Source organism: Canis aureus, chromosome 5, assembly GCF_053574225.1.
Source record: "Canis aureus isolate CA01 chromosome 5, VMU_Caureus_v.1.0, whole genome shotgun sequence".
Lineage (NCBI taxonomy): Eukaryota > Metazoa > Chordata > Mammalia > Carnivora > Canidae > Canis > Canis aureus.
The window spans coordinates 30,672,091-30,739,631 of record NC_135615.1 but is presented as its reverse complement, the minus strand read 5'-3'; the positions used below and the strand labels follow the sequence as shown (position 1 = coordinate 30,739,631).

The window sequence follows — 67,541 nt, the reverse complement described above, 5'->3', positions numbered from 1 at the left end:
CACGGGGTGCACGGTTTAAACAGGGAAGCTTCATAACACAGGAAAAGACAAGTACAAAGTGACAAGAGCCAGACTTCTTGTGTTTCCCAAAGGTAGAACTGAGGATCAGAAACCCTTGAGAGAAAAGTGGAGTTGTCCGGCCACCGAGGGGGTGGGGCGAGGGGCCTCGGGAGAGATGGGAAATTGCTACCTGGTTCGCTGCCTGGGGATGCTGGGTGGATGTTGTAATAAAGCTGTTCTTACAGAAACCAATGACAAAACTCCCATCGTCTAGATGTACATGGATCTGGTATTTTTACGTTTTTGCCATGCAGCACTTCAGGGATGCAGATGGCAGGTGGGGGAGTTGGCACGGCATTGCCCAAAGAGCTCACCACATCTAGTCTCTGAGGCCACCAAGCGGCGTCCAGGAGCAGGCCTCGTAGCTCCCGTTGTCACAGCCTCCCCTTAGCCTCCTCCATCAGCCTGGTGGAGCTTAGAGTGCGGGCCGGTGAGTAAAGCAAGCGTGCTGTCGGATTGGGCTAGGGGTGCTCTAAAAGGGCGAATGCCAAGTGAATGTTTGCATATTGAGGAGCGTTCACAGAATGGGACCTGAAGGCAGAGGTGGGAGACGTCGAAGGCAGAGGGATGGGGCTATTTCATCCACTCGGCCAGTATTCCTGGTCTAGCCTTAATTAATGCTTAATGGGTGACTCAGAATAAAAGAGCAAGTGAAAGGAATTTGAATTTGGGTTGGTCACAATTTTCCCTGGCCTTCAAAAGAGGGATTTGGGGGAGGGATAGTGAGCAAGGGTTCATTAACGTGTTTTCTGGAAATCAAGTTGTGCCAACCAGAGAGGAAGCCATGTATTTGTTGGAGAAGTCATTAACTCACTGAACTGTCATCGAGCACTGTTGTGTGGCAGGTTGTATGTAAGTGGGTGTGCAGAATCACAGTGTGGTCCCGGCTCCCAGAGATTTCGGCCAGAATTATGATTGAGGGGTGTGGAGGGAGGGCTGCACTGGTGCTCGGGGCCAGACGGGCATCCTTACCCACAGGTGAGGTTGGAGGGCTGCCTGACGTGAGTGATGCTGGAGTTGTGTTTACCAACAGGACAGGTAGTTAGCTAGCTGTTCAAGAATGCAAAAGTTTTCGGGCCACCTGGGTGGCTTAGTTAGTTAAGCGTCTGCCTTCAGCTTGGAGTCCTGGGGATTAAGCCCCACATCAGGCTCCCTGCTCAGCGGGGAGGTGCTTCTCCCTCTGCCTCTGCCCCTACACTCGTGTTCTATTTCTCATTTTCTTTCTCTCTCAAATAAATAAATCTTTAAAAAAAAAAAAAGGAAAAATTATCTAGGAGGAAGGACAGCAGGAAGGACAAAAGGATGTGTGTGGTAATGGCATTGCCAGAACAAAATGTCAGTACTAGCATTTTGGTACTAGTTTTGAAAAACTTTTACACTGGAGTTTCATTGTCAAGTGTTAATTTTTTTTTTTTTTTTTTTTTTAAGAGAGGGTGCGTGAGCATGGTAGGGAGGGGGCAGAGAGAGAGGGAGAGAGAAACTTTTTTTTTTTTTTTTAAAGATTTTATTTGTTTATTCATCAGAGACACAGAGAGAGGCAGAGACACAGACAGAGGGAGAAGCAGGAGCTTCAACAGGAGCCTAATGTGGGACTCGATCCCAGGACCCCAGGATCACAACCTGAGCTGAAGGCAGATGCTCAACTGCTGGGCCACCCAGGCGCCCCCATGGAGAGGGAATCTTAAGCAGACTTCTGCTGAGCACGGAGCCCCGTTAAGGAATTGGATCTCACAACCTTGAGATCATGACCTGTGCTGAAATCAAGAGTTAGATGCTCAAGCAACTGAGCCAGCCAGGTGCCCCTCAAACATTAAGAATTTTTTAAAAAATTAGTGAAACTAAATATTTGGTGTGTTTCAAATAGAAAAACAATTTTTACTATCAGCAAAAATATAAATCAAAAGTTTTAATAGGAGCGATTAGATGAGGAAAATAAATGCATTACTCAAAAACAAACACTACATGAAAATGAAAATCTATTAAATCTTTTAAAAAGTAGAGTCTTCAATATAAGAGACTTTCATGATTTTATTTAGTTGTGACTGGTGTTTTATGCAAGATCTTCTGTAGTCTTTTTTTTTTTGGCATCATTAACTAGGGAAGAAATAAGGAAAATAGTTATAAGCTAGTTCCAAATATTTTTCTTTGACCTATTGATTTTTTTTTTATTAATTTCTCTTATTTGATGCCCAAAGATCTTTTCAAGTTCTTTTAAGAATCTTTAGTCTAGGGGATCCCTGGGTGGCGCAGCAGTTTGGCGCCTGCCTTTGGCCCAGGGCGCGATCCTGGAGACCCAGGATCGAATCCCACATCAGGCTCCCGGTGCATGGAGCCTGCTTCTCCCTCTGCCTATGTCTCTGCCTCTCTCTCTCTCTCTCTGTGACTATCATAAATAAATAAATTAATTTAAAAAAATATTAAAAAAAAAAAGAATCTTTAGTCTATTGATATGCGGCTCTAGTTTTTCATTTCAAAGAAAGCGTTTCTGATTTGTCTTGACCTTCTTTGATTTTTATTGTGTATGTAGGGATTCTGATGCAGTTGCCCATATACACACGAATGCTGTTATGTGTAGAAGGTATTTGAAATAAAATAAAAATTATTCTTGCAATATAAGTGTTACAATACTGCAGCATATCCTAGACCATGCATTAGTTGGTTCTTTCACGTAATTATTCGCAGGACGTATGTCAGATTTTAGATCTTTAAGAAGACAGTGAGGTGATAGTATTGGGACAACCTAGAATATCTGTTCATACATATTTAAAATACCCAGAGCATACCAGCAGCTGGAGGTGCAGCCCCTGAAGGCGTGAGGCCCGGGGTCTGCTCGAGCCCAGAGAGGTGTGCGTGGCTGCGGTGAGTCTCACAGTAGCAGGCTAGCAGGGGCCAGGCCACCATCCAGGCCAGGGAGGCTGAGATGTGGAAGAGTGCTGAGGAGTCACTGCACACTTTTAAGGCCTCAGCTTGCCTGTTCAGGAAGAGCTTGCTAGCTGTAGACAGGAAGACGTTTTACAAAAGTCAGGTAGGTTACGATGTTATATGATCTCAGCACAGGGCATGTGTTTCTGGATGAAGCAAATTAAAAGGGGCCGGTGAGGAGGGCTGCTACCAGATGAGCAGTTGTGAGTGTGGTCCCCAGAGGAGCAGCGTCAGCATCACCTGGAAACCTGTGAGAAATACAGTCTCCGTCTGGCTCGGACACTGTGATGCTGAGGCCCAGCTGCTCCATGTGTGATGCTGTTGCACACTAAATTTTCAGAATACCTGTTCTCGATAATAAGAATGTAGAGCCAATAGGACCTTGAGAGTGCTGAGATGAGGATGGGCTGTGACAGGACCTCAGTGGGACTTCTGGTCGCCTGGCCTGTCGGCCACAGGCTCTCAGTGGGACTTCTGGTCACTTGGCCTGTTGGCCACAGGCTCTTAGTGGGGCTTTTGGTCGTCTGGCCTGTCGGCCACAGGCTCTCAGTGGGATTTTGGTCACTTGGCCTATTGGCCATAGGCTCTTAGTGGGACTTTTGGTTGTCTGGCCTATTGGCCACAGGCTCTCAGTCAGACTTCTGGTCACTTGGCCTGTCGGCCACAGGCTCTCACTGGGACTTCTGGTCACTTGACCTGTCGGCCACAGATTCTCAGTGGGATTTCTGGTCGCTTGGCCTGTTGGCCACCAGCTCTTAGTGGGACTTTTGGTCGTCTGGCCGGTCGGCCACAGGCTTTCAGGGGACTTCTGAGTGCCTGGCTTTTTGCAGGGTAGATGAGAGCACCCTTCATTGAGGCAGAACATGGGAGATTTAGTAGGTTTGTGAGCATAATGATGACTTCGGTTTTTGGCATGTTGAATTTGGGGGCACTTGTGAAAATTCCAAGTAGATTTGTCCAGGGGCTGTTGGGAAACAGATTTATACTTCAGCAGATTGCTTTGGGCTAGAAATAGAGATTTTAGGGTTGTGAGTGTGTACATGATAGTTAGGGTGGTTCAGTTTAAAGGCTTGTGCTTATTTCTGCAGAATAACAAGAATGAAAAGAGTGGAGGTGTAAGAAGCCCCAGGAACACCAGGCTTGGGGTAAAGAAAAGGAGAGGATTTTGTGAAGGGAGTAATAACTGATTCCAGGAGATAGAATTGCTACTGAATTTAAGCAAGAAGGAGCTTGAACAAAAGTGGTCAGCACCTGTCAGGTGGAAGGTGTTTGTCTAACTGACACTCTGAGGTCAGTGGCGGTATTAGTGTGTCCAGTTTCAGTGAGGTCAGAAGCCAGTGGGCGGTGGGATGTGGCTGGGGGACTCTAGGTGATTTGCTACACTAAACATGTCTTCAGAAGCCATACTAAAATGGCAATAAAATGATTTTTTTTTAAAAGGCAGAAACCTATAAGGGCAAAGGAAGCAAAAAGGTGGCAATAGTCACAAAATTTTGGAAGTTGGATGCAGATAAGCGAGTGGTAAGTGACTTAGCTCATCGAGTAAACTGAGTCCTAAGCCCAAGAACTCTCATAAGATGTGGAGAATAATGGCACAAGGTTCTTCAGGAAGAAGGGTGTAAAGGTGGAGCAACAACCAGGAAGATTGGTAGAAAAGTTTATTTAAAAACACCACTTAAGGGGCACCCGGGTGGCTTAGTTGGTTCAGCATCTGACTCTTGAGCTCAGCTCAGATCTTAATCTCAGGGTTGTGAGTTTGGTCCTGTGTTGGGCTCCACACTAGGCATGGAGCCTACTTTAAAAAAAATAGAAAAGAAAAAAAATCATTTAAATCCTCAACTTTCTGGGCAGCTTTTCATGCTCAACTGTAGCAGAAGACCAGAGGTTTAATCTCTGGAGCAGATCATGTCACATAAGAGATGAGGCATAGCTGGGGGTAGGGCCATAGTAAAAACAAGGCCATGTCTTGCTGTGTTAGGACCTAGGTGGCTTATGAACGACAGACGTGTATTCCTCACAGCTCTGGAGGCTGGAGGTACAAGATCGTGGTATCAGCAGATTCGGTGTCTGGTGAGATCCTGCTTCTGGGTTCATTGATGGCCATCTTTGTGCTGTGCCCTCACACGGTGGGAGGCGTAAGGGAGCTCCCTGGGATCTCTTTTATGACACTAAACACATTCACCAGGGTGCCACCATCATGACCTAATGACCTTCCAACGGCCCTACTTCCTAATACCATCCCCTTGGGGGTTAGAATTTCAACATACGACTTTTATATACACAAGAACATGCACATGCTGGCACACATACTCTGCATGGGAGATTGCCAGTTCCTTCACTGGGGAATATGACCAGCTTTAGCAGAAACACTCATGGTGACATTGGGGCTTCCTGAGGCAATGGGCCAAGCAGATTACCCAGCGCCAAGGGCTTACAGTCTTCAGACTCTACCCAAGTCTTCAGATTTTCAAACACAGTTTTAGTGCCCCACTCCTAAATAGTGGTAATAAGCCAAGGAATGCCAAACATCTGAGAAGAAACTCTAAGATGAAGGTTGGATGTGAAAACAAACATTCAACTTGGAAGAAATAGTCCATGCAGGGAAAAGAAAACATCTAAATTTCTTCAGCACATTCAGAGAAAAGAAGACAGTGTATCCACAAAATAACAGGATCTATCTATCTATATATATTCACACACACACACATGAATATTTGGACATAATTAAACGTACGAAAGAAAAAACAAAACCAACAGAATTGTTGGAAAGATAGTTTGAGAAAATATCCAAAAGTAGAGCAAACACAAATATTGAAAAAAAGGAAATAAGTAGTTAGAACCAAGCAACTGAGCATCTGAATAATAACAGTTTCAGGAAGAGAAAGACGGAGGCTGGGAAATTTTTTAAAAAATCATGAAAGTTACCCACAGCCAAATATATGGGTTTCCAGATTCACATGGTCAGCAAATGCTCAGCAAAACAGATGAAAATAGACCCACAGTGAGTGTGTTATGGTGAAATTTTAGAAACACTAGAGACAAAGATCCTCCAAGCTCTCCAGAAGGAAAGAAAGTCATCTGCAAATCAAAGTATCTTCAGATTCCACAGCAATAGCACCATAGACCTGTACCTTTGAGGTTGAGGGAGAAATGATTTCCAACTTAGAATTCTAAACCAAACCAAAGGAGCAACAGAATAGAGGCACTTTCACACAAAAATTTTTATCTACCAACCAGAAGCTGCTGGAGGATCTAATTACATAAAGTCAAGAGCAAACCAAGGAGGAGGACTTTCCTCTAAGAAACAAGCTGTCCGAAGCAGAAGGGGAGCGGAGGGCGTACCAAGTGTTCCAGAACACCTTGGTCGGTTGTTTGCATTAACAGGCAGAGTGTTGAGTCTAGAGAGTGATAAACACCAGAAAACTAAGCAAATGGGACAGGAAAACGAGGGCATTATTCTTTAATAATTAAAGCAGTAGGTTGTATAGAAGAGAAGAATGTTGCTCAGCTGAACACAGTTGTGTTTCGTAGGCTTCCTAATGCTAGCGGGTGTGTTGGAGGCAGGGAAGCGTGTGATTGGAAGGGGGTGCAAGTGTTCCACCTTCTGCTTCCACAGTAGGAAGTTGGCCACTATGCCTGAGACTGAAAAATGAAAGTAGAAGTTGATGAGAGCTTACTTAGAGATACAGAGATGCACACCCCAACAAGCGGCCAACAGATTCTTTAAACAGTTTCCTTCCGGAGGGGCAGACGGGGGTGGGGTGCCTTTCCAGTAAGGTCTCTCCTATCACGATTGGTATGAATTCTGCCTGTATAGGCGTAGGAAGTGAAAAACCGACACGGTCCACGTAGACGAGTCTCCAGTGAGGTTGGGAATGGGGAAGACAGTGGAAGAGAGGTGACCTGGCATCGGGGAGGGGAGTTTGTCTTTAAAGTGCAAGAAATGTGAGCATGCCTCCGTGTTGAGTGGGATCTAGCAGAGGGGCCCATGGAGGAGGGGTGAGGAGCAGCGGGTGGGGAGGAGGGGTGAGGGGCAGCGGGTGGGGAGGAGGGGTGGGATCAGAGATAGAAAGGAAAACACCTCTAAATGGCGAAGGAGGAAGTTTAGGAAGCTCGCCCTCAATCATTTTAGCATGTCTTTAGTGACATCACCTTTCGGGTCACCCAGAGAGTGTGGAAGGTTTGAGGCCCGTGTGGAGGGCATGAGTGGAAGCAGCCAGCGCAGGCTAGATCCCAACACCATGCTTGTAGTGGATGCGTGCTTCTCCATCTGGCTGCCTGGGCGTGGGAACCAAGAAGGCCAACAGTTAAGATTCACACCCAGGTGCCTAAGCACTGAACACAGCAGAACCAGCACCCCGGGATGGGAAGTCACCCTGCCAGGAGAGCCTAGGCCCCGGGCGCGTGTTGTACCCGCTCCTACCAGGGGGCCGGGGCTGCCTGTGGGCCAACCACCTGGATGGAAAAGGGACTTGGATGCCCCTCAACGATCAGACCACCTGAGGTTCAGCACTTCTCCTCCGGCCTGGTCTTCAGCAGCACCCCTTCCTAAACGCCCCTGCACCGTTGGGTTTGCACACAGAGGGGTTGAAAGCTGACAGCTCTGGATCGCCGGTGGATGGGTGCAGTCGGCCTGGTCCCGAAGGAGGCACCGAGACTTCCTCCAGACACTGCGCCCAGACGATTCAGACCTCACACACCCCTCTCTAGGTGCTTCAAGGAAGGCCCTCAGCTGCGGCGCTGGGGGGTGGGTTTCAGAGCACGTGCCAGGGACTCCCTTCCTCCCTGGGGTCTTACTGCTCGATTCTCCTCGTGAGCCCCGTGGCCCTGTCCCTCCTGTCCCTCCTGTCCCTCCCCACCAGTAATTTCCTGGGGGTTTGAATGAAGAGGAAGAACAGCTGGAGAGAGGAGTTTCAAACTCAGTGCCTTTGCTTGCTGACTCCATTGGCCTCAAACATACCCAAAACTCACTCTTGATTTCTCCCCTGCCCCAAATGCTCCCTCCCCTCATCCTTCCCCACATCTGTAAAGGCACCAGCGCAAATCCTTCTGACCTGGCCTCTAAGGATCTTGGCTCCATCCATTTCTCTCCATTATCCTCCCTCTGGAACCAGCACTCTCACCTCACCTGGCCCGAGGCCACATCCTGCAGTTGCCTTGTACTTTTGCTCATTTTAGCTCTCCTACTCTCCACGGGGAAGGACCCGGCGTCTTAAAATGAAGGGGAAATTATGTCATCGTCCTGCTTAAAGCCCTCCGGGGGCTTCTTGCTGCCGTCAGAATGTCCAGCTTGTGCTTTGGGCAGAAAAGACCTCTTGGCCGGGCCATCGTTTCTGGTCTACTCTTCAACTGAAGAAGTAGCCGACACGATTATCAGTGCCTTGGTTTGGTTTTCCTTTTTTAAATGTCCGATTCAATGGACATCTTAAGCCATCATTTTCCTAACAGTATGTTTTCCTAATCTGGACCCAGAGTAAAACAGGCAACATTTTAATCTGTTGCTTTCCAGCTACAAAACAGAGGGGCCCTGGCTTTCTAGCCTAGAGTCATAGGGACATTACCACCTACCCTTCGTTCTGCCTCTGCTCAGCCAGTTCCCACATTAGGATCTGTTTTGATAGCCCCATTTCCTCTCACCAAATTCAGTATCGGATTTTGTATCACCCTTTGGGCTGTAACCCAAAACAAAAACTCTGAAGGGCATTGAACAAAAGCATGTTACGATTCCGCCTAGGATAGCAGATAAGGACGCACTGTGGGGTGGCAACATAAGCTGCTTGGCACTGTGGTGGAGAAGCCCTCTCCCCCACCTGACTTCCCTGCAACAGGCTGTTGGCAGAAGTTTTGGGCAGAGTGTCCAGATGGAGCAGTGACAGTGAGAAGCTGGTCTTCTGTGTCTCATAGGAGCCAGGAAACCTTTCCCAGCGGCTTCCCTGGTCAACCTCATGCCTCAGTGGTGAGAACTAGGTCACCTGCACATTCCTGAACCGATCTCTGGAAAAGGCATGGCTTAAAATAATCAGGATTTCCTTTCCTAGAGCTTGGGATGTCTGCTTGTGGCTATGTGGAAGAGAAGAAATACCTCAATGTTGGGACTTGTTCGAAAAGGAAGGGGAGGGGTGGGCAGCCACCAATAGGGGATTATCCAGTATATAAACAGATCTCGTTTAGGAAATGCCTCCCACATGGTAGACACACTTAGGACTTCATGTACCTTATTCCATGTGATATCCCACAACAAAGCTGGAAGAGCAGGTGATAAAACAGTCTGTAGGGTTGGACCCAGACCACCCGTACTGGGTGGCACGTAGAGCAGAGCCTGGGCTCCAATTCATGTCTCCAAACCCATGGTATTTGTCCTGCTGCCATGGAAACAGTTGGAACTACAGCTCTAAAAAACAAAAATAAAAAACAACAACAAAACTACATTTCTTAAAAACTGAGTGCATAGAAGGCTTTCAGATGTTCCTAGCCATGGCGTTCTTCAAAGTTGACGCCTAATTCAAGAGCATAGCAGCTATAATTACACAGGACTCAGGCAGGGCGGCAACTAGAATTTTTTCTAAGCTGCCCCTGATGGATAGCACCCAGGGTGCTTCTGGAAACAAAGGCTAATCTGAACATGCTGAAGACCTCAGCAACCACAGGCAGCCAGGCAGCCCTGTGGCCCTGTGGCTTAGAGCAGCTTGCATGCTGCTCTCAATCACCTTGCTCTCAAAGGGGATTTTGAAGCCAATACACTTACTCTGTACTTTGTGCTTTCATCTCTCTACCTGGAGAACTGAAGACACAGCCCTGGGAAGGTCACCATCTGAGTTCATGGTGATGGTATCTACCAGACAGGGGCTGTTGGGTAGAACCAGGGACGAGGGGGGAGGACCCCAGGGTTCTGACTGTATCCAGTCCCTGGAAGACCCTTGCTCTTAAAGGCTCCTCTGCTTCAGCTGGTTTAACATGGAGCTACCAAGCCATCCTGCCAGAGCCCCAGCTCACAGCCTTACTCTCTCCCACCAGCCAGCTCCCTCACTCTTCCTTTTCCAAGCGTGTCATTCTTGCTTTTAGAACCCTCCCTGCCTGTATCTATTTACTTAGATCCCACCCATCCTTCATCACAAGTCTCATTACATTGAAAAAGTGTCCTCAAACATCCAGGCCTTCTAGTGATTTCTTCCTTTCCCAAGCTTCTGCAACATTATTGTGTTCACGACTCCTGTGGCATCTCCTGTGGCATTCGTATGGACTAAGCTTGTGGTGTGAGGTCTTTGTTTTGATAGGTCTTTCTTTTGGCTGAAAGCACCTCAAGGATAAGTCCCAGAGCTTCAATTTCAGCATCTCTAGTGTGGAGAGAGAGAGAGAGCGCAAGTGTGAGACAGAGAGAGAGAGCAAGAGCACAAGTGCAGAAACATGCCAGTTACAAAGCACTTTCAAACATCCCTTTTGCTCCGCCCCTTGCTGAGGAGGATACGCACCTTATCTCCTTGTTCAAGACAGAATGTCAGTCTGTGTAACCCCAGGGGTTCTTCCAAGCTGACGAGGCCAGCAAAGTCCAAAGAAAGGTTGGCCCTCAGATTTTCTAAGTCCTGTGCTCCCTCCACTATACCAAGGTAGTAGTAAGCAAACGCCACATTTGTAGGGCCCGTAATGAATGTTACAGGAGCTCAGAGGCAGATGATTCTGCGTGTGTGTGTGTGTGTGTGTGTGTGTATGTGTGTGTGTGAGTAGTTAATGAAGGCTCCCCGGCGAAGGTAGAAATCAAGCTGCCTCTCGAAGGGTAGAGTGGATGTGCAGAGGGTGGCTAGCACTGACAGATGAGGTGATTGTGAGCAATGTGCCTGACCCATGAGCACGGAGCAAGGCAGGTCCTGGGAAGCAGTGGGAAATGCCGTGAGGGAGGCAGCATGGAGCAAGGTTCTGGATGGCCTTTGTGGGAGCCATTGGAATCTCTTCCCTTACAGAACAGGAGTTGGGAGGTGGTTCACTAGTAGGGCAGGCTTCCTCTTGCAAGATTATTCCTTGGCCAAGGAAGTGCCGTTACCTTGAAGTGAGGAGCAGCATTAACAGGCAAAACTGGGGGCTGCCTCTGAGGACAAGGTGGGGTAAGTGGGGGAGTGGCGTTACTTGTGAGCCCTGCAGATTTCCCCTGTATCTTTCTTCCAGTATTGTCCAACCATGCCCTGCCTTGCAGTTAAGAAACCTGGTGGGGCTGTAAACTTGGCTAATGTTTTTCAACAGCATGAGGACTCAGACTCTTCATTTGGGTTTCCAGCTCTCTTGGCTTTGCTCTCTGAAGGATGAGAGTCAGCCTGGTTATAGACGTCTCTAGGTTTCCATCTTTTTTTTTTTTTTTTTTTGTAAGGTTTTATTCACCTATTCATGAGAGACACAGAGAGAAACAGAGACAGGCAGAGTTGGAGAAGCAGGCTCTCTGCGAGGAGCCTGATGCAGGACTCAATCCCAGGACTCCAAGATCATGACCTGAACCAAGGGCAGATGCTCAACCACTGAGCCACCCAGGTGCCCCTCTAGGTTTCTATCTTTGGCTTGAATTGAGACTTTAAGGATTTGAGCTTGTTACTCTCTCTTCTAAATTATTCACTGCCATTAATAGTAGCCACCTATCTATGGCCTTGACTTTCTTTACCGATCACACTTTAGGATGGCAGGGATGCAGTCTTCCAGAACTGGGCCTTCAGTGGGTGTGCCAGTCCACGTGTCTTTCAGGGAGCTAATTCACTGCATGCCACGGGCTGCTGGGTTCCCATCTCATAATATTAGCAGGACTTTCACTACTTCCTACCCTCTCTCTCTAAGACAGATAACCAATCACAGATAGTCCCCAGTTCCCTACTTTTCTAGTTGGCAGTATGCTCTCTTAGCACCAAATTCCATATCAGTTAGGAATTTTTCAGTGAGAAGTAATGAAAACTGGGTCTGTTCTAAAGAGAAAGAAAATGTTTTGAAAGCATGTTGGGGACTCATAGGATCATGGGAAGTTGGAGGATTCGATTTGGAAAATGGATATGAACAAACGCCAAAATCTGCAGAGCCGATAAGCAGTATGATAACCGTTTGATCATTTTGAAGCATTGCTGGGTGCTGCTGTGTAAGTTCCATCGTGTTCATCCCATATTCTTAGCACAGCTTGTGCGTGCTACCTAGGTGAGCGTATCTGATGGGCTAGCATCAGGGCCCCACACCTTGGTGGGAGCAGAAGGGACACCTGCTTCTCTAAGTTACTGGGCAATAAGGCACTCCAACACAATATTGGGTCTCCAAAATGGGAGAAGAATGGATATGCTGCATTCTGGAGAGCTAAAAAGAAGAAAAGTAGAATGGGTAGATTTACAAATAGGCTCTTGGGGGAGAAAAGAGTGAGCCAGAATTCCACATAAATGTAGTGTAGTAGATTTATAAATTCTGGGAACATAGCCACACACTGAATTCCAGATACACCTTGGCAGCGTGATGTATTGGGGATACTACTATTTGAATCTAGCTGGTCTGGCCTTCAAGGAGCCTAGGCTTGTGGGAAAACAAACAAACTCAAGATTCTCTGTTACATTCTTGATGTTCTGAGTCTGATAGTCAAAGGTCCTTCCTTGATGAAGACAATTGATTGGACAGTTAGAAACATGGAGAGACCCTTAAATGTGTCTTTTTGGTCCCCGTTCTCTTCCTAATGTCTAGAAGGTTTAAAAAGAAGAAAATAAAAGTATTAATTAATGATCATGGAAAGATGAAAAGCAATCAATTTTCTTCATGGCAAATGTTGTGGATGACAGGAAATGAAAGAGGAAAAACAATGTGAATTATGTAGATTTGCAGCCAGCTGACAGATGTGAGCTAACGGCTTGCCCGTTGAAGAACTTTCAAATCCTTTTCCACTAAAAAAAAAAAATTAAAAGATGGACTCTTCTCAGTACCCTGCAGGTACCCCTGGATCATTTTATTCATTAATGCATCAGAGATTTTTTGGCATTTACTGAGTGCCAAATATTGAAAGACAAATTGCATTTCTCTGATGGCCCTGGGAGGTACTGTGGTAGGTGGTCTCCAAAGGTAGTTCCCATGGATTCCTTTTGTTGTTCCCCTCCCCTTGAATCTGGCTGCCTGCTGACTTGCTTTGACCAATAAAATGCAACAGAAGTGATGTGTGGCAGACCCTACTCCGGCCTTTAAGGGGCCTGGCAGTTTCTTCTGTCTGCCCCAAGGCCGCCATGCTGCCAGGAAGCCCAAGCTAGCTCAGAGGAGTGCTAAAGCATCCGATGAGCCCACGAAGCCTTCTTAGACCTTCTGGCTCAGCTCAGCCACACTCAGTGCCACTGAGTGAGTGCATCTAGTTGATGCCACATAAAGCACAGCCACCTGGCTGAGCCTGTTGGCCCCCAAAGATAATAAACAGTGGTAGTTTAAAGCTGCTGTTTTCCATGGTTGGTTTTCCGTCAACGGATAACTAGAGCAAGTAGCAGGTTGAAGGAATCAGGACTTTTGGGTAGGCTAGGGGAAAGTGGTGAGTCCTGAGAACAGTGGCATGCAACCTGCTGGTAGGGGGGAGGCAGGAGGGACTCGGAAGGGGCCCTGATGCAGTGGAAGAAGTGTGCCTCACACCCCTATGTAATACTTAGTTTCCCGTAGAGCTCACATCTGCCCTTCCACTGTAGGTTGCCTTTGCTCTCCTCATACTCCTCCTTCACTTCCAGGTCCCATGTGTCCTCTCAAGCCAAGCCGTCTGGGAATCAGTCAGGTACTATTTTTGTGTAAAATGAGGATAGAACTCGAGGCAATGCTTGGAACTGTCAAGGCAGGATGGGGAAACCAGATGCAGAAAGACAAGTGGCTGAGTGGCCCCCAAACATCACCTTCTTTATGGCCAGGCCTGAGAACAGGCTATCCTACGTCAGAAAAATGTGCTGTACTTTGGTTAAGAATCTTTTATTTATTTAGAGTCCCTTAATCACCTTCAGGGCACTGCATCAGTCCCTGAAAATTCAAAGGTGAAAATAGTTCTTAATTTCAAGATGTTCATCACTGCTCAGTGGGTGAATCCTGGGGCTGTGGCATGACTTGGCATCATACAGGTTACTTAGACGCGTCGCTAAGGACTGTATACCTAGTAAGAGAATTACTTTTTACCTCTTTACTTCTATTAAAAAAGTACTTGATTCATTTATCCACCCCGAACCCACCGGTCTTGGTCCTTCCAGACATCAGTCCACCCTGCTGGCTTCCCTGTCTAGATCTACTTTTCCTAGACCTAACTTTGATCATGTAATTTCCTCAGCTTGAATGTGGTTGGTGCCTGCCCAATGCATCACATACTTACTCTGTGGTGGACCTGAGCCAGGTGATTCTACAGCTCCGAAATGGGGCCCCAGAGTTCATCATGTTAGTTTTCCAAAGGTGACAGTAAAATGGAACTGCAAATCTATAAAGTAGCCTAATGGCCTTTTTACACTCATTAGAAACCTTTCAGAATTCTGGTTCTACTGAACAGCTACCAGTTTTTTTGGTGCCAAGTTGTGTCTTCTGTCAAATTGGTTTTTGAAATAACAAGGATCAGACTCTTTCAAACTGCTTAAAAGAACAAAATGGATCCAGTTAATGGTAAGCTCTAGAAATGTAGGGTAAACAGCTGAGGAGAGAAGCAAAACATTTAAATACTCAGATAGGTTCAGGAAAATCAAGTACTTAAGGCCAGAGAATACAATGTCTCCGCTCATGTGTGAGCAATGAGTTTCCTCTTGTTGGGAAAGAGAATTATAGGGAATGAAAATGGCACAGCTCTAAAATCGCAACACCAGCCATTGGAAATTCCCACCGTTCCTTCGCTCTTGATGAAACCATCTAAATCGATGACATGAAGAAGTTAGTAAGGAAAGGCCCTTTGGCAGCTGCTGGTGGCATGTGGATGGTTGCTGAGCCCGTGCCCCACTTTCCAGATGCTTGTGATGGCTGCCTGACTGCACCTGGCCATGTGTGAGGCAGTCAATGGCTGGTTTCTGGTTGGGACTGGTCCTCTCCTGCCCCATGACCCTTCCTAAATGTTGCCCAACCTGGCATTAATCAAGCCATGTGACCTTGGGCAAGTCAACTTCTATAGACCTCATATTTCTCATCTATAAAATGAGAGAGTCGGATTAGGCCCCTGAATTTATAAATAAGTGTTATTAAAAAAAGAGAACAAAAAAAATAGAAAAAGAGAACAATGTAGGGAACAAGACAGTGTATGGGCCAGGCCCACTTGGGTCATAACCTGCCACTTTTTGCTTCTCACATGGAAATCTTATTAGAGATTCTCTAAAACTGTGATCTGATCCAGCTTTAGGCAAGTTTCCCCACCCCCCTCCTCCTTTTAGAAAGAAAAGCCAAGCTCAACCATTTGGGATTCTGCATTCCCGTTCTTTCTCCTCTTCTTTATTTGAGGCCCATTACATCTCCTCAGCGATTCTTTCAGTGCATTTTTTTTTTGTATTGAAAATAGACATTTTGTTTATATAAGACACAATTTCAAAATAACGTTATATAAAATATGTAGCTATAATAGACAAGGAGTATAAATAGAAGTGCATATATATGGAAAATATCACTGAGTTCAGTTTCCTTCTTTCTGAATACTTAAATCAAGTGGATTAATGGAGCATAATACCTCTTTGCTCCCTTTCAGTGCATGCAGAACACCTAACTAGAGGGACAGCGAGTGTTTTGGAACTGCAACGCTGTTGTCATCCTTGTAGACATCTCCTAAGCCAGGAGGAGACTCATAATTATCTTAGAGCCTCATGATTGTCTTATAGCCTCCTCTGTAAACTGCAGGTCAGGATGAGGGGTGGAATAGTCAAGCTGCTAAGCTATCCTGAATAAATGTCACAGTGACATGAAAGGAAGGCCGAGGCCTTCGACCACTCTCAGGAAGGCTTCAACTGCTGGGATTCGGGGGACGCCAGCCCTATACCGGAGGCCAGGCAGGGCCGAGCAGGACAGGTCCCAACCATCCAACATGAGACTGAAGAGCCTATAAATACAGGAGGTGTCTTGAGTGGGCGCCGTCGATAAAATGAAGCCAAGGCATTTGTCTTCCTGACTGGCTCTTTCCTGGCACCCACCACCTTGAGTTGTTTTCAGGTCCTCTCTGGCTATGGCAGGGTTGGCGCCTTCGCTTCAGCCTCTGCTGCCCTCAGGTCCCCCCTGGAGTCTTCTAGGTTGTGCGGGTAGTTTTCTGCAGTGTCTTCTTTGCCATTGGCTCCCCTCGTCATTGGCACCTCTTCCATGCTTTCCATTTCAACCTGGGGTGTCTGCGAAGTTTGCCTGTAAAGCAGATCATTCACAGGTTTTGAAAGGAGGAGAGGGTCTCCCTGAGTGAACAGGTCATTCCCAATGAACACTCAGATGGAGTAAACCTAGCTTACATCCATTCAACCTGGCATTTCAATCTGACTTTGGTGTTTTAACCCCCTCAGCCTCCTAAGATTCCCCAGTGCTACTGCTGGAGCAGCTTACCCCATCTTCTCTAATCCTCTGCTAAGAAGCAGTAGTTCCAAGGGCAGGAACAAAAGGGAGAGAGTACCCAGGAGCCCAGCTAAGCCACATGTGATCATCTTGGCAAAAATGATGTCACCTTCATCAACCTTTTCAGACAGTTCTTGGTACTTGGTACGTGTTTCAAGAAACATATATGAATCGATTCCTGAGTAATGAAGAGTGGGGAGAAGCAGAACATGTTAATTCCACATGTTTCCCCGTCATTGAAGGACTTATGTTTTTAGGGCCTGGGTCAGCAGTGTCTGGGTCAGCAGTTTCCTCCACGGATTATAGCATCTACCTCTTGAGGAGAGGCAAGTCTTTAGGACATTTCAAAGTAACACTTTGAATCCAAAGAAAGCAAACCACCAATTCAAAGTGATATCTGCACCCCATGTCCACTGTGGTGTTATCTACACCCACCAAGATATGGAAGCAACTAAGTGTCCATCTACAGATGAATGAATAAAAAGGATGTGGTGTGTCTATACACAATGGAGTATTTCTCCACCAAAATAATGGAGATCTTGTCTTTTGTGACAGCGTGAATGGACTCAGAGGGTATTATGCTAAGTGAAATAAGACAGAGAAAGACAAATACTATACAATTTCACTCATTTGCGGAATATAAAAAACAAAAATAAAACAGACTTGTATATACAGAGAACAAACATGGTTGCTAGAGGGTAGGGGCTGAGGGGCAGGTGAGATAGGGGAAGGGGATTAAGAGGTACAGTCTTCTAGTTGCAAGATAAATAAGTCACAGGGATGTGATGTACGGCACAGGGAATACAGTCAATCATATTGTAGTAACTTCATTTGATTGTCAGACAGTAATTAGACTTATGGGGATCATCTCATAATGCATAAAAATGCTGAATTCATATAATGCACACCTGAAACTAATAGGATATTGTATATCATCCCCACTTCAATTATCCTGTACATAAGCACTTTGAGCTCCTTGGAGTGAGTGCTAAACTGTAAATCAGGGCTCTAGGCCAATGTACTGAAGATAATCTGCTGAAAGCCAATTTGTTGAATGACAAATCTACCTAATAACCCATTTGTAAAAAAAATAAGTATACAGCAAAGAATTGCTTCACAGAATGTACCAAGTAGTAATGCTTTTCAGGCTTACCAATTCTTAAAGATATAATTTATCAATGTTTCTTTTTTAAAGATTTTATTTATTTATTTATGAGAGACACAGAGGGAGAGGCAGAGACATAGGCAGAGGGAGAAGCAGGATCCCTGCAGGGAGCCCAATGTGGGACTTGATCCCAGGGCCCCGGGATCATAACCTGAGCCAAAAGCAGATGCTCGACCACAGAGCCACCCAGGCGCCCCAATTTATCAATATTTCTTTACTATAGTCAGTGAATATTGATATTTTCATCTTACCAGCAAGTTTATTGGCTATATATACCAAATTTACAAATTCTTATTAGATCCTATTTTTAATGTGTTATTCTTAAAAAAAAGTGTGTACATTTTTTAAGCCAATGAGTACAATCATTATAATCTCTTAAGAATGTAACTCCAAATACAACATTTCGTGTAGAAACTTAGTTGTAAACACTTTGAAAATCCTTTTAAAAGTCATTTTTGATTTTGCCAACATTTCAGCATTTGGGGGACTGTTTTGACAGTTTTTTGAGTAATAATACATTAACCTTCATTTCTAAATGATCTCTCAGGTTTATAGCATTTCTTTTGGTTGGGATGGCATTAATAACTTTCAAAGATTGATGTAAATTTTTATTTAATTTTTAATTTTTATTTAATTTTTAATTTTTATTTTTAAAAGATTTTATTTATTTATTCTGAGAGACACGGAGAGAGAGAGAGAGGCAGAGATACAGGCAGAGGGAGAAGCAGGCTCCTCAACAGGGAGCCTGATGTGGGACTTGATCCCGGGACTCCAGGATCACACCCTGAGCCAAAGGCAGACGCTCAATTGCTGAGCCACTCAGTCATCCCTAATGTGAATTTTTAGATGACTTTTTCATTTTGGCCTCACAGTAGCATTTCACGGAACATTCATTTTGCCAAAGTGAGGCTTAAAGGGTGGCATAACTCGGATACTGATATATTTAGAAAAGAATTCTTTATTACTAGCAACTAAAAGTTTAGTTTCAACAAATCTGATTTCCACTGTTCATTGTATAACATTGAGGAAGGATCCAGAACAGCCATATCAATATGGAATGCTGGTTACTGGTTTCTAACTGATAGATGTGTGAAATGAAGGTGGATTTGCCATTTGAGGTTTTAATGATAAAAATGCCTCAAGATTAGAATAATAATAAAAACTGAAATTTCAGCAAGCTTTTGTCACAAATGCTGAAATACAGAATTTCAGTTATTAGAAATACAAAAGTCAGGCTGACATGAATAAGCACATAAATAAAGTGTGCCTATATTTCATGAGTGCATTCAAGAAAATATATTCATGCTCATATTGTAGCAATTGCATATCTATCAGATTGGTTACCGGATACATTCTTTGCTTCTGAAAAGGAAAGAAAACTGTTCATTCTTTTCTTTCCTTCTGGTAAACCTTTGTTACCAGTTAGGTCCTGGCTGCTGTGCAACTGACTGGTGTCCTGCGAAGGGCCGCCCAAGGCTGGCTCTCCTTTTGGCCGAGATGGGCCTGTGGGTGAGCATGAGAGCCTGCCTCAATAGCCAGGAAGGTGGGAAGGCCCACAATCATTGTGATGCAGCTCTTTTCTCAGAGGGAAGCAAGAATCTCAGCCAGTAAGAATCTCGGAGTCTCTTGGCGCTACTCACCTCATTTTTTTGTAACATACCAGAAGAAATACCACACACACTACACAGAGCACAGTGACAGGTGTGAAGATCGCCGCTGCAAGAGAACAGAACTAAGCTGTCATGAGGAAAGTCGTGGTAGCATTTCTAAGAACCTGAGAGTTCTTCCCAATTTACATTCCTGCAGAGAGATCCAGATGCCTTCCCAGTGAGCTTACTGTTATTAACATTTCTTGAGGTCCATGCAGTCCGATCTACTCTCCTTTGGGGCAAAAAGTACAGTCTTTCCCCACCAATACCACCAGTTCATTTGACTCATGTCATGATCTCAGGGTGGTGGGATGGACTCCGTGTTGGGCTTCTGGCTCAGTGGGGAGTCAGCTGGAGATCCCCTTCCTCTCCCTCTACCCCCACCTCCTGTGTGCGTGCTCTCTCTGTCTTTCTCTCAAATAAATAAAATCTTAAAAAAAGAGTCGGATGCTTAACCAACTGAGCCACCCATGTGACCCGATCGTTGTTTTTTTATTGACAACTTTTTATGGTGGAGAAAGAGTGGTGAGGAGAAAGAGGAGGCGCTGTAAGAGAGGTGTTACAGATAGGAGGAGAGTCAGGTGATGGCTTAGGAGAAGGGAACCATCCTGTTTGGGCTGAATTGAAAGGAACAGCCTGGAGTGATGGCAGCACTTGCAGGTAGGAGGTCAGCGGTCCTAGGGCATTTGAGATTTATTAGACAGGATAGAAAGAGAGGGATCTCCATGTGGAAGCAAGAGGGCTTAGCCCGAGGGCCCGGTAAACCTAACTATTTTAAGAACACTTGCATTAGGGTGCCAGGGTGGTTCAGTCGGTGAAGCATCTGCCTTCAGCTCAGGTCATGATCTCAGGGTTTTGGGGTCGGATTGAGTCCCGTGTGGGGTTCCCTGCTCATCAAGGAGCCTGCTCCTCCTTCTCCATTGGCCCCTCCCCCTCCACTCATGTTCTGTCTCTTGCTTTCTCTTTTTCTCAAATAAATGAAATCTTAAAAAAAATAAAAACACTTGCATCAGTAATAAGCCCCAGGCAGAGTTGGCCAATTTGCCTTAATATTGTGAAATTGCCCTGCAAAAAACACCCACCTGCCCTACATGAAAGATCTCAGCCCTGAACATCTGGGGTGTGAAGCCAGGGGTCTGACTGGGGACTGTGAGTCACATCTAGATGTTAAGCTTTCTGGACCTATGTCTGTACAACCAGCATACGGCCTTGTGTACAGGATAAATCTCCCACCTTGGCCTTTCAAAATATAACTCTGTTGGAAAACAGAAAGACAAGGATGTGGGGAAACACTCAGATTCTCCACCAGGTAGGAGTAAAATGGTTCAGGTTTTCTCAAGGACAAGTGGCAACATATAACAAAAGCTTTAGAGAAGACCATACCCATTGACTCTCTTTAGTCCCACTTCTAGGAATTGATTTAAGAAAGTGGGCAAATAGATTCAGGAGTATTCACTAAAGTATTATTTAAAGCAATTTTTTGAGTGTTAACCTCAATCTCTTATTAATAGAAAATTAACTAAATAAACTGTAGTCCACCCATGCGTGGGAATATCATTCAACTTGTGAAAATTATGAAATGAATCTATTAACATGGAAGGATGTCCCTGTCCCCAATATCTTAAGTGGAAAAAAACTGTCTGGGGTAAAAATGAACCAAAAAATAGTGTCTCGTAAGCCATGTGTGTGCCTATATCCATAGGACAGCCTTGAAGAATAGATACCAAAGTCTTAAGTAATGGGGGGTGGGGGGGATTGTGGATAATCTTTATTTTCTTTTATAAAAACTTCACTTTTCCCCTGATATTTCTGAAATGGTGCTGTCGTCAGAAGAAACAATGAAGTTGTGAAAGCAAATCTACTTGTGCTTCAGTAAATATAAATAAGAATAGAAAAGTCCCACAGGAAATAACAGGAAGCATAGCAAATTAGTGGAAAATGTTTTGAGTTTTCAGACTTAACATTAATCATCATTATGATTGAATACCAGAAATACTTTCTAAGCAGAGATGGTGTACGCTGGGGTAAACTATTTCTTCACATTGACTAATCAGCTAGGCATGCATTTACTGTCCATGGAGGGATTTATTGGAAAAGGCCAGTTGATGTCAACTGTAGTTCTACTTTCACAATGCCTCTTCCTGCTTCTTCCGTATGATAAGCCTGTTGACTCCCAACTCCAGGGAGAGGAGGGCTTTTGATCCAGTGATGTGACCGAGCACTTAGAATCCAGTGTCAAACTCATGCCCTTGACCTCTTCCTCAGTTATCTCCAGGCAAATTGAGTAAAGAAATAGAAACCAAAATCACTAATATGATAGGTAAACATATCAGTTGCCTTTTGTGTTTCCTACAAGATGCATGGGTTGGAGAAAAAGCAAGAGAGTGAGGTTTGGCGAGCCGGAGGAGAACAGAGGAGGACTAGAGTCTGGGGGAGGAGGGAGAAAAACTGGATTATTGCTCAGGAGGCTGAGAAAGGCCAGTAGCTCCACACCTTGACTTAAACCCCACAAAGCATGTTGGGGCTAAAGTGAAGAAGGTGGCCAAGGCAGCCAGTGGCCACTTTTCAGTGTGGATGATGAAAAGGTCCTCTGAGAACATGGGAGGTCACCATTCCTTAGCAGTACTTGCAAACTAGGTCATCCAGGGAGTGCTGTTTCTGAGTGCCGATGTCCCTGCAACTGATGAAGGAAGTTTTAAAGTAAGAATATCCATCCATTGTTCCTGGGCAGTGTTTCTCTTCTGTCTCTTACTGTACTAAGCACGTAGTAGGTGTTGGGTTTAGAGTAGGCACTCAATAAATACTTAATTGGTTGAATTAAACCAGTTACAGTCCATAAATTGAGGTACTTGTGATGTGCCATTTACTTCTCAACAAGAAATCTGCATTTTGTTGCAACTTAGGACCAATCTGGTGTAGAGTTAGAACTCAATTTATATTGAATAAACGGATGAATGATATAATATAGAGCTAGCTCCTATTAAAGGCTGAGTATAGCAGCAGCAGCATATTTATTTCAGATATGAAAGATGAGATGCATAACACAGTTTGAAAAATTAACTCTTCCCTCCTAGTGTATTAAATAAACATGGGAGTGCAAACACTGTCATAGATGACATTCTGGCCTTTTCAGTTATAATCAGGAAGTTCTTGAGAATAGCCTAATCAAAGATCAGATATTGGATATTGGAATAATTGAAATTATTGATTAAAAGGCTTCCCAGGGGCACCTCATGGCTCAGTCGGTTAAGCATCTGACTCTTGGTTTCAGCTCAGGTCGTGATCTCAGGCTTGTGAGATTGAGCCCTGTATGGGGCTCTGTGCTCAGAGGGGAGTCTGCTTGAGATTCTCTCCCTCTCTCTTCACCTCCCCCCAGCTTGTGCTCTCTCTCTCTCAAATAAATAAATAGTATCTTTTAAAAAAGGCTGCCAAATGAGCCTGTAGATATTTAAGACAATGAAATGATGAACCATACTTCCTAAAGTCCTCAAGTTCATATATCATTTGCTCACCCATTTACTATTTATTGAGCATCTACCATTTACCATTTTCTGTTGAACTAAAAAGAAAAAAAACACTTTAAAAAGCTGTGATAATCATTTATGTAACTTATTTTAAAAATTATGATATTGGTAATTATCAATGGGCTGATGAAAATATTAAGTTAATCAGCATTTCCTGAACGACTACTATGGTGAAGCATTTATATTTGCTTACAAACATAGTCAACTGGTTGCTTATTCACACAGAAATGACAACATCTACCAATGCCCAAGGAGCCAGCAGGTGTCTCTGCCATTTGTACCTGACAGGGACATCCTCTTGGGTCTCAGGTGGCTTGGATTATGTACTACATACCTGGCAGGCATCATCAATAAGTGTTTTTAGAAAATTAGCATGATTTTAATGTCAGTTTACACCTTCTTAGCTGATAGAACTTAAATAACATTGAATGAAATAGAACTTATTTTTATTTCTATGCTGACAATTACTTGATCTGTCTTGTTAGTGCTAACATGTTTATTTTGAAGCCGGAAATATTTAAAGCTTTTGCTTTTGTTTTTTTAATCTCTGTATTTCCACAATTTCTTGCACAGAGCTATCTTTGCCTATTGCAGGTGTTAGTGCTTATTACATTATACTTCAGAATGTGGGAGAAAGTTTCTGATATTTCAATCTAATGAAAGTCATGAACTGGAAAAAATATAAGATGATATCCCATAATAAAGTAGTTGTTTGAAAATCTACATGGGAAACATACCCCCCAGGGGCACCTGGGTGGCTCAGTGGTGGGTGTCTGCCTTTGGCTCAGGCCATGATCCCAGAGTCCTAGGATTGAATCCTGCATTGGGCTCCCTGAGGGGACCCTGCTTCTCCCCCTGTCTGTGTCTCTGCCTCTCGCTCTCTGTGTCTCTCATGAATAGGTAAATAAAGTCTTTAAAAAACCCGAAAAGATGCCCCCCCCCCAAATTTTATGTGTAGGATTTATCCTACAGATATACTTGCATATAGCAAAGGTTAGAAGGTTTTCCAATTAATTACTGTTTGTAACATAGCCAAGGAATGTAAACAGTCACATGTCCAAATAGGGGGTTGGCTACATAAATTGTGACAAATCCATTTGCTAGGATATTTCATAGCTGTTTTAAAGAAGGAAGTGGTTTTTTATATATTGATATGGAGGATTCCTGAGATCTACCACTAGGTGAAAATCAGCAAGGTGTAAAATAGAATAAAATACTGATCTAGCATCAGGTTTCCTCCGTGAAGCTATTTATAGGTTGACTCTGAAAGGCTGTAGATATACATAAATCTGGTAGCAGGAGTTGCATTCTTCCTGCAAGGGGATTTTCAATGTGAGATGGGGCTTTTCTCTCTATATCTTTTTGTAATTTGTCATTTTTAAACCCTGTACAAATATTACCAATTCAAAAAAAAATGAATAAAAAAGCTTTTTAGAAAGGTTAATGTAGCATGTGACATAAAGAGAAAAGTTAGTTTGGCTACTTTACTTACTGGTTGCCTCTAAAGTGATAAACATATTTTTGTTTCAGCATCCTTGTCATGAAATCCCATCGTTTTTCCATGAAAATATTCTCCAGGGGGGCTTTTTAAAATGTCTTGCCTTTGCATATACATTTTAATCATTTTAAAAACTACTCTGATCAACTGACTGCTGAAATGACCGAAGCCACTTGGATGGCCTTTTTTTTTTTTTTTTTAAAGAGAGAGCGTGAGCAGGGTAGGGGGTGCCATGCCATGCGGAGGGAGAGGGAGAGACTCTCCAGCAGGCTCCAGGTTCAGTACAGAGCCTAACTTGGGGCTGGATCCCATTACCCTGAGATCATGACCTGAGCTGAAAGAGTCAGATGCTTAACTGACTGAGCCACCCAGGTACCCCTCACTTGTTTTGCTATTTTTTTTTTCTCTAGATGACACTGTTTTTAAAAAAGATTTTTTGAATTAATTAATTAATTGATTTATTTATTTTAAAGAGACAGAGGAAGAGTGAGTGGGAGCAGAGGGAGGAGCAGAGGGCGAGGGAGAGAAGCAGATTCCCCACTGAGTGCAGGCCGAACGTGGGTGATGCGAGGTGATGCAGGGTGATGCGGGATGATGCGGGGCTCAATTTCATGACCCTGAGATCACAACCTGAGCTGACATCAACAGTTGGATGCCTAACCGACTGAGCAATCCAGGTGCTCCTATATGATACTTGGTGCAGATAAAATATAGCCACAAAAATATGAGTTATTCTCCAGTAGGAAAACTAATACATAGAAAATAGAAATAACTTTTGTCTGTACAAAATTATAGTGGTTTTTTTTTTTTTTTTTTTTTTTTTTTTTTGGCTTATTGAAAACTTGTCAGACAAAAGTCTGATTCTTTCTTAGGATTGCATTTCTCTCTGCCTTCTGTCTCTTTTCTTCCACTTTCCTCCCCATCCTTCCTCTTTTTCTGTAAATCGTGCAATCGCTTTTCCACTCTCCTCTTCACACTCACTGGGTCATTCACTTTCTCTCCTAGCCTTAAAGTTATGTGTGTCTTCCATAAAACAGAAACCTTTTATACTGAGAAATTTGAGCAGTCCTCATGTAAGATGCATCATGCTAACACCCTGTGAAAGATGAATGCGGTTTATGGCAGAATAACAACATCATTGTAATAATAACAGCAGTACGCACGTGTGGGTTTCTGGTAAGTCCTGGATGCAAGGCTAGCCCTACTTAGGGGAAGGAGGCTCTTTTGTGATGCGTCAGCTCTCTGGTTCCCACATCAGTAGCCTAACAGTAAGGAGCTACCAATATTGAGATAAATAGTTCTGTTAGAATCCATAAGTAGGGTGATCCTATAACTTATTATCTAAGCTGAATCACTTTTGAGAGTGAAAAGGGGATGCTGCTAGAGGCCATACTGGGGCAGCACAGCATAAGCCAGAACTATCCCATGCCCTGAGACATTAGTCTTATGGGCATAAACACTGTTAGGACAAGACAAAAAGAAAAGACTTACCAGTCACAGCTCCGGAATTGTATGAATATGTACCTGCAGAGAAGAGATTGCAGCTCAGTTATTCCTGGAGTCCTAAGGGCACTTATTTCTCATTAAGCAGGAGGAGTTTTGGACAGTTTGGGTCCCATCTTAAAGCTTTGAGAGATTCATGGCTGGCAAAACCAACCTCCCTTTAGCAAAGAATAAGGATAGTTTATTTAGATGCTAGGCCATGCTTAAGAATCAAATATGCCCTGTTTGCATAGCTAAGGAAACCATCAACAAAACAAAAAGGCAACCTACTTAAGGGGAGGAGAGATTTGCAAGTGACATCTCTGATAAGGGGTTAATATCCAAAATGTATAAAGAACCTTTACAACTCCGCACAAACACACACATACAAACACAAGCACACACATGCGAATAATCCAATTAAAAATGGGCAGAGGACCTGAATAGACATTTCTCCAAAGAAGACATACTGATGGCCAACAGACACATAAAAGGATTCTCAACATCCCTTATCATCAGGGAAGTGCAAATGTAAAACCACAATGAGATATTACCTTACACTTGTGAGAATGGCTAGAATCAAAAAAAAAACAAGAAATAACAAGTGTTAGGGGGGATGTGTAGTAAAGGGAACCCTCATGCACTGCTGGTGGGAAGCAAACTGGTGCAGCCACTCTGGAAAACAGTATGGAGGTTCCTCAAAAAGTTAAAAATGGAAATATCTCTATGATCCAGTAATTCTACTGCTGGGCATTTACCCAAAGAAAACAAAAACACTAATTGGAAAAAAATATATGCACACCTGTGTTTATTGCAGCATTATTTGTAGTAGGCAAGATATGGAAGCAGCCCAAGTGTCCATCAATAAACGAATGGATAAAGAAGATGTGGTGTGTGTGTGTGTGTGTATATACACACACACACTATATATATACACACACATATATATTTATATATTTATTATATATATAATATATTTATTATATATTTAATATATATTAAATATGTATTATATACTATTATATATAATATATACACAATATTATAGTGTGTGTGTATATATATATTGTGTGTATATATATACACACTATATATACACACAATATATATATACACACACACTATAATATTGTGTATATATATTATATATAATTGTATGTAATATATTTAATATTTATATATAATATATGTTTACATATTATATATATTTATATATTATATATACACAATGTTGTATATTGTACATATATTGCATATATATATATAGTGTGTATATATACATATACACAATATTAGCCATAAAAAAGAATGAAACCTTTCCATTTGAGATAACAATGGATGGATATAGAAAATGAGTGAAATAAGTCAAACAGAGAAAGACAAACACCATATGATTTCACTTAGATGTAGTATTTAAGAAACAGAACAAATGAACAAACAGACAAAAGCAGAAACAGACCCATGAATCCAGAGAACAAACTGATGGCTGCCAGAGGGGATGAGTGTGAGGGATGGGCAAAATAGGGGAAGGGGAGTGGGAGGTCCAGGTTTCCGGTGATGGAGTAAATAAGTTATGGGGATCAAAGACACAGCGTGGGAAATACAGTCAGTGGTGTTGTGGTCGAGAAAAACACCCCACAGAGAATCAGATATGCCTTGACGGAAGATATAGATTTACCCAGAGCTTTTCCATCCCACAGAGTGTGAATCCAGACTGCAGAAGGCTTCCACTGTCCTCCCATATCAGGAGGAGGCAGATATTATTCAGACTGGCAAAGCCTCTGCCATGCAGGTCAATACGGTGAGCCTTGTCACATCCAGGAGATGGACTTTCTTTTCCATCTGGACTGAACCAGGGCAGAGCACAGAGGTTAGAGAGCAGAGCAGAGGGATCCCTGGGTGGCGCAGTGGTTTAGCGCCTGCCTTTGGCCCAGGGCGCGATCCTGGAGACCCGGGATCGAATCCCACGTCAGGCTCCCGGTGCATGGAGCCTGCTTCTCCCTCTGCCTGTGTCTCTGCCTTTCTCTCTCTCTCTCTGTGACTATCATAAATAAAAAAAAAAAAAAAAAAAAAAAAAAAGAGAGCAGAGCAGGAGACTGAGGGTTACTGAGTTGTCTGGACTTTGGATCGGATGGTATGATGCTATGCAGTCAGCTCCCTTGAGGTCTCCACCTGCACCTCAGAAGCAGCACAAGGGCGGCTGACCTCTCCTAAAGTATGCGAAGCCAGTGCTAACCTGGCGTCTCCTGGGAGGCAGAGGGAGTGTGTTCCAAGGCCTTTGCTGTTGTCTGAGATGGGGCTTGGGAGGAGGGTTCATTACTGATCAGCCCTGTGGTTCCTGTAGCAGGAGGCTTTGACGGCATCGGCCTGGAGCCTGGCACAATAGTTGGCTTTGTGGCCACTTTGGTGTCTGACTTGGAAGTGAAAGTTGGCTCTGCAGGAAAGTGCAAGATATGGAAAACAAATATTTAGAATAGTGTCTCTGCTCAGCTCCAGAAGAGAGTGGACTTAACACTTGCTCTGGTGAGTCCACGCTGGGCCAGCCCTCCCCCTCAGCACATTCCTCTATGGCTCTTTGGGAAAATCCCTTAACTATTCATCCATCTGGAATGGCCATGGGACTTTTGAGAATGCTAGGGGATCTACAGCTATTATGGTGCCTGTAAGTTGAAGATCCCATGGATTTGAGCAGACCTGGGCTGGTTTACTAGAGAAGGCACACAAGATGCTGTGAGAGTGTGCTCTCAAAAACTGAGCATAACTATATTTGCCCAAGACATCTGGGTTGTGATTTTAGTTTATTTTTTCCATGTATGCATGCCACTTTGGAAATAAGGGGAAGCCTGAGATTCAGGCTGACTGGATCGAAGAGAGGGTCCTGGTTTTGCTCTGATCTAGAGGATGGTAGCCTGCCTTGTGTCCAGGTCCTCACCCTCCCTGGCAGATGGCTGCCCCCAAACTGGGAAGCATGGTGAAACAACTTCACTATTCTCTTTCCATGAAGGATGGGTCTTCCATTGTGATTGGTACCGTACCTAGGAAGCCTGGAACAAAGGAGTAAGCAAAGTGCCTCTGTGACCCCAGCACCTTTGGCTGTCTGGCTGTGCTGTGTGGGGCTGCTCACCTGTGCTCTCCCAGCCGGCTAGGCTGGGAGACGTCCTCCTGCCCCTTAATCCCCTAGCTCACACGTTCCTCACGCCCCCTGGGCTGCCAGCACTCCAGGGACTGCACAGATAGAGCTCCCCCAGAACATCCCCACCCAAGTGCACATGGCCATGTCACCCCGCGTCAGAGATTACACTCCCACGTCTGAGATTTTGGCCGCACAGTTTCATCTCACCAGGTGTTTGATGCACAAACGCAAGGCTGGGAGGGACCGTTTGATTATTCTCATCCGTTGGTGAACCAGATGCACCTTGGGTTAAAGGGGTTTGGGAATTTCCCAAACTGAAATGCAGCCAGCACTCAGCCATATCTTCCTGTTTGTAGTCAACTAACTACCTCACTAACTAGGATGAAACCTCATTCTGGCCTCTGCATCCCCCCTTCAGCATTTGTTCTCAGCTTTGGCTTCCTAAGAATCACCATCCTAATTCCCAGCCCTAATTCCCAGACTGCTCCCCCAATGGCTAGAGTTCCGGGGCAATCCCAGTACACAGCCACAGTTAGGAAGCTGTGCTCCAGGGAAGGTGTGCCTCAGCAGTGCGGCCAACAACGGCAGGATGACTGTGCCTGGGCAGGAAGGAGCAGTCAGGGGCAGGGGAAAGCCACATTGGATAAAGGGACACAAAAAATCAGGCTTTAAGTGTAAAGTAAGGCTCTCCTAGGATGTAGGGCACATTGTGCCAAGATATTAGCATCTAAGATTTCAAATTTCCTTCACAATTTCAATTTACTTTCAATTTACTTAACATCAGGACAGTGCTAAGGAAATTGGGATAGAAGATCAGCTAAGACCTTGGAATTGTGCAATGCTTCCGTACCAGAGCGATCATCGTTGGGATCGTTGGGGAACAATTCTGCACAGGTCCCTCGTGTGTCTGCACCCCATGTCAGCAGAGGCACTGACAAGTCCCTCTCTTGGGAATGTCTTTTCAAAGATGTTCATGTAGCTTTGGAAGGTGGAGACAGTGCCTCCCTCTGGAGCAAAAAGGCAGACATGGTCAGCTGGTTGTAAGAGACTCCAGTTTCTTGGTGTGCCTCAGTGACTCTTGATTTCAGCTCAGATCATGAGCTCAGGGTTCTGGGATTGAGCCCATCATCAGGCTCTGCACTCAGCATGGAGTCTGCTTGAGACTCTCTCTCTCTCTCTACCCCACCCAAATTCAAACTCATACTCTCTCTGTCTCTCTAAAATCAATTAATCTTAAAAAGAAAAAGACTCCAGTTTCTTGAACTCAGGCTTCTTCTGTTAGGAAGCAGCCTTCTGCACGTACAGGCATCTTGGAGGCCAACCCCCATTCATTGCCCCTATGTGACATGGAGATGAAGGAATTGACACAAATATGCCAATGCTCCTGCTGCCTGCTGGGCCATGTACATAAGAAAATCCTTGGCCTCTGAAGTAGGAATGTAATGTTTTCTACTGGCACCCATGAGGTTTTGGCGGGCTAATGTGCAAGGCATGCAAAACGGTGGATCCTCCCCAATTTTGATTTGGAAGTGCGTCTACAGCTAAGTCTGATCTGGCATATTAAGATTAGATTTGGGGGGCACCTGAGTGGCTCACCCAGTTACGCATCTGCCTTCGGCTCAGGTCATGATCCCAGAGTCCTGGGATCGAGCCCCGTATTGGGCCCCCTGCTTAGCACAGAGTCTGCTTCTCCCTCTCTCCCTCTGCCTCCCCACCATTCATGCTTGCTGTCTCTTTCTCAAATAAAGCAATAAAGAAATAAATAAAATCTTTTTTTAAATAAATCTTTTTAAAAAGTAGATTTTGAATCATTATTAGTTATGTGCCAATGAAACCTAGATATCAAGCAACTTTGACTTAAAAGAGAAAATTAAGCTAATCTAAAATTTAATTTTAACTTTAATAAGAAGTGTGTTTGGTCGTTTAAATTGGCAGTGGAACTCCAGCTGTGGTCCGAGAATTTCTGAATTCTGAGGGATTCATAGAGACCAGAGTCATAGCAGGGAATGGAAGTCCTTAAAAAGTTTTCAGCATCCCTACCTTTTCCAGAAAGGGAGGTGCTCTCTGGCTCTGGGGTCACCCCTGCCGGCATGTCTGAGGAGGATGGCCTTAGGTGAGTCAGGGAGGGGTCTCCTAGAGAGAGGATAACCACATGGCATTTATGAGCCTGAGGGTGGAAGCTGGAGTGCTTCATGACTGCACATAAATAAAAAATAAATATATAAATTTAAAATGGAGATATCTGGCTTCCTGGGCTAAGTCAGAAGCACCAGAAAGAAACAACCAACAATGTTTCCCAATCTTCAATTCCCATGCAAATACAAACAGACTGCAAACTATTTTTCTTGCCTTTCAGAAAGACTGGACATGTATCAAATGTCTTTTTATTTTTGGTTAGAATGATACCACTGAGATCAACTCAGTTTTATAATACCGTCTTTTACATGGGAAAGTAAATACTACTCAGTAGATTCAGTTGTTTTATAAGAAAGAAAAATAAAGCACATTCCCAAGCACAGGAGGTTAGGAAAAGTAATGGAGGGAGTTGTTAGGTGTAGAAGGTGAGGAATCCTTGGGCTACATGAAACCTAAAAATCCTCCAGTCTTTAGGTTCTAAAAGTCTATGATTCCGGGTCTATCCCCCGTTTTTCCTCTACCCGCCCCCCCCACCTCCCCACTAACCAGTTCAGAGCCTGCAACTCATCTCCATCTTGGATCCATTCACCCAAAGGAATTGGCACTTTGAAGAAATAGTCACTTTGTCTGTGCTGGAAAGCCCTTATGTTTGCCCCTGGATGAACCCTCTGTGTCTTTGCCACAGTGTTATTGCTCATACCTGTCTTCACCCAGGTAGTTCATCACTTCAATGGCATTTGATGCCATGTGCCACTATGTTCCCCAGCTGAGCGATTCCTTTGCAACAAATAGAAGGCTTCCTCTTTGCCCTACCTCTGACGTCTGCATGACGTCATGCAGCGGGGAGGGGACAGGTGCACAAATCCAATGAGTAAGTCTGGCTCTTCAAGGAATCTTACAGCAGAGTGGGTTTGCTCTAGAACCACCCCTTTTGTCCACTCCCCTGGAGAGGAATTGAGAATTTCCACGTATACAAGAAAGTAGCTTACAGTTGGACATGTACCAAATATGCAGTAAACCATGAGTTAACGGTTATTTTTCTAGAGTAAGTGGCTTAGTATTCCTGGAAATAGCACTTTGGACTTCCACTCCAAGATTGTTGGCTTCTGACATAGTTATCCAGTTGTGGACGGTTAAAGAGAAAAAAATAGATTCTGACAACCATCCCTCATGTGGGCTCAGGAGTGCTGGCTGGACACAGGACATGAGGGACCAGGCTAAGGTAGTCTCTGCTCCTTGGGTAGCCCCCATTCTCCTGGGTGGGTAGCAACAGAGAACAGTAATAATTTCCCTACAGGCTGTCTTCCAGGGAGAGATTGGGGAAGCTTTCTGGGCAGCAAGGCTGCTGTGAGCACACACCCTTTGTAGTTGAAATCTTGCTACCGTAAGCGTAAATCATTGATATTAATAGTACAGGCATACCTCAGAGATACTAGGAGTTCAGTTGCAGACCACCACAATAAAGTAAATGTGGCAATAAAGCAAGTCAAGTGAATATTTTTGTTTGTTTGTTTCTCAGTGCATAGAAAAGTTCTGTTTGCACTATACTGTAGTCCATGAAATGGGCAATGGCATTATGTCTTAAAAAAATCAGTATGCATACCTTAATTAAAAATACTGCTAAAAATTGCTAATCGGTAGGTCATAATCTTTGCTGGTGGTGGGGGTGGGGGTCTTGCTTCCATGGTGATGGCTGCTGACTGATCAGGGTGGTGGTTGTTGAAAGTGGGGTGGCTGTAGCAGTCCCAAAAAATAAGACACCGGTGAAGTTTGCCATGGCGACGGACTCTTCCTTTCATGAACAACTTCTCTGTAGCAGGTGGTGCTGTTTGATAGCAGCATTCTACCCACGGAACAACTTCTTACAGAATTGGGGTCAGTCCTCTCAAACCCTGCCACCGCTTTATCGACTGAGTTTATGTAATATCCTATATCCTTCCTTGTCGTCTTCACCAGAAGTAGATTCCATCTCAAGAAACCATTTTCTTTGCTCATCCATAAGAAGCAACTCCTCATCTGTTCGAGTTTGATCATGAGATTGTATCAATTCCGTACTATCTTTAGGCACCACTTTTAATCTGGTTTCCACCTCATCTCTTTCCACCTCATCTGCAGTGACTTCCTCCACTGAAGTCTTGAGCCCCTCAAAGTCATCCATGAGGGATGGAATCAACTTCTCCAAAACTCTGTGAATGTGTATATTTGGGCCTCTTCCCATATTATGAATGTTCTTTTTTCTTTTTTTTAAGATTTTATTTATTTATTTGAGAGAGAGACAGAGATACCGACAGAGAGAGCATGAGCTGGGAAGAGAGGGAGAAGCAGGGTTCCTGCTGAGTGGGGAGCCCAACTCAGGGCTCCATCCCAGGACCCTAGGATCCTGACCTGATCCGAAGGCAGCCCCTTAACCGACTGAACTACCCGGGTTCCCCAATCATGAATGTTCTTAATGGCATCTAGGATGATGAATCCTTTCCAGAAGGGTTTTAATTTACTTTGCTCAGATCCATCAGAGGAATCACTATTTATGGCAGCTATAGCCAAATGGAATGTATTTCTTAAATAATAAGGCTTGAAAGTTGAAATGACTCCTTGATCCGGGGACCGCAGAATGGATATATTTTTTAGCAGGCATGAAAACAATATTAATTTCACTGTTCATCTTGACCAGAGTTCTTGGCTAACCAGGTGCTTTGTCAATGAGCAATCATATTTTGAAAGGACATTTCCTGAGCAGTAGGTCTCAACAGTGGGCTTAAAATATTCAGCCAACCATGCTGTAAGCAGATGTGCTGTCATCCAGGCTTTGTTGTTCCATTTATAGAGCACAGGCACAGTAGATTTAGCATAAATCTTAAGGTTCCTGGGAGTTTTGGAATGGTCAGTGAGCATTGGCTTCAACCTAAAGTTCCAGCTGCCTTAGCTCCTAAAAGTCAGCCTGTCTTCGAAGCTTCAAAGCTTTGAAGCTACGCACTGACTTCCCCTCTCTGGCTATGAAAGTCCTAGATGGCCTCCTCTTCCCCTCTAAGGCTGTTTGTCTATGTTGAGAACCTGTTGTTTAGTGTGGCCACGTTCATTAACCACCTTAGCTAGATCTTCTGGACACCTGGCTGCTTCCCTTTGCACTCTCCTATTATGGAGACAGCGTCTTTCCTTGAAGCTCAGAAAGCAACCTCTGCTGGCTTCAAGCATTTCTTCTGCGCATCCTCACCTCTCTCAGCCTTCAGGGAATTGAAGAGAATCAGGGTGGGGCTTTGGCTCAGGGGTGAGTCTTTGGCTTACGGGAATGTTATGGCTGGTTTGCTCTTCTATTCAGACCCTTAAAACTTTCTCCTTATCAGCAATAAGTCTCTTTTGCTTACTTACCACTTGTGTGTTCTCTGGAGTAGCTCCTTTAGTTTTCTTCAAGGATGTTTCTTTTACATTCACAACTTGGCACACGAGGGCCTATTTTTTTTGGTCTATCTTGACTTGATGTGCTTTTTTTCACTAACCTAATCATTCCTAGTTTTGATTTAAAGAGAAAGACATGTTTCTTTCTTTCACATGAACATTTAGAAGCCATCATAGGGCAATTAATTAGCCTAATTCCAGTATTGTTCTGTCTCAAATGATAGGGAGGTCTGAGGAGAGAGAGAGAGGTGGGAATGGCCAGTCCATGGAGGAGTCAGGATACATATACAACATCAATTAAGTTAACCATCTTATGTGGGTGTGGTTTGCGGTGCTCCAAAAGAATGACAATAGTAACATCAAAGATCACTGATCCCAGGTTACCATAACAGATATGAGAAAGTTTGAAATGCTATGAGAATTACTAAAATGTGGGATCCCTGGGTGGCGCAGCGGTTTGGCGCCTGCCTTTGGCCCAGAGCGCGATCCTGGAGACCCGGGATCGAATCCCACGTTGGGCTCCTGGTGCATGGAGCCTGCTTCTCCCTCTACCTGTGTCTCTGCCTCTCTCTCTCTCTGTGTGACTATCATAAAAAAAAAAAAAAAAAGACAATTACTAAAATGTGACACAGAGATACAAAGTGAGCAAATACTGCTGGAAAAATGGTGTCAATAGACCTTTTTGAGGCAGGATTTTCACAAACCTTTAATTTGTAAAAAACACAGTTATCTGTAAAGTGCACTAAAGCAAAACGCAACAAGATGAAGTATGGCTGGAGTCAATATTGACTAGGTTTCACTTAACACTTTTGACCCACAATGTTGATGTTGGGTTCATTTTCTAGATGAGGAACAAAGACTTCCAAGATGGTAGTCCTGAGCCCTCACTCAAAGAACCCCGTATTATGTGACCCTAAAGCCTATGTATTTCCAACTCTCAGGGGTGTTGTTTAGAGGTCCATTGGTTTATTTAGCCTCAGACGTCAACACAGATGCCTTGTCCCCCAGAGATGGGCTCACTCAGCTTCCCACACTACAGTTCCACTCTCTGAACAGCTTTGGTATGGGGGATGGAGAGACTTGCAAGGATGACTACTTACTGATGCACTTGAGACTGGGGATTGTCCAGTGGGCAGTGTTGGTGGTCTTGTTGAGCACACACTCAGTCAGGCTGGATGTCCCGGCTTTCCGCTTGAAGCCAGAGTTACAAGTGTACCGTTCCTTGGAGCTCACGCTGTAACTCTTGACCTGGATATCTGCGTGTTTGACAGATGTGGGAGGAGGGCATGTGATGCCTGCAAGGGTGTAGATAAGAGAGGAGAAGTGAACACATTTCAGGTTGTTCAGAGGTGTTCTCCAGGGCAACTTGGGCAGCACTCAGCACCTCTGTAGCCAGCGTCTGGCTTTCCTAGGGGCCCTTTAGGATACACCCCACATTCTAAACATGTGAAACATTCAGTAAGGGCTCTTATCATTTAGAAGTCTTCCAGGGAGCCTTGTCTTTAGTGCTTGCCTTCCAGCATGGCTAGGGCTTGGGGAGTCACCCCCAAGCAGCAATAGCCTTTGGATTGGTCTCCCTGCCTGTTCTCCCTGAAAGCCTTAAATCCATTTCTGTAATATAGCCAGTCATCTTCAGAAATGCACATTGGATGACTTCACTCTTTCCTGGTTGCCTGCTGCTCTTAGAATAAAAGCTAAAATCCTCAGGAGGTCTTCAAGGGTCTGCTGGACCTGCCTCCCACCCCACCTCCCTAGCTACTCTTCCCCTTGGCTGCACTGACCTTCTGTCCCCCCATGGCACTGTTCTCCCCCAGCTCATCTCCTGCCATCCTTCCTAACTTGAACATGACTTTCTCAGGAAAGCTGCCCCCATTTCTCCTCCCCATCCAATCAGCCAGGTCCCATAGTTCTGTGTTCTCTCCTTATACAGCCAGCCACATTCATGGTTGTAGTGAAGACAACAAGACGGTGTAATAGCTGTATATCTCATCATTTGCACTTTGAGCAGCAGAGAGTGGGAGCCACATCTGTCTTGCCCAGCACCATATTCTCTGAGCCTAGTACAACATCTGGCAAGAGACAGTGTTCAAGAAATAGTTGTTCAGAGAATGATGCTTATTATGCACCTGCCCTTTACCCCAGCAATGTCACTTCTAAGAATTTATCTTACAGATATACTAGTATACTTATGAAGTGAGCAGGTACAAAGCTATTGATCGTAATAGCCAGTATCTACAAATGACCTTGTATGTGGTCAGCAGGAGACTAATTTTAGTAAATTACAATACAGCTACCCCACAAAGAAGTACTACTCAGCTGTTTACAACAGATGGACTGAAGTGGAAAGGTCTCCAAGACACACTGTTGGTTAGGAAGGAGAGGAACAGAACTCAGTGCGTTACGTGCCACCATCAGTGCAAAAGGAAGAAATGGTACCTATACACAACTTTTTGTCTGGACATAAAACCTCTGAAAGTATTTGAGGGACTATTAACCCTGGAGACGAAGCAGCTGAGAAACGCACAGGGAGAGACAGAGATTTTTTCCTGAATGCCTTTTTATACTTTGTTTGTTTGTTTGTTTTGTTTTGTTTTTTGCCTTTTCATACTTTTTGAATTTTTAGTCCTGCAAATGTTTTACCTGCTAAAAATGCTTTTGAAAGTTTTTGCAATGCCCTGTGTCTTTAGCTGCTCTGTACATGGATGTTTATTATTCCCTTTTCCTTTTCATCTATTAATATATGCCAGGGTGAAAATTAAAATTAACAAGCAGTGCCACTCAGATATTCTGACCAATCAGGACAGCTGCTGGCAGTAATTGGGACAGGGGTGGGGTAGGAGTGGGGGTGGTTACCACTGGCCACACTGATGACAGGCCTAGCAGAATATTAGTTGTGCCCTATACTCATTCACTGTTTTAAGTATATGAAATATCTCATAATAGAAAGGTAGGTAGGGGAGGGGAGATTTTAAAGTACCCCGCTGCAGGAACTCAGAAATCTTGGTTGAGCCTAGGGCAAGAGAGGGATAAATGATGCCAAGTGTGGGTGTTTCATTTTTGTGGCATTTCTACAGATAGGTGCTCAGTAGATCCTCAGGATAAGCCCTACAACCAGTCTGATGGCTTGTGGGCATGACACCTAGGGAAGTTCTCTGTCCTCATGTCTGGGTTTTGGAATGTACCAGGAACAGACAGCTCTAGTCTGAAAGTCTGACAAGTTAGCTAGCTGAGTCTGAAAGGACGGTAAACAGCCCAATTCCCAAGTGGATGAGGTGAGCTCAGTCACCTACCCAGATTAGACTTTGGTGCTAGGTCCGAGGGGGACAGATTCTGGAAGATGCAACTGTCTTCTGCAGCTCTGCATATTATAGTGAGGATTCTGGCTTCTGGAACAAGAATCCCCATCCATCCTGGAAAAATGTAATGTCTCTGATCTTAACCTGGATGTTCTAAGAAGGCTTGGTTTCCTTCTGCATCCTTCAAATAAGCCCCTCTTGTTTGATTTACGCAAATAGTATCTGTGTCTGCTTTCCAGCAATCTGAGCCTTCTTTTGGTTGGGCAGGATCTGGAGTCAGCTTTGACTAGCCATGGGCCCCCAAATGGCACTTTCTCCTTCCTTCCTACCTACTTCCTGTAGGTTGGCTTGTTTCTGCCTAGAAACCCTAGCTTTTGGGACTAGGGCCCTGACCCCTCTGCCCAGGTCTTGCTCATCTTTTCCTCCAGAGAGCAATCCCTGGATTGCTACACTACCTAGTTGCTGGCTTAGGTTTGGATGTCCAAGAACAACTGCCAGAATCACCAGGACACTTATCGCCTGGATCCCTTATGCCACTTCCCACTGGCCAGGTGGGCCTCTGTAGGTATTAGAATAGGAGGATTCCACCTCCAAATTCAGAATGTGGTCAGAACAACCTTCTCTAAGTGCCTGGCAGCCTGCAGATAGACCAGCCCGTTGGTGGGTCAGCTGTCAGATTCTCCTCCACTACTTCACAAAGGCCTCCCATGTGGGCTCTCCTGGCTGGGGTTCCAGCATGTCTCATGCCTGAGTCCACCTGGGCTATGACAGCCCCATGGGTCAGGAAACCCCAGGCCTTACTTTGGTCTTCCTAGTCTCAAGAAAGGAAATGGATTATTTGACTTTCGTTCTTAATCTAACCACTGACTTTCTTTTAAAATCCCATCAACATCTAATCTTAGATTTTTGTATAATATACATCTGTGCTGTTTATCACCAATATCAGACTATCAGCATGATGATCTCAATGTTCTCTCTTCCTTCACATGGCTGCTAGAACGGACGCAAACATTCCCCTTTCCTTTTGAGTAAGGTCATAAGATAGTCTTCACTTTAACTTACTAGTCCTCTATTATTTCCTTACTATTTCTATAAATAAAGTTAATAGAAGAGAGAAGAAATCTATCTGCTTAGATTGACTTCCTTTACCTCTCTCTCTCCCCCCCCCCCCATCTTGTCTTTGGGATATATCCTGTTTGCCCGTATCCCTGCCAAGATATTTTTATTCACCAGGTAGCCCTCAAGTTCCATTTTAATTTCAAATAATGTTCTGGATCTACTGATCTTCCCTCTCTCAACTTTTTTCAGTCTGTGTTGTTTTCTGCATTTTTCCCAGATTCGGGATTTTTGTCTGCAAAAACCATTCTGCATCTTCTAAGTGTTGATATATTCTCCTCCACTTAGAATGGTGGTTTTCAACTTTCAGCATTTCTGACACACTTTGAAATAAAACATTTGTGACCTGTCCCTCAAGATGACTTTAAAAAGCCAAGGCAGTGGTGACCATATCAGCAAGAGTTATAAAGACTCACAGCTACAGTAGGAGGGCATCAGTGCTAACATGTGACTCATCCAGTTGTCCTTTGGAGCTGGTGGCTGTGTGTGTGGGACAGTTTATTGAGTATATGAGAACTCAGAGTTCTTACAGAGTTCAATAAATATGTAATCTTCTTTGTGGTAGCTTGACTTATTGCCCTTACCTTAGATTCATAGCAGATAGTGCCCCTCTCAGCTCAACACCCCTATTGCCAAACATTGTTGTCCTTGTCATATTCACTTTAGCAGCAGTGAATGTGACACATCAAGAAGGGAAGAGGTCACAGGAAGCAAGTTATATGCACGGTTGAGAACCACTGTTTTAGAAGGAAAAGCAAGCTGGGACAGACACTGAGTAAACAGTGACGGTCTTATGGTCCCTATAGATTCTCTTCTGAAGCCCATCTCTGCTGTTAAATCTGAGGGCCAAGATCTAGAATCACTGTCAACGCTTCTTTTCTCCTTGATAGTCTATAGGAACCAGTTGTCATCAATGAGAAAGACAGATGCAGTCCAGGTTTCTCACCATTGGAGGAAGAAGTTGTAACTATGGAACAAGGGAAAGGATGACTGGAATGTACCCATGATGTTAGAAGAGAATTGGGGTCGGAGATGTCGTATGTAATCATTGTGTGTGTTCACCTGCATGTGTACATATGTCTGTACATGGCAGTGTGTATGTGCAGGTGTGTTTGTGTGTGCATGATTTAGCACTGTCCTTTTATGATGCCTAGAAGCACTGACATATTAACAGTGAGCATACTTGGTGCCCAGATCTTGGTCTCCACTAGAAGAAACAATGGCTACTTGGAGAAAAGGCTGATACTTGATCTCAATAAAAGATCAACATGCTGTTTTACTTATCTTAAAAATATTTTATTTATTGAGAGAGAGAGAGAGAGAGCACATGGGGAGGGGCACAAAGAGATGGAGAGAGAGAATTTAAGCAGGCCTCATGCCGAGTATGGAGCCCAACATGGGGCTCAATCTCATGGCCCTGAGGTCATGACCTGATCTGAAATCAAAAGTCAGAAGATTAACCAACTAAGCCACCCAGGCACCCCACATTTTGATCTTTTAAAAGATCAAAAGATAAGCCTGGAATATTGTTGTACCAGAAAGTAAAGAAATACTCAAGGAAAGATGTCAAAAATATATTGTTCAAATGCTGAACTGGCTCTCACTAGCCACATCCAGGACCTTTTGAGTATTAAAGGAACAAAATAAAACAAAACTCCCTAAGTCTGTACTAATATAAATAAATAAATAAATAAATAAATAAATAAATAAATAACAGGGGAAAAGAGAGAGAGAGCCCTCCTTACAGTATAAAACTAACTAATTTAGAAAGAATAATGGAGTAATAAACGAACTAGGGGTGGTGGAAAGGGAGGAGGGCAGGGGTGGGGGTTACTGGGTGGTGGGCACTGAGGGGGGCACCTGACGGGGTGAGCACTGGGTGTTATTCTGTATGTTGGCAAATTGAACACCAATAAAAAATAAATTTATTATTAAAAAAAAGAAGAATGGAGTAAGAGAAGAAACAATGGATGCTAGGATGAGCAGATTGCAGTTTGATCAGGGACAGGATATTCATATAGGTGGTGGATTGCACTGGGTCAGTTCAGCTAAGCTGGACACACATTCCCTGAATCCCCTTTCCTGATGGTGCCCAGTTAACCTGTGACACAGTCACCAATCTTGTGCTGCCTGACACAATTCACTGAGAAGGAGATAACATCACACCTGTGGTATTTCTCTCCCGGATCCATAATCTGAATCTGATCATGAGGAAACACTAGATGAACATAAAATGAGGGACATTCTGAAAAATAGCCTGTATTTGAGGTCAAGAAAGATAAGGGGAGCACCTGAGTGGCTCAGTTGGTTGTGTTCAACTCTTTTTTTTTTTTAAAGATTTTATTTATTTATGCGGGGGGGGATAGAGAGAGATTGAGCAAGTGGGGAGAGGAGCAGAGGGGGAGGGACAAGCAGCCTCCTCCTGAACACAGAGCCTGACGCGGGGCTTGATCTCAGGACGCTGAGGTCATGACCTGAGGTGCTCACCTCTCACCAAGGTGAGACACCTAGGTGCCCCAAGTGTCTGATTCTTGGTTTTGTCTTGAGTCATAATCTCAGGGTTGTGGGATTGAGCCCCAAATGGGGCTCCACGCTGGGTGTGGAATCTGCTTGGAATCTCTCTCACTTTCTGCCCTTCCCCTCCCCCACTGTGGGCATGCCAGCTCATGTGTGCCCCCTCTCTCTCTCTGTCTCTCTCAAAGAAAGAAAGAAGAAAGAAAAAAGGGAAAGAAGGAAAGAAGGAAGAGAGAGAGAGAGAGAGAGAGAAAGAAAGAAAGAAGAAAAAGAAAGAAAAAGAAAGAAAGAAAGAAAGAAAGAAAGAAAGAAAGAAAGAAAGGAAGGAAGGAAGGAAGGAAGAAAGACAGGCAGAGAGGAAATATTCCAGACTGAAAGAGGCTAAAAGAGACATGGCAACACAAAAGGCACCATGTGTTCCTGGATTAGATCCAGAATTAGGGAGAAAATGGTGAACAAGGGCATTATTGGGACAACTGACAAAATTTGAGTATGGCCTGCATATTAGATAATAGTATTGTGTCAAGTGTAAATTTTTGATAATTGTTCTATAATCATGTGAGAGTGTTGTGTTTTAGGAAGGCACGTAAGAAAACGTATTCTTGGGAAATAATCCTGAGTATTTAGTCATAAAGGGGCATAATGTCTCCAGCTTAGTTTCAAATGCTTTAGAGGAAAATGCACATGTGTAATAAATTTATATAGTTAGAGATGGGGGGTGAAAAGCAATGGGGCAAAATGTAAACAGTTGGTGAATCTGGGTAAAGGGTATTCAGAGGTCTCTTTTATGTTTTTGCAGTTTTACTGTAAATTTGAGGTTGCATCAGAATAAATAAGTTAAAAAATAAGCAAAGTAAGTAACCAAACAAAAACCACTCGTTGAATGGTGCTTGGGTCCCTTTCTTTGAGGACTGCTCTTGAAGGAAACTCTAAGAGCCTTTGACAACTCAGGCCAAGATTATAATTAGTTAGGAAATGTTCTTTAATTATTTCCCTGCTCGTGGCTTTCAGATTGCGGTCTTTCCCTCTTTTCTTGCCCTCTATTCACACCTTTTAGAGTTCCTTCTTCCATTTCCAGGGTCTAAAAGTAGTGTTTGCACTCTTTCTACATTCGGTATTTTGACTGCAGCTTTGTTTTGGTGTGCAGGTTCATCATTGTCATATTTGAGTCCTCATTCTGCTACATCAGCTCTGCTCCTTACTACCTTCATCTTCATCATGGGGCCCGTCAGTGATTCCTAAATGTGAGTGTGCAGTAGAACCACCTGGAGGGCTTGTTAAAACACAGAGTGTGTGTTGGGTGGGGGGGTGCCTGGGTGGCTCAGATGGTTGGGTTTCTGCCTTTGGCCCAGGTCATGATCCGAGGGTCCTGGGATGGAGCCCCACATCAGGCTCTCTGCTTAGCGGGGAGTTTGCTTCTCTTTCCCTCTGGTTCTCCGCCCCCACTTGTGTGCTCACTCTAACTCACTCTCTCTCTCTTTCTCAAATAGATGATTAAAATCTTAAAAACAACAACAAAACAGAGTGATGGGCTCTCCTCCCAGAGCTCCTGAGTCAATAGGTCCGGGGCAGAGCCTGAGAATCTGCATTTCTAACAAGTTCCAGGTGACGGTAATGCCACTGGAAGCTTGCACCATGCCATATGGAACCATGCTATATGGCATTTACAGATGCAGAATCTCTCAGCATCACATCAAGTTGCTTTCTTGTGTGGATTTTCAGTTTCTCTTGAAGATGTTAATAACTGCTTGTTCATACCTTTCCCTGCTATTGATATCGTCAGTGAAGATTTCTTTTACAGGGTTCCTCATGATGTGCTCTTCTGAATTTCTATTCTAATAGTTTCTAACCCAACCCAATTCCCCAATCTCTATATAAAAAATGTACCCATCCACCATGCATATACGTGTCTGCATGTGAATGTGTATGTGTGTTTAGCTTGGTAGTTCTGTGGGTTTAGCTCCACGCTACCAAAATCTTAACTCTGCATCTGCGGTGCTCTGCTGTATGTTAACATAGATGGGAAAATACTTGGAAATGGAGGGTGGGGTGGAACAGGGAGGAATGATCATAAAACACTCTACTCTAGAAATATTTAACAGTAGACCAGAATGCATAGTCCCATAAAAATACTAGACTCTGCTCTATGATAAAATGTTCCTTCCTTCCGAGGAAGCCCTGATGGATGATCACCTTTGGACCTCTCGAGTAATATTACATCACTGGTAACTGGACAGTCTCCTTTCACACACAAAACCGTGATGCCAGAGGACACGAAAGACAAGAAGTCCCCAGAGGGAAAGGCTAGGCAAAGACTGGATGTCACTGGTAGGAGTGTATTTAACTGGTTTTTTCCTTACCTACCCCTTTCCTTCCTTATGCCAGGTTTGCTCTTTAATGCTGACAGCATAATTGTCTTAGGCTTGGAGGAACTTGTGAGATCACAGAGCCACGCTATCAGCCTCTGTAGGACTGATGGCCCCTACCATGCATTATTCTGAAACTTTGGAAGGGAAGGAGACTCTAAGAACCCATACCTCACCCCCAAACACCATACATAGTTACTTCCAAGACCAGTCCATTTTGGGGGGGATTGCAAAGACAGCTTGCACAAAACTGTATTTGTCTTTTTATACCTGTTTTCCCTTAGCATATTGTCCTTAGTGCAATCCACATATGCTACAATATTACACAGTTTCTTTTAAAGGCTGAATAATATTCCACTGTTATGTATATGCCACATTTTGATTATCCATCATTCATTTGTTGATGGACACTTGGATTGATAACATGTTCTAGCTCTTATGAATAAATCTGCTATGAACATGGATGTACAAATACCTCCCTGAAACCCTACTTTCAAATCTTTCTGGTGTATTCCTGGAGGTGGACTTGCTAGATCATATAGTAATTCTGTTTTTAACTTTTTGAAGAACTGCCATACTGTCTTCCACAGTGGCTGCACCATTTTGCATCCCCACCAACAGTGCACGAGTCCTCCTTTTCACTACATCCTCTTGTTTTTGTTGTTCCTGACAGTATTCATCTAAATGGGTATGAGATGGGCAGCCCAGGTGGCTCAGCGGTTTAGCGCCGCCTTCAGCCCAGGGCATGATCCTGGAGACCCAGGATCGAGTCCCATGTCAGACTTCCTGCATGGAGCCTGCTTCTCCCTCTGCCTGTGTCTCTGCCTCTCTCTCTCTCTCTCTGTGTGTCTCTCATGAATGAATAAAATCTTTAAAAAAAAATGGGTATGAGATGTACCTCATTGAAGTTTTTATTTGCATCGCCCTAGTGATTAGAATATTTTCATGGATTTAACTGCCATTTTTATATCTTCCTTGGGGAAATACCTATTCAAGTTTCTTGCCCATTTTTGAATTGGGCTGTTTTTTTTTTTTTTGTTTTGTTTTGTTTGTTTGTATTTTTGCTGTTGAGTTTTAGGAGTTCTCTATATATTCTGGATGTTAATCCTTTATCAGATATACGATTTGCAGATATTTTCTCCCATTCTGTGGCTTGATCTTTACTCTCTGGACAGGGTCTTGTGATGCACAAAATTTTAAAATTTTCACGAAGTCCAATTTGTCTATTTTTTCTTTTGTTTCCTGTGCCTTTGGTGTCATTTCCAGGACATCATTGCAAATCCAATGTCATGAAGCTTTAGTCCTATGTTTTGTTCTAAAAGTTTTATTGTTTTAGGTCTTATACTTAGGTCTTTTGTCCATTTTGTGTTAATTTTGATATATGGTATTATAGTAAAGTTCCAATGTCATTATTTTGCATGTCCAGTTTCCCCAGCACCATTTGTTAAAAGACTGTCCTTTCCTCTTTGAATGGTCTTGGCCCCCTTGTCAAAAATCATTTTGCCCTATAGGTGGTGGTTTATTTCTAGACTATTTCATTCATTTGTGTGTCTGTCTTAATGCACATACTATACTGTTGTGATTACTACAGCTTTGTAGTAAGTTTTGAAATCAGGGTATAGGAGTCCTCCAGTTTTGTTTTTTCAAGATTGTTTTGGCAATTTGGGTACCTTGAAATTCCATATAAATTTTAGGATGGGTTTTTCTATTTCTACAAAAGATGTCATTGGGATTTTGATAGGAATTGCATTCATTCTGTAAATAACTTTGGGTAGTATTGACACATTAACAATATTAAATCTTTCAATCCATGACCATGGGATTTTTTTCCCATTTATTTGTGTCTTCTTTCACTTCTTTCAGCAATGCATGGTAGTTTTCATTGTACAGGTCTTTCAGCTCCTTGCTTAAATGTATTCCTAAGCATTTTATTGTTCACTGTTAGTGAATAGAATTGCAAGTGATTTCTGTATGTTGACTTTGTATCTTGCTATTTTGCTGAATTCATGTATTCTCACTTTTTTTGTGTGTGGAATTTTAAAGTCTCTCACATATAAGATAATACCATCTGCAAACAAAGGTAATTTTATTTCTTCCTTTCTGATCTGTGTGCCTTTTATCTCTTTTTCTTGCCTAACTGCTATGGTAGAACTTTCAGAACTATGTTGAGTGGACATGGTGAAAGTAGGCATCCTTCTTGTTCCTGATCTTAGAGGAGAAGTTTTCAGTCTCTCACCATTGAATATAATGTTGACTGTGAGGTTTTTTGTATGGTTTTTATTATGTTGATGAAGTTTCCTTCTATTCCTAGTATTTTGAGTGCTTTCTTTTTTTAATCATGAAAAAGTGTTGAATTTTGTCAAATGCTTTTTCTACGTCAGTTGAGATGCACATGTGTTTTTCCTCTTTCATTCTGTTAATGGGTATGTTACACTGATCAATTTTCATAGGTTGAATCATCTTTGCATTCCAGGAGTAAATCCCACTTGGTGATGGTATATGAATCCTTTTAATATGCTGCTGAATTCAGGTTGCTAGTATTTTGTTAAGGATTTTTGCATCAATATTCATAAAGGATATTGGTCTATAATTTTTTGTTCTTACTGTTTCCGTATCTGGCCTTGGGATCAGGGTAATGCTGGCCTCACAGACTGGATTAGGAAATGTTCCCTCCTCTTTAAGTTTTTCTACCTTCTAGGTAGGTTTTGTGTTGCTAGGGATTTGTCCATATCACCTAGGTTGTCTGAATTATTTGTATACAATTACCATAGTAGTCTCTCATAATCCTTTTCATTTCTATAGAATTGGTAGTAATGTCCCCATGTTCATTTCTGATTTTAGTCATTTAAGTCATCTCTCTTTTTTTCTCAGTTCATCTAGCTAAAAGTTGGTCATTTGGTTGATCTTTTTTGAAGAATTGACTTTTGGTTTCATTGATTTTCCTGTTTTTCTATTCTCTACTTCATTTATCTCTGCTCTAATCTTTATTATTTCCTTCCTTTTGCTAACTTTGGGTTTAGTTTGTTCTTTTTCTAGTTCCCTGAGGTATAAAGTTAGGTTGTTGACTTTAGATCTTTCTTTTTTCATGTAAGCATGGATAGCTATAAAGTTCCTTCTTAGCTCCACTTTTACTGTGTTCTGTAAGTTTTGGTATGTGTCTTTTCATTTTCATTCATCTTGAAATATTTTTTAACTTCCCTTATGATCTCTTCTTTGATCTTTTGGTTGTTTAAAAATGTGTTGCCTAATTTCCACAATTTCGTGAATTCTCTAGTTTTCTTTCTGTTATTGATTTCTAACTTGATCTTGCTGTGATCAGATTAGATACTTTGTATGATAGCTGTCTTTTTAAATCTAATGAGACTTATTTTGTGGCCTATCCATAGTCCATCGTGGAAAATGTCCCATGTGGATTGAGAACAATGTATATTTTGGTGGTCAAAATGTAACCAATGTATATTTTGGTTATTAGGTACAATAAATGTCTATAACTGTTTTATCTTGCTATATTGAACTTTTTATTAATATATAATATCCTTTTTTGGTCTCTAACCTTTTTTGATTTAAAGTGTATTTTGTCTGATACTAGTGAGCGTAGCCATCCCTGCTCTCTTTCGGTTTCTATTTACTATTTGCATGGAATATCTTTTTACATCTTTTCACTTTTTAAAAAATATTTTATTTATTAATCAGCAAGTGAGACACAGAGAGAACAAGCAGGGGGAGCAGCAGAGGAAGAAGGAGAAGCAGGCTCTCCACTGAGTAGGGAGCCCCGTATGGGGGACCCTAGGATCATGACCCAAGCCAAAGGCAGATGCTTAACCAACTGAGCCACCCAGGTGCCCCCAACTTTTCACTTTTAATCTATTTGTGTCTCAGGATCTTAAGTTTGTCTCTTGTAGATAGCATATAATCAGATCAAATGTTTTTGTTGTTGTTTTACCACTATGTTTCTCCATTAAAGTGTTTAAATCCATTTACATTTGAATTACTGATAAGGAGGGACTTAGTTCTGTCATTTTGCTCTTTGCTTTCTACATGCCTTATAGCTTTTTTGCCCCTCACTTTCTGCATTTCTGTATTTTTTTATGTTTAGTCAATTTGATGTCATGAAATGTTTAAATTTCTTAATTTATTTTGTGTATATTCTATAGCTATTTTATTTGTGGTTACCATGGGGATTACATTTAATATCCTAAAGTTACAACACTCTAATTTGAATTCACACCAACTTAGCTTCAATGACATATAAAAACTGCTCTGGCACTGTTGCTGATGTCACAAAATTACATCTTTTCTTTTCTTTTCTTTTCTTTTTTTTTTTTTTTACAAAATTACCTCTTTATACCTTGTGTGCCCCAAAACATAAGCTAATAATTCTCAAAATGCATTAGTCTCTTAAATTATGTAGAGAACAAGATTTGGAGTTACAAACCAAAGTTACACTAATATTACCTTTTACACTAATTTTTTTCTTGAAATATATTAGTCTCTTAAGTCATGTAAAAAACAAAAAGTACAGTTAGAAACCATTGTTTAGTACCTTTTTTGAGGTAACTTACCTGTATTGAGATCTTTATTTCTCCATGCTTCAAACTATGGTCAAGTGTCCTTCTGTTTTGCCCTGTAGGACTCTTTGAGCATATATGGTAGGTCAGGTCCAGTAGTAGTGAACTCCCTCAGCTTTTGCTTATCTGAGAATGTCTTCATTCCTCTCTGACTTTTGAAGGACAGTTTTTCTGGATATGGGATTCTCGGTAGGCAGTTATATTCTTTTAGCATTCTGAATATATTGGCCCACTGCCTTCTGGCCTCCAGAGTTTTTGATGAGAAATATACTGATAATCTTATTGGAGAATCCCTTGTATATGATGATTTGGTTCTCTCTCACTGCTTTCAAGATTCTCTCTTTAACTCCAGCTTTTGAAACTTTGATTCTATTGTGAAGGTCACTGAGTTTATCTTACTTGAAGTTAATTGAGTTTCTTGGAGGTTTGTATTCATGTCTTTCATCAAGTATGGGAAATTTTCAGCTATTATTTCATCAAATATTCTCTTGGCTCCTTTCTCTCTTACTTCTTAAGACTCACACAACGTTGGTCTCTTGATGATGTCTCATATGCCCCTTAGGCTCTGTTTACCTTTCTTCAGTCTTTTTTCTTTCTGTTTCTCAGACTTGATCATTTCTGTTATTCCTGTCTTCAAATTTGTTAATTCTTCCTTGTACCTGTTCAAATCTGCCTTTGAATCTCTCTAGTGAAGTTGTCCTTTGAGTTATTGTACTTTTAAGCTCCAAATTTGTTTTTGGTTTCTTTTTAGGTTTTCTCTCTCTTTATTGGTATTCCCATTTTGTTCATACATTGTTTTCTTTGACTTTTGCTACATCTTCCTTCAGTTCTTTGGGCATCTTTAAGACAGGTATTTTAAGTCTTTGTCTAATATATCTACCATATAGTCTTTTTCAGAGACAATTTCTCTTGATTTATTTTTTTCTTTTGACTGGGTCATAACTTCCTGTTTCTTTATATGATCTTTGATTTTTTTTAATTGAAAACTGAACATGTGAATCTAATAATGTGGTAACTCTGGAAGCCAGTTTTGCCCATATCTCGGGATTTGCTTGCATTTATTTATTTATCTATCTATCTATCTATCTATCTATTCATTCATTCATTCATTCATTCATTCATTCTTTTGATTGTTGCAGGCCATCACTGTGCCAGAGGTCAGCCTGAGGTATAACCTTAAGGTCTTCTCAGGTCTTTTCTAATCTTTTCTCTGAGTTTACCTGGTCACCTTCTGTTTTTCCCTATATATGCAGTTGTTTATGAATGTCCTAGTCTTTAATATCTGGCTTACAAAAGGAGGAAATGGGAAAAAAGAACAGGGGAAGAGAAGGGTGCTGGCTGTCTAAACCCCCTGGAGTCACTTCAACTGCTTTGAGAGGGGCTTGCAACAATAGAGAGAGAGGTACAGCAGCAATGGCTTCCCACATCCTTGGCAGCACATCTGTGATCAGAAGCACCAATCAGCAATCACAGCAAGGATCCCTGATATTTATAGAACAGGGTCCTTTTTGCCCTACCCTGGATCCTGCAAGCTGTGTGCAGGCTGCTCCAGGCATCCACATCTGCCTGCCTTGTGGCTGGGGCTGGGGGCTGGGTAGCTGTTCCTTTGGAAAGTGCTGAAACTGACCACACTTTATCTTCCAGGTTTTTCCTGCAAGTTTCAAGCTTTCAACAGATTCCAGAGTTCCAAAATAGTTCTATCAGACATTCTGCCAGTGTAACTATTGTCCAGGAGAGTAAATAGATTCCTGATATTTCCTCCTCTACCATCTTCCCAGAATCCTGTTTCACCCTACTGTTATGAATAAACGTTTCCCCAGGTATACAATTCTATGCAGATGGTTTTTCTCCCCAGCACTTTGAATCCTTCTAGCTTTTAATGTTTTGTTCTACTAAAAAGCCCACCATGTGTCTAATTATTGTTTCTTTGTCAGCAGTCTGTCCTTTCCAGATACTTAAGATCTTCTCTTTGTTTGCGTGCTCTGCAGATTCATCACAATTGTTCTTGGTATGGGTGTCTTTTTGTTTAGCTTGCTTGGTGGTGTTTCCCAAATTTGACCTTTGGTGTCTTTGATATCTTTGACATTTCTGGAAAATACTCAACCGTTACCTCCTATGTCCTCTTCATCATCATTCATATTACCGTCTTATGGAGCTCTAATCATGATCCTTATTCTAGTTTTCTTAGTTCACGCCACTATAACAAATAGATTGGATGATAACATTTATTTCTCATAGTTCCAGAGATTGGAAGTCCAAGATAAGGTGTTAGCATGGTTGGGTTCTAGCGGGAGCCCACTTCATGGTTTACGGACCACTGCCTTCTTGTCCATTGTCACATGGTGAAGAAAGAGAGAGCTCTGGGCTTTTCTTATTCTTATAAGGATACTAATCCTATCATGGCTTCACCTTGATGACCTCATCTAAATTGAATTACCTTCCAAAGGCCCTACCTCCTAATACTATCATATTCAGGATTAGGGCTTCAGCATATGAATTTGGAGGGATACAAATATTCATTTGATAGCTCTGTCCTTCCTATCTTTAAATTCTGATTTACCATCTGTTTCTCTTGTTATACTCTGAATAATATTTTCAGACTTATCTTTTAGTTCACTCATTTCTCTTTAGCAGGCTATAATTTGACCTTTAGTTTCTCCATTTATTTTTTTGAATAGATGTTTGAATGTTGATAATTTGCAGTTGATTAAATCCATTTATTGTTGACAAGTGTTTTACCACAGTGAGTCAAAAATCAGCTACATAATTTGTATTTGAGAGGGATGGCTGTCTCAGAGTACCCTCTGCTCAGCATCCTCTTCCTCTTCTGTACGTGCCTAAAATACTCTTACTGTGAAAATCACACATACAAAAGTATATAAAATGCTTATATATAGCTTAAGGATTAATCATAAAATGAAGACTCATTCATAGTCCAATCAGTTTAAGAAAGAATATTACTAGTAGCTTAAAGGCCACTTGAGTGCCTTACCCAACTGCATGCCTCCCCCTTTATCTCTCCAAGAAATGAACACTATGCTGATGTTTGTAATAATCATTTCTTTGCTTTCATTTATGGTTTTACTATATAAATGTGCATTCCCAATAATATAGTATCTACTTTTTATGTTTTTGAATTTTTATAAGTTGAATCATATGACATATATTCTTCTCTACTATGCCTTTGACACAGTGTTATGTTTTTATTTATGTTGATGCATATAGCTGGAGTTCACTTTTGGTAGTAAAGTATTGTATTAATATGCCACAGTTTATCCATTTTTTTCTGTTTTAACATTTGGATTGTTTCCAGTGTCTTTGCTATTACAAATAATAATACTAAGACTATTCTTATATCTGTCTCTTGGTGCACATGAGAAAGAGTTTCTGTATGGTATTTTCTTAGCAATGGCATTGCTGGGATATAGCACATGCACAATATCAATTTTGCTGGATAATACCAAATTGTTTTCCAAAGTGACTGTACCCATTTACACTTCAACCAGCTATAGGTGAGTTATTTTTCCACAACCTCACTAACATTTGTCCATCTTAATTTTTGTCAAACTGGTATATATGATTTGGTAGCTCATGGGACTTAATTTGCGTTTCCCTGTTATCAGTGAGGTTGATCAGCTTTTCATGTGTTTATAAACTGTGTATTTTTTTTTAAGATTTCACTTATTTATGCATGAGAGGCAGACAGAGGGAGAGAGAGAGAGAGAGAGAGAGAGAGAGAGAGAGAGAGGCACAGACACAGGGAGAGGGAGAAGCAGGCTCCACGCGGGGAGCCCGACGTGGGACGCCATCCCGGGTCTCCAGGATCACATCCTGGGCTGAAGGAGGCGCTAAACCGCTGAGCCACCCGGGCTGCCCATAAACCGTGTGGTTTTTTTTTTTAATTTTTTTTAAATTTTTATTTATTTATGATAGTCACACAGAGAGAGAGAGAGGCAGAGACATAGGCAGAGGGAGAAGCAGGCTCCATGCACCGGGAGTCCGACGTGGGACTCGATCCCGGGTCTCCAGGATCGCGCCCTGGGCCAAAGGCAGGCGCCAAACCGCTGCGCCACCCAGGGATCCCCTAAACCGTGTGTTTTTTAATCAATAGCATGCCTGTATGTTTTTGCCAGTTTTTCTATTAGGTGTCTTTTGCTTTTTATTGTATTTTTTGTGTATTTTTGATACTAACTTTTTGTTACTTGGATGTTACAAATACTTTCTCCCAGATAATGGCTTATCATTATTTTCTTTTTGGTGCATTTGGATAAATAGAATTTTTTAATTTGAATGTAGTGAAATTTATCAGTGTTTTACATTTAAGATTGGAATTTTGGTGTCTTTCTCAAGAGGTTTTCCCTAAGTTATAAAGAGATTCTCCTAGTTTTTCCTCTAGGAGTTTTATATTTTTGCCTTTCAAATTTAAGTCATTATGCAATTGATTTTTGTGTACGATGTGAGATAAGAATTCAATTTCTCTCTCTCTCTCTCTCTCTCTCTCTTTTTTGGAAGGCTCCATGCCAAGCATGGAGCTCAGTGCGGGACTTGAACTCACAACTCTGAGATCGAGACCTGAGCTGAGAGCAAGAGTTGGATGCTCAATTGACTGGTGCATCTAGGCGCCCCTCAATTTCATTTTCTAAAACAAAGATAGCCACTTATTTCACTGATTTATTATAAATATTCATCTTTTCAGCTCTATCGTAAATTAACGATCTATATTTTGTCTCTAGTTAGGCTATTCTATTTCATTGATTTTTTTTTCTATCTCCATACCATAATTTAGATAGTAAGTCCTGATATTTTTTTTAAAATTTTTTTTTAACTTTTATTTATTTAGGATAGGCACACAGTGTAGAGAGAGAGAGGCAGAGACACAGGCAGAGGGAGAAGCAGGCTCCATGCACCGGGAGCCCAACGTGGGACTCGATCCCGGATATCCAGGACCGCGCCCTGGGCCAAAGGCAGGCGCCAAACCGCTGCGCCACCCAGGGATCCCAGTCCTGATATTTTATAGAGCAAGAATACCTTCCTTCCTTGTGTTCTTCTAATATATTTTCTTGGCTATTCTTGGCTTTTTGATATGAATTTTAGAATCACTTTATCAATTTCCACAAATAATCTTGTTAGCATTTTTATTGAAATTAAATTGAAGAATAGATTTGGGGAGAATTGACATCTTTTAAGATATTCAGTCTTTTTTATCCAAAAACAATGTCTATCTCTACTTATTTAGTTTTCTTTCAGAAAGTTTTATGATTTTCTATATAAGGGAGTGATATAGATTTTTTTGAAAAGATTTTTGTTTGAGAAAGAGAGTAGAGACAGAGAGGGAGAGGGAGAAGCAGACTTCCTGCTGAGCAGGGAGCCTGATGTAGCTTGATCCCAGGACCCTGAGATCATGACCTGAGCCACTTAACCTACTAAGCCACCTAGGTCCCCAGGAGTGATGTATCTTTTGTTGATTTATTAGTAGGTACTTAATTTTGGGTGGGGAGGTGTGCTTTGTAAATGTCATCTTTTTAAAAAGTGTATTTTCAAAATGCTTTTTGCAGGTACACAGAAAGAATATTGATTCTTGAATATTGAATTTTAATTCAACAATCTAGCTCAATCCTTAATAATTATCTGCAAATTATTGTGAGAGCATAACAATCATATATCTGAAAATAAGAGCTTGAAAAGTTCTTTTCCAATCTGTATGTCTGTTTTCTTGTCTAACTATATTAGTTAGGATTTCTTGTATAAAGTTGAAAAGGAGGGATTATAGTGTGAAACTTTGTCTTGTTCCTGTTTTGAAAGGGAATTTTCAGGTTTATTCTATTTCTTCTTGACTTAGTTTTGGTAATCATTTTTTTTCTTTTGGCTTGTGTTTTTATGTTTGCTTTTTTTTAGAAGGGGGAGGGGCAAAAGGAGAGGGAGAGAAAGAATCTTAAGCAGGTTCCACACCCAGCGTGGTGCCCAGTGTGGGCTCGATCATGGCCTGAGCCAGCCAGAATCAAGAGTTGGATGCTTCACCACTCAGACATCTCAGTAAATTGTTGTTGTTGTTTTTTAAACAAGGACTTGTCACCTACACTTTCAAATTTACTAGCATGAAGGTATTTTAAATGTTTCATTTATGCACTCTTTTACATGTCTAAGATTATTTATGTGTTCTCTTTTATTCTTGATTAATTCTGCTAGAGGTTTGTTCATTTTAGTAGATTTTTCAAGGAACCAACTATTGGATTTGTTCATCTCTCTAATGTACATCTGTTTTCAATATTATTGATATCTGTTTTTATCCTTATTGTTTTGTTCTTCTACTCCTATTGGACCTATTCTGCTTTTCTATAAGGTCTGTAGTTGGATGCTTAGCTCATAATGTGAGGCTTTCCTTATTTTCTAACATAAGTACTTAGGGCTCTAAGTTTCCAGAAAGTGGTGTTTGGTGCTTTTGTTTTGTTTTATCCTAGGTAATTTTTTGGTTATTTTTTTCCTGACTTCTATTCCTTGTGGTCAGAGAAGTTAGTCTATATAATACCTATCATTTGAAATGTATTAAGGCTGATTTTATAGCCTGGTAACAGAGAGTCAGTTTTTTTTAATTAAGATTTTAATTTATTCTTTCATGAGAGACACAGAGAGAGAGGCAGAGACACAGGCAGGGGGAGAAGCAGGCTCCCTGTGGGGAACCTGATATGGGACTTGATCCCAGGATCCCAGGATCATGACCTGAACCAAAGGCAGATGTTCAACCACTGAGCCACCCAGGGGCCCCAGTTTTTAGAAATGTTCTCTGAGTATTTGAAAAGAATTTGTATTATTCAGTTCTTAGACAAATTGTTCCATATTTGATCAAGCTTGTTAATTGTTTTCACAACCTTTGTATTCTCACTGATTTATTGTCACATTTGATCCATCAAATATTTAGAGGGGTATGTTAAAAGTCTCCATTATTATTGTGTATTTGTTAATTTTTCATTTTTATTTTTTTAAAGATTGTATTTATTTATTCATGAGACACACACACAGAGAGGCAGAGACATAGGCAGAGAGAGAAGCAGGCTCCCCATGGGTACCCAATGTGGGACTTGATCCCAGGTCCTCAGGATCCCTGAGCCACACACAGGTGGCTCAACTGCTGAGCAACCGAAGAGTCCCTATTTGTTAATTTTTAAAATAGTTCTGACCATTTTTGCCTCGTGTATTTTGAGCCTATGCTTTATAGGTATACAAGTTTAGAATTGTTACTGTTCCATGTTAAGTGATCTGTCTCCATGTAGTGATTATACTAACCTCTTTAACATGCATCCTTAATAATGTGAAGAAATTAATTGATATCCACAGCCTCCTCCCCAGCAATATAAGAACCTTAGAGATGCTTTAATGCCATTACCTGTTATTATTTTCTTTTTGTTTGAGTCTTTATTTCACTATCTTTCTTAAGTGACAATTTTATGCAGCATAGAATTCTGCATTGTCAGGTAGTTATCATCACCTACCTTCCATATTCCACTGCTGTTGAGGATTTAGCCATCTCTCAAATTTGCATGCCTTTGATTTATTTTTATGTTTATTTTTATTTTATTTTATTTTTTTTGAATTAGCCAGTGAAGCCATCTGGGTCTGTAAGTTTTTGTTGGAGTTGTTTTAAACTACAACTTTAACTCTCTAAGCTATAAGACAACTCAGGTTATTCCCAAATGGGCTTTTGTATTTGTGTTTCAATGAATTTGTCCATTTTACCTAAGTTGTCATATTTCCAGCCATAAAGTTATTTATAATAAGACTTTCTGAGCCATCAGATATCTGTAGGATCTGCAGTGATGCTCCTTTTCATTCCCAGGGTTGGTAGTTCATGTTTATTGACTTTTCTTCTTGATCAGTGTGGCTAGAGACTTACACTTTTATTGATCTATTGAAATGACCAGCCTTTAGTTTAATTGATATATTCTTTATTGTTTTCTGCTTCAATGTCATTGATTCTGCTCTTTATAATTACCATTTTCTTCCTTTTGCTTAAGGTTTATTTGCTCATTGTTGTCTGGTTTCTTCAGGTGAAAGCTTAGATCACTGATTTGAGACTTTTCTTCTTTTCTAATATAAACACTTAGTATGATTAATTTCTTTCTCAGATCTCTTTTAACTGAGTTCCACAAATTATAGCTTATTTAAATGTATTTTCATTATCATTCAACTAAAATATTTTCTATTTTCCCTTATAATTTCTTCTTTGGCCCATAGATTATTTATAAAGGTTTTGTTGAATTTTGACACATTTGAGGATTTTCCAGATATTTTTCTGTTAAGGCATTCTAATTTAATTCCTTTGTGGTTACAGGACATATTTTGTGTAAATTCAATGATTTGGAATTTTTTGAGGTTTGCTTTATGGCCCACAGTATGGTCTCTCTTGGTGAGTGTTCCAGATATATTTGAAAGGAATGTGTTATCTGGTTGTTGGACTGGAGTCTTCTGTAAATGCCAGTTAGATTAAAGTTTTGATCTTCTATATACTTATTGTTTTTTTCTATTAGGTTTTTTTTTTTTTTAGATTTTTATTTATTCACGAGAGACACATAGAGAGAGAGGCAGAGACACAGGCAGAAGGAGAAGCAGGCTCCCTGTGGGGAGCCTGATGTGGGACTCTGGGATCACACCCTGAAAAGGCAGATGCTCAACTACTGAGCCACCCAGGCATCCCAGTTTTTTGTTTTGTTTTGTTTTTTATTACTGAAAGAATAGTGTTAAAGTCTTTAACTATAATCTTGGTTTGTATTTTACTTCTTTCAGTTTTATTAGATTTGCTTTATGAATTTTGAAGCTCCATTGTGTAAGTGCAAACACAACTAGGATTTCTATGTCTTCTTGGTGAATTAATATTCCTGGTAATATTCCTTGGTGAATTAATGTCCTGGTAATATCCCTTCTTCTGATATTTACTTTGTTTGCTATAATAAAATATTCCGGATTTCTTCTGATTATTGTTTGCATGGTATATCTTTTTCCATTCTTTTTCTTCTAATCTGTCTTTGGTTGTATATTCAAAGTGGCTATTTTATATGCAGCATATAGTGGAGTGTTGTTTTTTTAATTTAATTGAAGATTCTCTGTTTTTTGATTGATATGGTTAGATCACTTGTATTTAATGTAATTATTAATGTGGCTGGATTTAAGACTACCATTTTGCTAGTTATTTGTTCCATCTGATCATTGTTCATTTTTCCACTATTCTGCCTGCTTTTGGATTGACTTATTTATTATCCCACTTTATCTTCACTATTGGCTTATTATATGTACCACTCTAAATTATTTTTAGTGGTTTCACTAAGGTAAACAATATATATCTTTACTTTATCAAAGGCTACCTTCAAACAGTATTACAGCTACAGCACCTCACATATAGTTAATAACTCTAGGGATGCCTGGGTGGCTCAGCAGTTGAGAGTCTGCCTTTGGCTCAGGGCGTGATTCCAGGGTCCTGGGATCGAGTCCTGCATCGGGCTCCCTGTGAAGAGCCTGCTTCTCCCTCTGCCTGTGTCTCTGCCCCTCTCTCTGTGTCTCTCATGATAAATAAACAAAATCTTAAAAAAAAAAGAACTCTACCAATGCATACCTAAAATTTCTCCCTCCTCCCCCTTTTTTTGCTGTTGTACATTTTACTTTTATATATTCTATAAATGCAATACTTTGCCATTTTTGCTTTGGATAGTCAGATATTTTTTAGAGTGATTTAAAAGGACAAATATATTTTATTTACTTCCATTTTAACCATTTCCGGAGCTTTTCTTTTTATAGATCCAAGTTTCTGTTTAGGATTATATTCCTTTTGCCTAAAGAACTTTTTTTTTAAGTGTTTCTTAAAGTATGAGTCTGCTGGTGATGAATCCTTTCACTTTTTGTTTGTCAGAGAAGAGTATTTTGCTTTCAGTTTTTTAATAACTAGTTATCCTGGTTATAGAATTCTGGCTTGACAGGTTTTATTTATTTTATTTTAGCATTTTAAAAACCATTTTTAATGGCTTGAATAATCTCTGATAAGTCTGCCCTAATTCTTATCTTCATTCTTCTGAGTAATGTATCTTTATCTGCTTTATCACAGTTTTGCTTCATCATTGCTTTTCAGTGGTTTAAGTATGCTGTGTTTAGATGTGAGGGTGTTTTGGATGGGAGAGGGAGGCATTTATCCTGCTTGGTGTTCTCTGAGCTTCCTGGATCTATGACTTAATATCTTTTATGAATTTGGGGACATTCTAAACTGTTACCTCTTCAAATATTTCTTCTGCCCCATTCTCCTTTGTTTCTGGAATTCTGGTTACACATGTATTAAACTATTTTCTGTTGTCCTATAGCTCTTGCATACTTTGTCTCACTTTTTTTTTTTTTCTCTTTGCGTTTCTGTTAGAGTAATTTCTACCGACCTATTCAAGTTTATGATTCTTTCCTTGGCTGCATCAAATGTTCTGATAAGTCTGTTGAAAACTTTCTTCATCTTGATTACTGTTTTGTTTTGTTTTAATTTCTAACATTTCCATTTGACACTATGTTACGGTTTCCACCTCTCAGCTGAAATTACTCATTTGTTCAGAAATACTATCCATCCTTTCCACTAGAGCCTTTAACAGGTTAGTGATATTTATTTTAACTTCCAGTCTCATAGTTCCAATTTTTGGGTCATCTCTGAATCTTGTTTTTTATGCTTTGTCCCTTGATAGTGGGATTGTATTGTTGTTGCTTTTTAGTGTGTCATATAATTTTTGATTGAATGCTGGACGATTTGTGTAGGACTGAGGTAAAATAGTATTTATGTCTGAAAATGGGAAAACTTCTTTGGCTAAACTGACAATGTAGGGGGATGGAGTCCATCTAGTCAGTTGTTGAATTGGGTTTCGATTTTGTTGCCTTCAGAACACCACTGGCTTCAAATTCCTCTATTGTTCTTGTGTGCTTAGGGTGGAGGGCCAGAGTGTTTCTCTGTGTTCCTAATCCACCCGTATTTTTCATCCTTCTCTATGTATCTAAACCCCAAGAGGATACCTCCACACTCTTGCCCACCACACCTTTGGTGGTTAACTGCTATGAACGTTACTTGGTGCTTACTTGCCTGGTGGTGGTGGGGTCAAGAGAAGTTTTCTGTTGTCCTAGTCTTGCCTCAATCTTAGGCAGGCTGTGTGTCTGGCTCTTGGGGTTGGAGCTTTCAGTTATATTGCTTCTTAACATCTTGTAGTCACTTCTCCCTTGGATCCTTACAGGGTTTGTGTAGAAAAAAGCTTCCTTGCCCTTTTCTCACAGTAGTGGACCTCTGGTGGTATTGGTTTAGGATCCTGAGCCAGGACCAAGTATGAGTGGGTTTATTTCTGGACTTGCTATTCTGTTCCATCGATATATCTGTCTATTTGTTAATCTTGACACCAATACCACACTGTCTTGATTATTATAGCATTATAATAAATCTTGAAGTCAGATAGTGTAAATTCTGCAACTTTGTTAATCATTTTTAAGTTGAGTTTGGTCCCTTACTGAATTTTCCAACCAGTATATCATTTTCTACTAACCAAAAAAAAGAAAAAGAAAAAAAGAGGTCTCAGTGGTTGAAGCATCTGCCTTCCACTCAGGTTGTGATCCCAGAGTCCCGGCATCCAGTCCCGCATTGGGCTCCCCACAGGGAGCTTACTTCTCCCTCTGCCTATGTCTCTGCCTTTCTCTCTCTGTGTCTCTCATGAATAAATAAAATCTTAAAAAAAAGAAATCCTGTTGAAAGTTTGATTGGAATTGCATTACATTTATAGATCAAGTTGGCTAAGAAATGACCTCTTAATAATATTGAATCTTCTCAATATCTATAAATATAGCAGCTCTCTCAGTTTATTTAAATCTTCAGTATTTTATCTCAGAAATGCTTTATAGGTTTTTGGGTACTGATTTTGTACATTTTTTGTCAACTGTGTTCTTAAATATTTCTTATTTTTTACGTCAACACAAATGGTCTTTTTTTTCATTTTTTTCAATTTCTAATTGCTTGTCGCTAGTATTTTATATATTGATAAGTTAATTGTGTAGTCTGCAACATTTCTTTTTTTTAAAAATTTTTATTTATTTATGATAGTCACAGAGAGAGAGAGAGAGAGAGAGAGGCAGAGACACAGGCAGAGACACAGGCAGAGGGAGAAGCAGGCTCCATGCACCGGGAGCCCGACGTGGGATTCGATCCCGGGTCTCCAGGATCGCGCCCTGGGCCAAAGGCAGGCGCTAAACCGCTGCGCCACCCAGGGATCCCAGTCTGCAACATTTCTATACTCACTTATTCTAAGAGTATTTTTGTGGGTCTCCAGGATCGCGCCCTGGGCCAAAGGCAGGCGCTAAACCGCTGCGCCACCCAGGGATCCCAGTCTGCAACATTTCTATACTCACTTATTCTAAGAGTATTTTTGTGGATTCCATAGATTTTCTAAGGAGATGATCATGTCATGAGATAATCTGAGTATATTTCATGATTTCATTTTATCCACTTTGTTGGCTTACTAACTGTAATTATTTGTCGTATGATTTTGGTGGTTGCCTTAGGGTTTATGGTATGTCTTTAACACTTCACAGTTCACCTTCAAGTGACATTCTACTGCTTCACAGATACAGTGTAAAAACTGTCAGCAATATCCTTCCATTTCTCTTCTCCCAGGCTTTGTGTTGTGTTATTGTTGTCATACATTTTGCTTCTACATATATTATAAACACCACCATAGATTTTTTTTGCTTTATAGAGTTGAATACATATTTTATTAGCTCTGGATTTTAATAGGTATTTGCTCTGTATTATTCATCATTTCTGGGTGTTTTGTAGCAGGAGATTTTTCAGACTATCTACTCTGCCATTCTACTAGACCACTAGTAGATTGTGAACAGGCCTCGAAGAAAGATACTAATTGATATATGAAGGCACAAGGATATCAATATGCTGAAACCAGCCCTGTTAGCCGCACAATGGCCAGTTATTTACCCTACAAAGCTAGACTCTTTCATAAGTACACTGGGGATAATACATTTGACTGTATCAATAACCTTTCTTTCTAGAGACCCCAATTATATCTTTTGATACTTCAGTTATAATTTCCCTATATGTTTTTTTATAATATTATTCCTTAGACATTCCACATAAGCAAGTCTTGCCTACAATACTGTAAGCTCCTCAGAGGTGGTAAATGTATTTCAAAGTTCTCTGGTACTCTCACAATGCTAAGCCTGGTATGTGATAGGTGCCTTCTGGGGTTAGTGGCTTATGAATATACAGAGAGGAATGGATGAAATAATGTAAATAGTCATAAATTTAAGGTTCTGGGATTTTAAAAACTCTTAAGTACCCCAAAAAACCCCCCAAAAAACCCCATATACAAGTCCCAGTGATCATAAATGAAGTCACCCAAATTGTGTTTAGGGCCACGCCTTTCTCTATGTTGCAGAACTTGTAAATCATACTTCTTTAACAAGTTGGCTTACAGTCTAATATGGTAAGTATTCTTGGCCTAGTCTCATATCCAGAGTTGAAAAGGTATTGTGTTAGCATGCCCCTCTCATTGTTTCAGGAGAGTCAGAATCCATTCCAATTTTTTTTTCCTATTGTTCTACCATTTATATGTATGTCTACAGCATGCAAAGAGTAGTAGGACACAAAGAAGTATGAGATGTCATTGCTCCTGTCAAGCGGCTCACTGTGACACTGATGCATCAAAAGTATAAAGCCTCTGTAGTCACATTAATCCATTTTCTTTCATTATTTTTCTAGCTGAAATGCCAACCAAGTCAACATGTTCACTTCCTTTTGCCACTCACTATAAGTACACACTCTACCCAGATCATTTTCTTTAACTCAAAATTCTGTTCTTTCTGTCTCAGGCTCCTTAACTGAGATTCCTAATCCACCTTTCATGTGGTAGATGAATTCATCATAGTGGGGTCCTTAAATATTGATTTATCAGGGCTTTGAACAGTTGAGTAGCTATAGGCTGAAGAGCAAATAAAAGGGAAAGAATGAAATACACTCTATGCTTGTAAGACTCAAAAGGAAATCTGCCCCCTCCTCTCTTCCTTAATGAGAGTGTCTCGGTTCAGGATTTCATCACCATTTACTGGAACTGTTGCAGAAGTCTCTAACTTAGCTTCCTGCCTCTAGACCGTCTTGACTACGGTTTATTCTTCACATTATTTAGAAGAGTAATCTTTCCACCATGCAGGTCCAGTAGTGTCCCTCTGGCCCAGAGACCCTCAGTGGCTCCCTACTGCTCCGAAGAAAATCAAGTCTTTCTTAGTAAAAAACATTCAAATAACATCAACCATGTGTAATAAGTAACAGGGATATTAATTCAAGCGTATATACTAGGGAATTTTATACATTTATTTACACAGTTACACACTATTTGGTAAAATCAATTTGGCAAAAGTGACTTAGCCCAAAAGAAATTAAGAAGTTAGTCAAAGTAATGATTTGATTGATAAAGAATATCCCCAGAAGCATTTATACCAATTTTTTTAGACTCTGAGAAGTTTTCCCTTGCCCTTTTTGCTCTATTTAGTTTATTTTTATCCAGTTGTTCCTACTTTTTAGAACATCAGACATTTTGAAACAACCTAACTATCCAGATGACACAGTTCTAGCAATAAGGAACTTTTAAACAAGTTGTAAATATTGTAAAATGTATTTATAAAATATTATAAAATGTAAAATGGTATGCACAAATATTATATATGGTGACTCTATAGTTCTAAAAATTCCAATTTGCAAAATTTATAAAATCATGAAAACATTGCCAAACAAGATCAGCTCTAATTAGTTAAAAATGAATCTGAAAAAAAAAACCCAAATTCTATATCTTTTTTGAGCTACTTCTTTTATAGTTTTATTTGCTTTTTACACAGGCAATTTCAATTATGACAGAAAAATAAGAAAAGGTTGACAACTACACACACACACACACACACACACACACACCATAGTATCTCCCTACTGAATGATAGCTACTTCTAGATCTTCTAGTAAAAACTGAGTAATATGATGCATATTATTTGAAAGCAACTGCATTTATTTATGCAGTCCTCCACTATTGAACATTTAGGTTGATTTCCATAAATGCCATATTTTGTGCATTTAAGTTTTTATTTTTGTTGCTATAAGTAGCAGCATAAAACAATAATAACTAGATAAAACTGATCTGAAATAAAAAATGAAGAGTTTGAGCAAAACTCCCCAGAATTCTGAAAAATGGCTTTTAAAATGTTTAAAGACCCAAAAATTGTAAAGCCACCCCAACTGTACTAAACACCCTGTATAACGAAATCCAAGTTGGTAAGGTATACTTATCTTCATCCACTCCAGCTGCTTTTGGAAAATCATCTGCAGCCTTTCAGGGTATGAGGATCTTTAAGCAGTAAATTACTTATTGCCTAAAATGATTGGTTTCCCCTCCAAATAATGCCTTTTTACTAAGAACAAATAACAGCAATTTTCTGTGTCTGTTAGCACTGTAAACTAGCAGGAACATATCTGAGACTATATATTCTTTGTTCCACTGGTGATAAGGAAGGGGCTTCTCTCTATAATTTCTGATCAGGATCATAGTACCAGGTAGCAAATTGGATAATTTGTATCCACTTCCCTTCCAAGCTCATTTAAAAACATTAGGCACAGACTATTCTGTTAGCCCTCTGTTCCTCTTTACCCTTCATTGTCTCGAGTACTGTAACCTTATGGTAAGTCTCAAAATCAGAAGTGTTATTTCTCCAACTTAGAGAACGTTGTTTTTCAAAGTTGTTTGGGCTATACCAGGTCTTAATGCATTTCCAAGCAAATTTTGGAATCATTTTTTAAATTTTTGCATGAAAGCCTACTGAAATTTTGACTTGGGGGTTGGAATCGTTACCTAATTGATTTGTCCAGTCCGTGAGGTATGTGTCTCCATTTGTTTAGGTCTGCTTTAATTTCTCTCAGCAGTGGTTTGTGGTTTTGAGTGCATCGGTCTTTCTCATCTTTTGTCAGTTTATCCATAAGTGGTTCATACTTTTTGATGCTATTGCAAGTGATGTATATATTTTTAAATTTCAATTTCCAATTGCTTATTGCTAATGTAGAGAAATATAATCAGACTGATGATATTTTGGCTACAGCAACCAACACTTCTATGAACATTTGATGTTCAAAGTAGGTGTAAGAGCAATTTGGTTAAGATCATCTTTTCAACAAATAGTGATGGAACAATTGGATATCCCTACGCAAAAAAAAACCTGAAACCAAGCAAATATGGAACTTTCAATCCACACTTTACATTATATAAAAAATTAACTCAAAATGAATCAGACATAAACGTAAAGCCTTAACGCTATGAAAACTCTACAAGAAAACCTTTGCGACCTTAAGTTAGGCAAAGATTTCTTAAAGATGACACTGAAAACATAATACCTAAGAGAAATAAACTGAACTTCATCAAAATTAAAACTTTCTGTTCATCAGACACTGTTAAGAGAATGAAAAGACAAGCCACAGACTCTGAGAAAATGTTTCCAAATTATATCTGATAAAGGTCTTGTATATAAAATACATAAAGAACTCTCCAAACTCAATAATAATTCAACAACTCAATTTTTAAAGGGCAAAAGTTTTAACCACGCACTTTACCAAAGAATACTGATGGCAAATAAGCACATGAAAAGATGCTCAACATCACTGGTTATTAGAGAAATGCAAGTTAAAAACTATGAGAAAAAAATATGACAGTCCACTACACACCTATTAGAATGGGTACAACTGAAGAGACTGACCAACCACACACACACACACACACACACACACACTTTGGTAAATGTGTGAGGCGATGAATGTGGTAATCATGTCACAAGATGTATATATATCAAATCCTCATGTTGTACATATTGTACATCTTAAGCTTATATGTCAATTATATCTCAAAAAGGTGGAAAACTTTTTTCAGGGATAAAAAAAAGACTGATCCTACCAAGTGCTGATAAAGATGTGGAGAAACTAGAACTCACCCCCTGCTGGTGGGAATGTAAAAATTAAACACATACATGTCATATGATTCAGCCATCCTGCTCCCATTTTCTCTACCCAAAAGACATGAAAGCCTGTGTCCACACAAAACCGATTAGTGAATGTTCATAACAGCTTTCGATGTAACAGCCCAAACCAGAAACAACCCAGATGTCTAGTAACAACCGAGTGGATAAACCAACAGTATGGTACCCATGGAATGAAATACTTCTCAGCAATAATAAAGAACAAGCTATTGACACAAATTAGAAGATGAAGGGGGAATTCTCAGAACAGTAACTATGCATAAAAGTAGCCAGACAATAAAAGAGTACATATTGTATGGCTTCATTTATATAACATTCTAGAAATGGCAACAAGTCAAAGTGACTAAAAGCCCGTGGTGGTGGCCTGGGGGGGGAAAGCGTTGGGCGTTGGGCGGGAGGCAAAGGTTATGGAAGACAAGAGGAGCCATTTGGTGGTGATGTTTATATTTACCTTCTTGATCACGATGGTTCCTGAGTGTATACATTTACCTCTAGACTTATCATGTAATTAAATGTATGAAGTTTATTATCTATTCTATGTCACCAAACCTGCCCCAGAAACACCGAGAAACAGCGGGAGCTGCAGAAAGGCAGCAGTACCATTGTGAGGTCAAACACGAGGGTATGTCAATGAACTTTGGAGCTCTTACCTGCAGTGCCCTCTGCACTTGTGGGGCCCTGACTAACGCTGCATCTCACTTTCTCACTGTGCTGGGAGCACTGCCCCAGTCGCCTGGCTATTCTGCACACTGGCTAGGGAGATGAAAGGATGAGAGTTCTCCCTAGGAACTGTAGGGAGATGAGATGGTGACCAGGTCACCAACAGCAGTCAGGGAAAAAAAAAAAAAAAAGACTGATTCTACCCAAGTGCTGACAAAGATGTGGAGGAACTAGAACTCACCCTCTGCTGAGTTTTCTCAGTTGTGGGAGAAAATCCATAGTCTCGAGAAAATAAAACTTCATGAAACCCTGCAGGGCTGCAGGATTCACACCAAGCCAGCTGGTGGCAGATGTGGATGGATGGGTCTGATCAAGTGCTAGGTATTAGGTGGATAGATCCACGGGACTGAATGCAAATTATTGGGAGTCTTGCCTTAACACACACAGACACAGACACACAGAGATCACTGAGTAAACTAACTCTTGGAGACTCTATGGATGGCCTTTCATGGGGCCCTGGCTTATATGCATGTGCATTCATGCATTTTTCTGGGGAGAGGGTTCCTAGCTTTCTGCAGAGCCTCAGAGGGCTGGCTCCCCGTTAAAGCCGGATCTATTCTTTCTCCTCCCTCCTCTCCAGCTCCCCGGGATGAAAACCTATGCGTCACTCACTGGGTTCTTCCTGCCGAGATTACACCTCCGCGCCCTACGTCCGTGTGGGGTACTCCAAGCCATCACCGACTATTTCTTCCCCTCGCCCGAGTGCCCGCGCTGCAGGCCGCCCCACCGCGCCCGCGCCCGCGCCCTTCCCGGGTTTCCTGCCGCTGAAGACCTCGGGGCTGTTTGCAGGTCGCTCCGGGGGGCCAGCTGCCCAACACGCGGCCACCCCGTCCTGCGCCCCCTCCCCCTGCAGACCCCGCTCCCAACCTCCGCCTCGGGGATGTGGGAAGCCTGCGCGTTCAGAGCCCGGCCCCGGGCGGCCGCGAGCGGGGCGGGTCGGCTCGGGGCGCTGCCCTCCCGCGCCCGCCTGCACGTGTCCCCGCGCCCGCGCCCTCCCGCCCTCCCGCCCTCCCCTCCCGCCGGGGGGCGCCGCCTCTCCCTACCCGGCGTCGCGGGCCGGAGCGGCGGCAGCAGCAGCAGCAGCAGCGCGGGGAGCGCGGGGAGCCTGGGGAGCCGGCGGCCCCGGAGCGGCGGCCCCGTCCGCCCCGTCCGCGCCATCCGCCCCGTCGGCCCCGTCGGCCCCGCGCAGATGCCCGAGCGCCGCGGACGCGGTGGCGGGCGCCGCTCCCGGGACCGGCCGCCCCGCGAGGCGCATTCGCTTTCGCTTTTGCTTTAGCCCCCGGAGGGCCGGGGAGAGGTGAGCGGCGGTGACAGATCCGTGACTCAGCATCCCCACCCCCCACCCCCACCCCTGGAAGCGGCCGCCGCGCCCCCGCGCCCCCGCGCAGAGACCCGACTCCGCGGCCCCGGGGGGGGGGGGGGGCCCGCA

At 41.8% G+C, this 67,541-nt stretch overlaps 1 protein-coding gene across 2 annotated transcripts; it reads right to left on the bottom strand.

Annotated features, from left to right (window-relative positions):
- Window positions 1-15,360: 15,360 nt before the first annotated feature.
- On the bottom strand, window positions 15,361-67,305 carry IL15RA (interleukin 15 receptor subunit alpha). 2 transcript variants are annotated; one of them, XM_077897304.1, is made up of 7 exons: window positions 67,156-67,304; window positions 35,569-35,763; window positions 30,980-31,072; window positions 28,043-28,240; window positions 25,816-25,848; window positions 19,294-19,369; window positions 15,361-16,287 (listed from the first exon to the last, which is right to left on the bottom strand). In XM_077897304.1, exons 1-7 carry the CDS (start codon window positions 67,268-67,270, stop codon window positions 16,116-16,118), a joined length of 882 nt encoding a protein of 293 aa, XP_077753430.1. In that variant the 5' UTR covers window positions 67,271-67,304; the 3' UTR covers window positions 15,361-16,115. The 2 variants fall into 2 exon arrangements, with proteins under 2 accessions (XP_077753430.1, XP_077753431.1); XM_077897305.1 differs by lacking the exon at window positions 30,980-31,072 and having other exon boundaries at window positions 67,156-67,305.
- Window positions 67,306-67,541: the final 236 nt, after the last annotated feature.

What these genes read in the sequence shown, in the direction of transcription:
- IL15RA (XM_077897304.1), bottom strand. Translation starts at nt 67,270, where the DNA reads ATGGCGCGGACGGGGCGGACGGGGCCGCCGCTCCGGGGCCGCCGGCTC. An exon ending in CAATTCCGGAGCTGTGACTG is followed by an intron (nt 19,370 to 25,815) that starts GTAAGTCTTTTC and finishes GTTCTCTTGCAG; the next exon opens with CGGCGATCTTCACACCTGTC. An exon ending in GTATGTTACAAAAAAATGAG is followed by an intron (nt 16,288 to 19,293) that starts GTGAGTAGCGCC and finishes TCTGCTTTACAG; the next exon opens with GCAAACTTCGCAGACACCCC.